Source organism: Spinacia oleracea, chromosome 6 (genome assembly GCF_020520425.1).
Source record: "Spinacia oleracea cultivar Varoflay chromosome 6, BTI_SOV_V1, whole genome shotgun sequence".
NCBI lineage: Eukaryota > Viridiplantae > Streptophyta > Magnoliopsida > Caryophyllales > Amaranthaceae > Spinacia > Spinacia oleracea.
Window position 1 is genome coordinate 89626761 of NC_079492.1, and position 54177 is coordinate 89680937.

General features: G+C 40.1%; 1 protein-coding gene and 1 pseudogene across 1 annotated transcript; one reads left to right on the plus strand and one right to left on the minus strand.

Moving 5' to 3' along the window:
• Positions 1–41814: 41814 nt before the first annotated feature.
• LOC130463351 (uncharacterized) lies at positions 41815–42869 on the minus strand. Its single transcript, XM_056832450.1, has 2 exons — positions 42213–42869; positions 41815–41928 (listed from the first exon to the last, which is right to left on the minus strand). The coding sequence occupies exons 1-2, from the start codon at positions 42867–42869 to the stop codon at positions 41815–41817; spliced, it is 771 nt and encodes a 256-aa protein (XP_056688428.1).
• A 1638-nt stretch (positions 42870–44507) lies between these two features.
• On the plus strand, positions 44508–44608 carry LOC130464599 (uncharacterized; annotated as a pseudogene).
• The last annotated feature ends 9569 nt before the right edge of the window (positions 44609–54177 follow it).

Genomic DNA, 54177 nt, shown 5'->3' on the forward strand with positions numbered 1-54177 from the left:
TGTCAACAAGTTAACATTCAAAAGCTATATTTTGATGGACTTTTGAAAGTTGATTGATTTCTAGATCATTCAAGACGAGCTAGTCTTACTTGTTGAAAGTAAAAAAAGATATGAACTATTGTTAGAAAGCCTAGACAATAGAGTTCAAAGCTAAAGAAATATTTTATGACTTTATTATTTCACATAGTTTTGGGTGAATATGGATTTATTTACTCAAAGTGATATAAGTTTGAATCGTTTTGGCTAGTTAAAAGATTCATAGAAAAGTATAAAAACGTCCACTTGGCAAGAAATCATAAAGATCTAAGTTAGATCATCAATGATTGTGTGTTGTAATTCCACGATCGAGTTTCATAAGATATGGTATATCTAAATTGGAATGATCGAAGTCAATTGGTACTTGATTCGATCAATGATGAATCATAAAGATTTTTCCTATAATTTCTAAAACTGCCTCCAAACTAAACCAAATTTGTCAAAGCTATTGAAGAGTAATTTCAAAAATATCTTTTCAATAATATATATATATCTAAGGAGTTGCTAAACTCAATGGGAGCTTAGTGTTTGTTATTCGACAAACTAAGGCCAAAGTATAGATATATGTTTCATTGTGACTTATTCAAATGAGGCACAAGGGTATTGCTTCTACCACGAACTTTTGAGAACATAATGTTTGTTTTCTCGAAATAGTGTCCTTTTGGAGATTCGTTTCCAAAATGAAAAGTGGGAGAAAATAGACCTCGAAAGTCTTCGAGGCGAACAACAAAGATAAACGGACATTTCGGAGGCTTTTCGAAGTTCTTTAGAAAATCCGAACACTTATTCTTAAAGGACTTTAGAAGTGGCTTCGAAGAATAGACATCTCTTAGAAGACTTAACAAGTGCTTTAAGGAGAACAGAATATTCAAAGGACTTTCAAGTGGCTATTGATATTCTATTGTTTGATGTTGTATACCCAAGTATGCATAGAGTTCAGGTCACTGAAACTATGAGATTGTTCTAGATGGTGAAGAATCCTACAACTTGCAGTCAAACTATTATCAAGAATGATAATGAGTTTGTGACTTGTAAGAAAGTTATGACGAAATATATATTCCCTAAAATGGTTAGAGGCCATATATAGACTTAATGTTTAATTGGTTAAAGGCCATAAAACATACTTAATGTTTTGATGGCAAAATTGAAATTTTGTTGATTTGCAAGAGTAGTTTCACACCTATTGGTTGCAAATTGGTTTTAAGGATAAAAAAACCATCAAACATGGAATTGTGTTCACACACAAAGCTAGATTAGTTGCTAAAGGTATCAAGAAAATTCATGGCGTGGATTGTGTTGAAACCTCATGCAAAATCATAATGCTCCAGTCTATAAATTAAGCAATGATTGCATATTGGTACATATGGCAATTGGATGACAAAACGTATTCCTCAATCAAAAGTTGAAAGAAACTATGTACATGGTATGTCATAGGGTTTGTGGATCCAGATAATGCTTGAAAAGGAAAGCTAGCTTATAAAATCTAAGTACAGATTTAAGCAAGCAATTGAGAATTGGAACTGTATTTTAGTGAAGCTAATAAGTATTTTAGTTTCATAAAATATACATGAATCTTATAAATGTATAAGAAGTTTAGTGGGAGTACGTAAAACTTAATTGGTCCTATGTGTATCACACACATATCTCTCTATTGTGAAATAACATTCAAATGCTAATGATTTAGATTTGAAATTATTCATCAATGATGGACCAAGGAGAAACTTAGTACATACTGGATATTAAGATCTATTTACAAAGATCTTAGAATATTGTTTTGGATTAAGTAATGGCATTTACTAAATCAAACACGAAAGACTCCTTAGGAGATATTCGACCCATGTGAATAAATCTAAGTAATGAATGTTTGAACTATGTATAAACACTTACTAATTTAAACATTAAAGAATCTAATGAGATTCTTCACCTATATTATATGTCAAAGAATTTAGCTGGATTCAGTATCTACTGAAATTGGATAGCTAAAGTTACATGAATAGAATTCAATTGAAAATAATTCCGCAAAAGAATTTATCATGTATGATATAATATGAGGATCGCAAAAATGTATCGTATAGCTTTAGGCATGACGAACATATACCAATCTCTATTGATCTAAGTTAAGATCAACTAGATTGAGATCAAGAAAAACTTATGGTACTTAAAAAGGTACATAATATTAGTTCTTGAAACAAGGAATGAAGATATGCTAAATAATGGCAACATGGATTGAAGATCCTGAGTTGTTGCGTGGGAAACTAAATATTAATTTCTATATTTTAAGATATAGTTGGAAAGTCTTCCGCATATCTGTGAACTGCTTGGATAAATAAATCCAAACAAAGCATCACTAGCAACCTAAACAGTTGAAGTAAAAGTAATTATTGCCTAAGAAGCAATGAAACATAGTTGTTTATGTTAAAGAGTTCTTCACTAAACTTGGGTAGATCACATGTCTGCTGGCTTGATGGTTCTTCATTGCAAAATGCGTAGAACCACTCTTAAAGAAAGAAAGACTAGATCACAAAATAAACATACTCAAAAGATCTGATCATCCTATCTCGAAAGGCATTCGATGAAAAGGATATTAAGATTGAAAAAGCATGATAACTAAACCTATGCAACAAGTAAAATACAACACTCAAATTGTGGAACTGTAAATCAAGCATAGTTTTGAATTCCATTAGTTGTTTTAAAGATGGGCTAGGGGCCCATGGTTGTAAAACATTGGGGTTGAACATTTATCATATATGAAATATATTTTCATATTCCATTTAATCTTGGTTTAGTATTAAATAATGAGTCCTTTCAAATTTGACAATATATTCAAGATAGACTGTCAGGAACAGTCTTGTGACTAAGAAATGTCTATCAAGTGAACTTGAATGTCAAAAGTTGAAAATGGTCCCTGGTCGGAAGTTTTCTATAAAGGTGGACGCATAGAAAACGCTAGACGACTAGAATGCAAGATGACAAGTAATTCTGTTTCTTGAACTATGTGGACATGGCAATGTCGCAATCATTTGCATAGATACTTACTTGAGAAGATTAGTATCGGACAGACCTATGAAACTTTACTGTAAGAGATGAAAATCTGTCATAAGTAAATTTCATTACTTTATTAGACATTAATCCTCAATACCTGAGTGATTTGAGATTACTTGTTTGAGAACTGGTTACTTTGACGTTGTCAAGCGTCGCACCGTAAAAGGAGACTATAATGGCAACGCTCAGGTAATCACCTATCAAACGAAGTCTAACCTCAAGATCACAAGATTGGGATTGTCCTCCCATAAATCGGGATGAGATGCTAAAAGTTGTACGAGGCCACTCGGAGAGCTAGAAACTGAAAAATGCATGGCCGTGCTCAGATGAATCATAGGCTATGATTATCTATTTATTTGATCAGTTAATACCTCTGGACCTAATAAGGATGACTACTCTTATCTTATGTTCATGAGCAAGCATCATGCGAAAAAGGAATTAGGCAATGCACACTTGTCCCTAAGGACAAGTGGGAGACTGCAGGTAATAATTCCCTTGGTCCAAGTATGCATTCAATAATAAGTTTAATAAATGCGGTTCAGTATTAATTGATTAAAAGAAGTTAATAATTCAGTGAGATCAAGTGAGCTAAATGCCTAGCTAGAGGCCGCTTCAGTTCAAGTGGAATTAATAACATTAATCCACAGCTTACTCTTGACTGAACCCGTAGGGTCTCACAAATAGCACGTGAACGGATCAAGTATTTAAGTGAATATATTATTCATTAAATACTCTATTTATGAACATTCGGAAACGACGGATATCGGTTCCAGTGGGAGCTGTAATCGTCAAAAGACAAAATATAGAATGCTCCGGAAATGATGCAATTGCCGGAAACAGAAATATGGATCATGACGGAAATATAAATATTTTCCAAGTCGTAGATGTTGCCTGAAACGGAAACATGGTACGTATTGAAAAATATTATCGGAAATAAAAATATTGCCGGAATCGGAAATATTGTCGGAATCGGAAATAAATTCCGAAAACGGAAATACTAAATATTTGCTCGAATCGGAAATAAATTCCGGAATCGAAAATATTAAATATTTGTTCGAATCGGAAATGAATTCCGGAATCGGAAAACGAATCGGAAGCGCGACGTACGAACGATCTACGAACGAGCTTGCAAGACGCAAGGCCCAACGCAAAGCCAGGCCCAACGCCCAACAAGCCCGCGCGCGCAGAGCAGGCCGAGCAGCAGCAACGCCCAAATGAGATGGGTCGCGTGCTTGCTGCTAGCGCCCAACGCTCTTGGGCCAAGCGAGCAGCAACGCCCACTCGTGGGCTTGCATGCTGCGAGGCTGTAGGTTGCGTAGCAGCGTGGGCTCAAGGCCACGCATACAATGCCTTGGCCGGTTAGGATTACTTCAATAACAAGTAATCGCGTTTTCCTAATTCTACTCAAATTGGATATTTTAGTTAAATCTGAAATACTTAGGTATTTGATTAAATGTAAAATTCTAATGATATTATTTAACTAGAATCCTAATGGATTTAGTTATTCGATTCCTAGTAGAATTCAAACTTCGTTATTTCCACCCTTATAAATATGTGGTTCATGATCACAATTTATAATGCAATTCATATGTATTCTAATACATTAAGTTCAAGAGAGAATTTAATAGTTGCCTAACTTTATTGTGAGTTTCCCGAGTGCACATAATACCTTAGAGAATATTCTAGTTGGTTGAATCTAAGGCGGATCCGAAGGTGCTGTGGACTATCTACGGAGGGGCGACATTTGGAGTCCTAAACTTGTTCTTGTTCGGTTCGGGAGCAGCTAGGGAAGGCACACATCACATTGTATGTATCCTAATTATGCTAATTGACTATGTGGCAATTAATTTGGATTCTTGGCTTTATGGCTTTTCTGCATGAATTATATTGTTTATATTATTCATAACCTAACAAAATGAAGGGACAAGGATCAAATGGCTAGCAACGGGGAAAATGCAAACAAAATTCAAGAGAAAAATAAAAAATGATATCCTAAAACTACAAAAAGAAAATAGTCACCGAAAGAAATGCCTTTTTCTCCCCCTAAAGTACCTCGGTCGCGGTCTCGGGAAGGAAAATTGTCAAGTTCTAGATATGAGAGAGTCAATGCTAAGGATCCATGCCACTCATGCAATGTGTTTGAGAAATAGGCTAGAAAAATCAATATCCTCACACATAGGTAGCAAGTACTATCCTCTCCGGTTTCAAATCACTAGGGAGAGCGACACTGTCTTACCACAAACCAAGAGTTCAAGAATCGTGCTCTCCAAAGTTCTAACCGACTACCTTTGCATTCAAATCCTGGACTCGAACCTAGACATCCAAAACTGTGCACACCTCTACCAACTAGGAATAGGAGCATTCAAACTTACAAGTTTCAATATTATTATGCCAGAATCAAGAACTAAACCTAGAAAGCTAGAAAGACTTGCCTTGACTAAAAGGAAAATAAAATTATTTTTGGATTTTTGAGGAATTTTCAAAGAAATAAAAGAAAAGATAAAGGAAAAAGAAATGAAAAGAAAAATAAAAGAAAGAAAAATAAAGGAAAGAAAATAAAAGAAATAAAAAAAAGAAATAAAGAAACTAACGAAAATCAAAGAAAATAAAGAAAATCAATGAAAATAATCAAGAAATATTCACAACATCACGCATTCATTCATATAGAGTTATCATACCAATTTACCAATCAAGTTCATCTCCCAAGCTTGAATTAGGCCGTGTCCTCAAGGCCTAAAATAAAACAAGGGGAGGCACAACTAACCATCTAACCAATGCCCCAATCATGAAAATGCCCAATCCCACAAGGATGCAAAGAGTTAGAAGGATATTGCCAGAAGTATCGTGGGAGAAAGTCCCGCAAAGAACCGAAATAACAACCAACTCACCATACAAATTACCGGGCACGACAATGGTGGACTATATGATATCCACATGAAGGAAGCGTGAGACAAACATACTCAAAAGAAAGTTAGTAGACAAGGCCACCTCGGCCAAAACAATGTCAAGTAACAAGAAACCATCAAGTAAACACGATCCCACACAATGTGGGCAAGAAGAGTTCAACAAAAAGAAATGGTGCTTCAACCAACAACCTCCCCCAAGCTAGGCAATAACTATATACAATAAAAACGAGCCTAGCTCCTATGTGGCTCACCTCTCCCCCAAGCTAATGAAGAGCATACCGTCACAATAAGATGATGGGGGGAGAAGTGGAATGGCACCTAAGTGCCACTCGGGCCGGCCCTTTTCCTTTCTGAGCCCGCTCCCTCCACTCATCATCCTTTCGGTGGCGGTAGGCAATTTCCTCCTTGTCGGTGAATGGGGTGGAGTTGAAGGTGGGGTCCACATCGGGAACCGAGGCATTGGTATAAGGGAGCCATGAATAATTGGGCTCTAGGGGATACATGCCTTGGGGAGGATCTTCTCCTGGACCATTCCCACCCCCGGTGTAATTTGTGAGCCACCCACCGGTGTAGCCAACGGGCCAATCCGCAGGCCAAAAATTCGGCGCCACCGTGGGGTACATAGGATCACCACAATAGTCACTCCCTCCCCCATTTGGGTATAATCATAAGGAGGGAACGTAGGGGGAGTGATACCGGGTTGGGACGATTTAGACCAATATGGAAAGGTGGGAGTATACTCCTCATTCCAACTAGGGACGGGCCCTTGTTGGGGTGGACGGTAGAGATAATTGACATAAGGGTAAAAATACCCTTTATCCACGTGGTAGTCATACATCCGCCTATCATAAAAGGGCGGATCATAAGAATCATAGGAAGCCACTGTTAGGTTATGATACATATGACATTACATAGATCATGCGGAAACAACCATTAACCCAGGACAACATATTATTTACACATAATCATATAGCATAATTTAGATGCATACTCTTTGTTGCGTGCCCTCCCTAGCTGCGCCCGAACCGAACAAGAACAAGTCTTTAGGACTCCAAGTGTCGTCCCTCCGTAGATAGTCCACAGCACGTCCGGATCCGCCTTAAGATTGACCAACTAGAATCGCCCTTAAGGTACTAGAAAATTTCGGCACTTTTATGAGCAAGATGTGTGTTTTAATTTTCTCTCAAAAAACTCACTTTTGAATACTTTGAAACTTGTTATAAATTGTGAGCCCTAGCCTCATATTTATAGGGGTATGGAAAGGGAATCGAAATCCTATTCAGATACAAATTAATTAAACCTAGAATCCTACAAGAACTCTAATTTAATTAATTTATCAAATAGAATTAGGAATTTAATCATTAACCGAACTCTGCATGTTTTAGGAAACGTGCACGAACACAAACACTTGCAAACACACGCACGGCTGCCACGATGGGCCCCATGCGTGCGCGCGAGCAGCAGCCCACGCAGCGCCAGCGCGCGCTGCGCGCTGCGCGTGCTGTGCGCGCTGCGCAGCCTGCTGGGCCTGGCCTTGCGCTGGGCCTGGCGTGGCTGTTTGTGCGGCGCGCTTGGCTTGCTGGGCGATGGCCTGGCTTCGTGCTGGGCCTCGTCCGGCAGGCCTCGTCTGATGCTTATTCGTACGATGCGCTTCCGATTAAATTTTCCGATTCCGGAATTCATTTCCGATACGAACAATATTTAATATTTCCGATTCCGGAATTAATTTCCGTTTCGAACAAATATTTAATATTTCCGTTTCCGGAATTATTTTCCGATTCCGGTAATATTTCCGATTCTGACAATATTTCCGTTTCCGGCAATATTTCCGATTCTGGCAATATTTCCATTTCCGATAATATTTTCCGATACGTACCATGTTTCCGTTTCTGGCAACATCTACGACTTGGATAATATTTATATTTCCGATACGATCCATATTTCCGTTTCCGGCAATATCATCGTTTCCGGAGTATTCATTTCTTGCCTGTGACGATCTTAGCTCCCACTGAAACCAAGATCCGTCGGTTCCGAATATTCATAGATGGAGTATTTAATGCCATTAAATACTTGATCCGTTTACGTACTATTTGTGTGACCCTACGGGTTCAGTCAAGAGTAAGCTGTGGATTAATATCATTAATTCCACTTGAACTGAAGCGGCCTCTAGCTAGGCATTCAGCTCACTTGATCTCACTGAATTATTAACTTGTTAATTAATACTGAACCGCATTTATTAGACTTAACATAGAATGCATACTTGGACCAAGGGCATTGTTTCCTTCAGTCTCCCACTTGTCCTTAGGGACAAGTGTGCATTTCCTAATTCCTTTGTCTCTCGATGCTTGCTCTTGAACATAAGGTAAGAGTTGTCATCCTTATTACGTCCAGAGGTGTTCCTCGGTTTCAGAGTTCAACTGATCAAATAAACAGATAATCATAGCCTATGATTCATCCGAGCACGGCCATGCATTTCACAGTTTCTAGCTCTCCGAGTGGCCTTGTACAACTTTTAAGCATCTCATCCCGATTTATGGGAGGACAATCCCAATCTTGCGATCTTGAGATTAGACTTCGTTTGATAGGTGATTACCTGAGCGTTGCCTTTATAGCCTCCTTTTACGGTGCGACGGTTGGTCAACGTCAAAGCAACCAGTTCTCAAACAAGTAATCTCAAATCACTCAGGTATTGAGGATTTAGTGTCTAATAATTTAATGAAATTTACTCATGACAGATTTTCATCTCTTACAGTAAAGTTTCATAGGTCTTGTCCGATACTAGTCTTCCCAAAGTAAGTATCTATGCAAATGATTATGACATTGCCATGTCCACATAGTTCAAGAAACAGAACTACTAGTCATCTTGCATTCTAATCGTCTAACGTTTTCTATGCGTCCAATTTTATAGAAAACTCCGATTAGGGACCATTTTCAACCTTTGACATTCAAGTTCACTTGATAGACATTTCTTAGTCACAGGACTGGTCCTGACAGTCTATCTTGAATATATCGTCAAATTGAAGGGACTCATCATTTAATAAACCACAAATTAAATGGAAAAATGAATTCATTTCATTTATTGTGAATGATTAACCAATAATGTTTTACAAAGATTTAAACTCTAAAACTTTAAAACATTAAACAGAGACATCAAAGCCATTCTCCAATATGCTTGATTCCCATAGCTGCAGTGTGCGAGTTGTGCTTCGCCTGCGGCAGAGGTTTAGTTAATGGATCTGATATGTTGTCATCAGTTCCAATTTTGCTTATCTCGACTTCTTTTCTTTCAACGAACTCTCGTAGAAGGTGAAATCTACGAAGTACATGCTTGACTCTCTGGTGGTGTCTAGGCTCTTTTGCCTGTGCAATAGCTCCGTTATTATCACAATACAGGGCTATTGGTCCTTTAATGGAGGGGACTACACCAAGTTCTCCTATGAACTTCCTTAGCCATATAGCTTCCTTTGCTGCTTCATGTGTAGCAATGTACTCCGCTTCAGTTGTAGAATCCGCAATGGTGCTTTGCTTAGCACTTTTCCAGCTTACTGCTCCTCCGTTGAGGCAGAAGACAAACCCAGACTGTGATCTAAAATCATCTTTGTCGGTTTGGAAACTTGCGTCCGTATAGCCTTTAACAATTAATTCATCATCTCCACCATAGACCAGGAAGTCATCTTTGTGCCTTTTCAGGTACTTCAGAATATTCTTGGCAGCAGTCCAATGCGCCTCTCCTGGGTCTGACTGGTATCTGCTCGTAGCACTGAGTGCGTACGCAACATCCGGGCGTGTACATATCATAGCATACATTATTGAACCAATCAATGATGCATATGGAATCCCATTCATTCGTCTACGCTCATCAAGTGTTTTTGGGCACTGAGTCTTGCTTAGAGTCATTCCATGAGACATGGGTAGGTAGCCTCGCTTGGAGTCCGCCATCTTGAACCTATCAAGCACCTTATTGATATAAGTGCTTTGACTAAGTCCAATCATCTTTTTAGATCTATCTCTGTAAATCTTGATGCCCAATATGTACTGTGCTTCTCCTAGATCCTTCATCGAAAAACATTTCCCAAGCCAAATCTTGACAGAGTTCAACATAGGAATGTTATTTCCGATAAGCAATATGTCGTCGACATATAATACTAGGAAAGCAATTTTGCTCCCACTGACCTTCTTGTATACACAAGATTCGTCTGCGTTCTTGATGAAACCAAAGTCACTGACTGCTTCATCAAAACGTATATTCCAGCTCCTGGATGCCTGCTTCAATCCGTAGATTGACTTCTTTAGCTTGCATACCTTTTTAGCATTCTTTGGATCCTCAAAACCTTCAGGCTGTGTCATAAACACAGTTTCTGTTAAAACGCCGTTTAAGAAAGCAGTTTTGACATCCATCTGCCATATTTCGTAATCGTAATATGCAGCGATTGCTAACATTATTCGAATAGACTTTAGCATTGCAACTGGTGAAAAGCTTTCATCGTAATCCACACCGTGGACTTGCCTGTAACCTTTTGCGACCAATCTAGCTTTGAAAACTTCAAGTTTCCCATCCTTGTCCTTTTTCAGTTTGAAAACCCATTTGCTTCCAATGGCTTGGTAGCCATCTGGCAAATCGACCAAATCCCATACTTGGTTTTCAGACATGGAGTCTAATTCAGATTGCATGGCTTCTTGCCATTGCTTGGAGCTAGGGCTCGTCATAGCTTGCTTGTAAGTCGCAGGTTCATCACTTTCAAGTAATAGAACGTCATAGCTCTCGTTCGTCAAAATACCTAAGTATCTTTCCGGTTGAGATCTATATCTTTGCGATCTACGCGGGGTAACATTTCTAGATTGACCATGATTCTCACCGGATTCTTCTAAAGATCTCTGAGTTTCATCCTGAATGTCATCTTGAGCATTCTCTAGAGTTTGTTGTTCGACTCGAATTTCTTCGAGGTCTACTTTTCTCCCACTTGTCATTTTGGAAATGTGATCCTTCTCCAAAAAGACACCATCTCGAGCAACAAACACTTTGTTCTCAGATGTATTGTAGAAGTAATACCCCTTTGTTTCCTTTGGATAGCCCACAAGGATACATTTGTCAGATTTTGGATGAAGTTTGTCTGAAATTAATCGTTTGACGTATACTTCGCATCCCCAAATCTTAAGAAAAGACACATTTGGAGGCTTTCCAAACCATAATTCGTATGGAGTCTTTTCGACAGCTTTAGACGGAGCTCTATTTATAGTGAGTGCAGCTGTATTTAGTGCATGTCCCCAAAATTCTAATGGAAGTTTGGCCTGACCCATCATTGACCTGACCATGTCTAGCAAGGTTCTGTTCCTCCGTTCTGACACACCGTTCCATTGTGGTGTTCCAGGAGGAGTCAATTCTAATAGAATTCCACATTCTTTCAGATGGTCATCAAATTCATAGCTCAGATATTCACCGCCTCTATCAGACCGCAGTGCCTTAATCTTCTTGCCTAATTGATTCTCTACTTCACTCTGAAATTCCTTGAATTTGTCAAAGGATTCAGACTTATGCTTCATTAGGTAGACATAACCATACCTACTGAAGTCATCAGTGAAAGTGATAAAGTAGCTGAAACCACCTCTAGCATTTGTACTCATTGGTCCACATACATCTGTATGGATTAAACCCAATAGTTCATTTGCTCTTTCTCCAACTTTAGAGAAAGGTTGCTTTGTCATTTTGCCAAGTAAACATGATTCGCATTTACCATAATCCTCTAAGTCAAATGGTTCTAGAATTCCTTCCCTTTGAAGTCTTTCTAAGCGTTTAAAGTTTATATGGCCTAATCGACAATGCCACAGATAGGTGAGATCTGAATCATCCTTTTTGGCCTTTTTGGTATTTATGTTATATACTTGTTTGTCGTGATCTAATAAATAAAGTCCATTGACTAATCTAGCAGATCCATAAAACATCTCTTTAAAATAAAACGAACAACTATTGTCTTTTATTAAAAAGGAAAATCCCTTAGCATCTAAGCAAGAAACTGAAATGATGTTTTTAGTAAGACTTGGAACATGGAAACATTCTTCCAGTTCCAAAACTAGCCCGGAGGGCAACGACAAATAGTAAGTTCCTACAGCTAATGCAGCAATCCGTGCTCCATTTCCCACTCGTAGGTCGACTTCACCCTTGCTTAACTTTCTACTTCTTCTTAGTCCCTGTGGATTGGAACATAAGTGTGAGCCACAACCTGTATCTAATACCCAAGAAGTTGAATTAGCAAGTATACAGTCTATAACGAAAATACCTGAAGATGGAACGACTGTTCCGTTCTTCTGATCTTCCTTTAGCTTTGGACATTCTCTTTTGTAATGGCCTATTCCATCACAATAAAGACAGCCTGATGTGGACTTGTCCTGCTTTGATTTAGCATTGCCCTTGGACTTTCCACCTTTCTTGAATGGTCTCTTTCTAGCCTTGAGTAAATCTTTGGCTTCACAGTCCAGTACTATTTCAGCCTTTCTGACAAGGTGAATAAATTCTGCAACTGTTTCTTCTCTTGGTTCACTTAGGTATAGTTGCTTGAAGCGACCAAACCCACTGTGTAGTGAATTGAGCAAGACAGAGACTGCCATCCTTTCGCTTATTGGTGTTCCTAGTAGACTTAGGCGATCAAAATATGAACACATAAGATCCACATGGAACCTCAGTGGGACGCCTACCCTCTGTTTAGTGCGAAGGAGCTGAACATGTGTTTCTTGGACCTCCATCCTATAACACCTGTTGGGAGAACTAACCTTTAGACCAGACATTGATTCAATCAACTCATGGACGTTCAGGTCCCTGTCCTCCGTACTTCCACGACAGATATCCCTCAGATTCTTGATGAGCGTAAAAGGTTCATAGGCTACAAACCTTTTAGCCCAATCATCAGGGATATTGTTCAGCATGAGACTCATAACCTTTTTGAGATCCGCATCCCAGGCGTAAAATCTCTCAGGGGTCATGTCTCTGGCATAGTAGCTTGGCATGGGATGTGACAGTACATACTCAAGTCCATTGAGTTTGACTATTTCAACTAGCTTAGCTTCCCATTCAAGAAAATTTGTCAGGTTCAGCTTGACCATAAGCTCAGAACCCATGATGATGTTTTGATTGTTGTTTGCCATATTAATACTACAATTGAAAAGAATAAACAAATAAATAACCATTCACAGTTTCTCTTAATAAACTTAAATTCTAGCATACATGCATAATTCAATGTTTATTAAGCATTTTATTCAAATTATGTGTTCCGGCAGGTGTGAATAAAATGATTCCAAGATCCTAAAATCATTGAAGAACTAAGCACAGTTTGTCGACTTAATCCTAGAACATCTTAGGTAAGCAAAAGCCTTTTGCTAATAGTCTAGAAACTATTCTTGGTTGATAGGTACGTCTAAGAACTTATTAGGTAAACCTATCGATTTTGCCACGACATAAAAGGACTCCTTACTTATATCGTTGAGTTTCACCAAAACTAACATGTACTCACAATTATTTGTGTACCTTGCCCCTTTAGGACCAATAAGTAACACCTCGCTGAGCGAAAACTATTACTAGATTGATGTAAAGGATATCCAAGCAAGTGTATATTTTGGCATGGCACCTTTTAACTCAATTTTTAAGTTTGGAACTTAAGGCTCTTACTATGTTGGTTAGATTTTAAGTGAACTAAAATCCTTAATCATGCAACATAATCAAGCTTTTGATCTCATGCATTTTAAGACATATTTAAAAGCAATAAATAACTTAAAACATGCATAAGATTAAATGTGATCTAGTATGGCCCGACTTCATCTTGAAGCTTTGACTTCAAAGTCCGTCTTGAAAATCTCCGTGGGAGGCACCATTTTCTTCAAATAGGATAAGCTATAACTAATTACAACTATTTGATGGTTCGCAGACCATATTTGAATTGAAAAATAACTTTGGTACTTTAGACCAATTACATTCAAATTAATGGTACGCAGACCATATTTTCTATCCTATTTGGGCCATACTAGTCACTTCATAACCTGCAAAACAGTACATATACAATATATACCATTCACCCATTCATTATCATGAATGGCCCACATAGCTGGTTAGTAAAACACATTATGCATCACGTAAACATTTGCAGCAATTAATCAAGGGCACCAATAATCTACCAATTATTCAGTCCTTATTAATTCTAATCAAGTTGTTTTAACCTTAAGGATTTGTAGACCTAATCAAGAGTTTATGACTAAAAAGCGCTCCCACTTAAACCAATAAATTTATATGCTTTACTAATTTTAAACATAAAAATGTATTTCTAGTCCAACCGGAAACATACAAATTTAATTAAAATTTAAAGCTCATATCAATTTATAATTGAATCCAAAAGTTTAATTTAATTTCAGTCGCATTTAAATTAATTCATGATTTTAATTTTAGTAAAATAATTAGAATAAATAACATTTATTATAATTATAATATTCAAAATTAAAATCCAAGAAAATAATTTAAATTATTAATTTTAAAATTAATTAAAATTACGTGAACTGAAATTTTCAAATTAAACATTCAAAACGATCTTTAATCGTAACGCAAACACCCTACGCGTTGCACGCCCATGGGCCGCACGCACACAGCCATTGCTGGCCATGTGCGCGCAGCCCATGCGCTCGTCGCATAGCTGCTGCATCCCCATCGCAAGCCTCCGCACGCATTGGTGCTCGCTGCGCGCGCCAGCGCTCATCGCACGCGAGCTATCGCTCGCAGTGCGCGCGCGACATCGCTCGCTGGGCGCGCGACATCGCTCGCTGGGCGCGCGAGCCATCGCTCGCTGGGCGCGCGACATCGCTCGCTGGGCGGGCGACATCGCTCGCTGTGCGCGCGAGCAATGCTGGCTGTGCGCGCGAGTCCTCGCTCGTTGTGCGCGCGAGCAATGCTGGGCGCAGCGCTCGTGGCACGCGAGCTTGCACTCGCTGCGCACGAGGCTGCGCGCTTTTGTGCGAGGCAGCGCGCGTTGTGGCGCAGCTCGCTTGCTGCCCACACGCGACTGCCTTGGCTCGCCCTTCGCCCATGCCCATTCGTCCATTGCTCGTGGCACACGACACAAGGCAGGGCTGCTGCCTTGTGCTCGTGCACTACGCCCTTGCTCATTGCATTCGTGCCGCACGGGCGACGAGCTCCCTTGCTCGTCGTCGCATGCCCGCATTATACAACACCCCTTAAGGGTAACACGAAGCGTCCATTGCTTCGTGCGTGCAAGTTTTATGAACGAATCGCATAAAAATTTAAAATTTATATTTAAAATTAATGACAAATTAATAAATAATATTAATTTCATAATTTTAGGGCGAAAAATCGAAAATTTATTATCCAATTGATTTCCGATTGTTATGGATTCAAGTCTAGGTCATAAAAATTTAAAATTTATCATAAATTTACAATTTTTATGGTGGTTTTTAATCATAGGTTTCTAATTAAATTACAATTAATTATGAAAATCAAATTAATTCTAAATTATTCTAATTTTCAACAAATTAATCATAATTACAAATTAGATTGCATAATTAACAAGACTAGGCATTCAAACTTGTTAAACATATGCAGTAGGTCAATCAAAAATTCAAGATTTATCAACAAGAATCGCAAATATTTAATTTAACATCTTAAATTTACGAAATTTTGCATTCGAAAAACTAAAACCTTCGAAAAGTCATAGTTAGGCTTCGAATTTGAGAATTCTGGGTTCGGCAGAAAATTACTATTTTTGTCAAAATTTTAGAATGCCTTTTACATGCGGAATTGACACAAAAATCACTCAATTCGGATGAGTAACGAAGAAACTGCCGAAAAACTGCGTACGTATAATTAAATAAACGCAATTTGCAATTAATTAACAATTACGAAAATTAATCACCCCTTTTAATTCTTGCAAATTTGTAATATTTAACCATGTTCATGCAATTTAGATTATGAAAATAATAAGGGGCTCTGATACCACTGTTAGGTTATGATACATATGACATTACATAGATCATGCGGAAACAACCATTAACCCAGGACAACATATTATTTACACATAATCATATAGCATAATTTAGATGCATACTCTTTGTTGCGTGCCCTCCCTAGCTGCGCCCGAACCGAACAAGAACAAGTCTTTAGGACTCCAAGTGTCGTCCCTCCGTAGATAGTCCACAGCACGTCCGGATAAGCCTGCTGGGCCTGGCCTTGCGCTGGGCCTGGCGTGGCTGTTTGTGCGGCGCGCTTGGCTTGCTGGGCGATGGCCTGGCTTCGTGCTGGGCCTCGTCCGGCAGGCCTCGTCTGATGCTTATTCGTACGATGCGCTTCCGATTAAATTTTCCGATTCCGGAATTCATTTCCGATACGAACAATATTTAATATTTCCGATTCCGGAATTAATTTCCGTTTCCAACAAATATTTAATATTTCCGTTTCCGGAATTATTTTCCGATTCCGGTAATATTTCCGATTCTGACAATATTTCCGTTTCCGGCAATATTTCCGATTCTGGCAATATTTCCATTTCCGATAATATTTTCCGATACGTACCATGTTTCCGTTTCTGGCAACATCTACGACTTGGATAATATTTATATTTCCGATACGATCCATATTTCCGTTTCCGGCAATATCATCGTTTCCGGAGTATTCATTTCTTGCCTGTGACGATCTTAGCTCCCACTGAAACCAAGATCCGTCGGTTCCGAATATTCATAGATGGAGTATTTAATGCCATTAAATACTTGATCCGTTTACGTACTATTTGTGTGACCCTACGGGTTCAGTCAAGAGTAAGCTGTGGATTAATATCATTAATTCCACTTGAACTGAAGCGGCCTCTAGCTAGGCATTCAGCTCACTTGATCTCACTGAATTATTAACTTGTTAATTAATACTGAACCGCATTTATTAGACTTAACATAGAATGCATACTTGGACCAAGGGCATTGTTTCCTTCAGCCACCTCATGGCTCCCGTGAGAGGCAAGAGAAGCTATGGCACTAGCTTGGTTGGCTAATGCATTAGCTTGCTCGGTTTTCCCATGCAAGAGCGCCAAAAGAGTGGCTTGCAAGCTATCAAAATCAAATAGAGCAGAGGGAGAAGACGTACCACCCTCTTGGAGAGGAATAGAAGCCGACGGAGGATCAATGGGGACTTTCCGCTTAAGAGCCGGCTTATCACGAACGGAATCTGGGAAGGGGACTTTTGGCACGAGCCAAGCATTTTAATTGGTGGGGGTCACCTTGGTGATGGTGGAATTTGGGAGAAGGCACCACTCCTCCTCACTAGGACAAACAGACCATATGTGTACTTCCGGGTTCCCGGTTTAGTGCAACCACTTGTACCCTTTTAGCTCGCCCACAGAGAGACTAGAACCCCCCACGGGAGGTAACCCCAACAATTCTTGATCATAGCTCTTGGGAAGCCCTTTCTCGATCAAGGTGAGCATCCCCCCAAGGAGCATATCACCACTAAGAGGCCGCCCGTTTCTCGTGTCAACGATCCGGTTCATAAGTAAGGACCCAAAGTTAAGATAGCCCTTCCGACCCCATGATGAGCCAACCATAAAGCTCCCAAATCCAAGCTTCAGAGAGTCTCAGCACTGTGCTTTGAGAAAACCAGAAAATACAAGAAGGCGGGAAATGAAGGAAATAGTGCCCTTGGTCCAAGTATGCATTCAATGTTAAGTCTAATAAATGCGGTTCAGTATTAATTACCAAGTTAATAATTCAGTGAGATCAAGTGAGCTGAATGCCTAGCTAGAGGCCGCTTCAGTTCAAGTGGAATTAATGATATTAATCCACAACTTACTCTTAACTGAACCCGTAGGGTCACACAAATAGTACGTAAACGGATCAAGTATTTAATGGCATTAAATACTCCATCTATGGATATTCGGAATCGACGGATCTTGGTTTCAATGGGAGCTGAGATCGTCACAAGCAAGAAATGAATACTCCGGAAACGATGATATTACCGGAAACGGAAATATGGATCGTATCGGAAATATAAATATTATCCAAGTCGTAGATGTTGCCGGAAACGGAAACATGGTACGTATCGGAAAATATTATCGGAAATGGAAATATTACCGGAATCGGAAATATTGTCGGAAACAGAAATATTGTCAGAATCGGAAATATTATCGGAATCGGAAAATAATTCCGGAAACGGAAATATTAAATATTTGTTCGAAACGGAAATAAATTCCGGAATCGGAAATATTAAATATTGTTCGTATCGGAAATGAATTTCGGAATCGGGAATTTAATCGGAAGCGTATCGTACGAATTAGCATCGGACGAGGCTCGCTAGACGAAGGCCCAGCACCAAGCCAGGCCGTCGCCCAGCAAGCCACACGCATCAACGCCAAGCCTCGACCAGGCCCAGCGCAAGCCAGGCCCAGCCAAAGCCTAAGGCGCGCGCGCGGACAGCAGCATGGGCCGAGCGCTGTGCGCTCAGCGTGGGCCGCAAGGCCTGCGCGGGTGTACGGTGCTCGTGCGATGCTCGTGTGCGATTCCTAAAGCTATCGGGATTCGATAAAAGATTAAATCCTAAACCTATTAGATAAAGTTTATTTAATAAGAGTCCTAGCAGGATTCTAATTAAATTAATTCATATCCTAATAGGATTCCAGTTCCTTTTCCATACCTCTATAAATAGGTTCCTAGGGGCATAATTTATAGACACAATTGAAGTATTCTAAAGGTAAGATTTTGAAGAAAAATCAGCCACACTCTTGCTCCTAACCAGCCGAAAATCTATACTACCTTAAGGGCGATTCTAGTTGGTCAAGCTTAAGGCGGATCCGGACGTGCTGTGGACTATCTACGGAGGGACGACACTTGGAGTCCTAAAGACTTGTTCTTATTCGGTTCGGGCGCAGCTAGGGAGGGCACGCAACAAAGTGTATGCACCTAAACTATGCTAAATGATTATGTGTAAATAATATGCTTTCCTGGCTTTATGGTTTTTCCGCATGATTTATGTTTTGTCATATGTATCATAACCTATCAGTGGTATCACGAGCCTCTTATTATTTTCATAATCTAAATTGCATGAACATGGTTAAATATTACAAATTTGCAAGGAATTAAAAGGGGTGATTAATTTTCGTAATTGTTAATTAATTGCAAATTGCGTTTATTTAATTATATGTACGCAGTTTTTCGGCAGTTTCTTCGTTACTCATCCAAATCGAGTGATTTATGTGTCAATTCCGCATGTAAAAGGCATTCTAAAATTTTGACAAAAATTGTGTTTTTCGGCCGAACCCAGAATTCCCAAATTCGAAGCCTAACTATGACTTTTCGGAGGTTTTAGTTTTTCGAACGCAAAAGTTTGTAAATTTAAGATGTTAAATTAAATATTTGCGATTCTTGTTGATAAATCTTGAATTTTTGATTGACCTACTGTATATGTTTAACAAGTTTGAATGCCTAGCCTTGTTAATTATTGTAGACACCTACTTTTGTCCCCATTCCCGAAAGGGAAGGTTCGATGATGAAAACACAAATCTCCACTTGACAACGCATCTCCTATAAAATAACGAATCTCAATTCCCCTTTTCATTTCACCCGAAACCTGCTATTTATAGAAACCTACTATTTATGGAAACCTGCTAAAAATAGTAACTGCCGTGATGGGTAGTTGTTAAAAGTGACAAGTCATAAAAGATAGAAACCTGTCAGAATTAGGTGTTGCACTCCAACATAAATCCTAAATGAGATAGAGGTCACGAGAGAATCCTATTCCTAATATGATTCGAAAATAAGAGTCACGTATTAATTAAAATCCTAACAAGCCTAGAGTTCGTAACCGGCCCAGACGCATTCCGTCACAAGGTTAATACGCACTAAAAGACTCGATTAAGTCTCAAACACTCCGGATTCTAGGAATCCGAATCTGATTAAGAAAACAGCCCAGATCCTATTTTCAACGCCTGGCTCTGGGCGCCGAAATCTTCGGCGCCCAGGCCTGGGCGCTGAAATTACCTGGGACGTATTCTTTCCTAATTCCTCGTGGATTAGAGCTCTACAATTCTATCTTTCCACGCACTCTTTTCTATAAATATAGCCCAAGTTCGACGTGAAAAAAACAACAACACACAATTATTATTCTGAGTATTGACTCTAAACCCCTAAGCCTAAGCCTCACGCTGCAAACACTGATCACGCGTTCTGTCGCAATCGATCCATAAATCGAACAGAACGTATCCTGTCCCATAACTTGAGATTCGTTAAATAAAAGGAGAAATAGCAAAGTCAAAGTTGTTAGTTTTCTGAGAACCGTGACGCACCTCTCAAAGGTGCGTCGTAATGTGTCCCTTTTCTATGATTTAATTGCTTTCCTCGCCCTTTTTATGAACTGTTAAACTAACTAAATCTGATTGTTCTATCACGCCTAATAAATATGATATTTTTGGGAAATTGGATTATCATGCTAGGTCCCTTAATACAATCCAAATCAGATAATCGCGCTCGATCTAGTACTATATGTTGCATATTGTTAAAATCAACTCAGATTAGTTTAATAGTTAACGCATGTCCCTTCAATTATTTATGCTGAGCTAGTAAGGGTATCCTGCCTCTGGAGTTATCGATGAGCGAGTACTCCTCTCGGTAGTTACAATCCCCCGAACCCTCAATCTCTACCTTGCGGGTGTATGTTGAGAGATCCCCACACCAGGGATCACAAGGGAACCTACGGCCGTCGTGGTCAAACATAATTGCACTCCCTTTATGTCACGATAACCGGGTTTTGTCAGTTTTTCTCATTGTCCTTAAAAACTGAATGGCGACTCCTATATTACTAGTCAATTGGGTGTAAACTCACAGGAAATCCAATTACACTTGATTTGACAAAAAGAAATGTCACACCCACGAGGGACGAGGTCACGCATTAGCGTCGTGCTTTTTCGACCCCCTCACAGTGGCGACTCTACTGGGGATAGTGAAGGAAATACTCGTGCTTGTAGGTAATCAAAATAGCCGAAGGGTGAAACGATCCTACCCCGCGTTTATTTCCCCATCAAGTTGGGACGACCTGAAAATCAGCATATTAATGTGAACGGGCAGAACCGCATAACGAATCTTGGCTCCCTTGGATGTTTCATCTTGGGAGTTGGGACTAAGGATACCCATCGCCAACCGGGGGGTGCATACGCTTCGAATGTTGTCCACTCGGCACTTTCGCTTGTAGTACACCCGTCCCAAACCCAATCGCTCGCCCATTAGGTCCCTCTCATTGGTGCATGCCCCCTTGGCTTACATCGTGATTGGCCTCCTGGGAGAAATTCGTCTGTTGAAGGCACTACCTCGACCGGGGCATGTGTTGGATCTGCGATAGAAGCGGTACCAAGCCAGGCGCAAAAACTACCCATAGAAGCCTACATGACATATTATTATTGCCTCATGATGCAATGTTAGTTATGTGTAGCGAAATATTTGATTGTGTGTGACAAACAATGTTAGAAAGCCAACGACCTAAAAAAAAATTGCCCAAACATTCATAAACCGATTGGCCAAAGAGTTATACCGAAATATGTGTTCCGCAAACCCGAACGATCGCCACAAAAATAAGCGACGCTCGGGATGACCTGTAACGAATCCCACAAACGTTGCACAACGCGTAAAGGACGTTATTGGGCAAGCACGCAAAATCGAAGTCGCATAAACAAAATTAGACGCAAACAGAAAACGAGAACCAGTCAGGGACACATTTTCAACGCCCCTGGCTGGGCGCCAGAATTTCTCACGCCCTACGCTGGGCGCTGAAGTTGCTGCTTGGCCTTCTGGTCAGGCACAGCAGCCTCGGTGCCCGCGCAAAAGGAAAATACGTAGCACAAAAAATCGTTCGTAAAAAAAAATTGCTACGAGATTGTAAGAAAAAGCACTCGATTCTATAAGCGACTTAAAAAAAAAAAAAAATAACTCTTTGCGTTGTTGTTAGGCCTCCTACGACGACAATGCTCGGCACCAAAACCGAACATGCTAATAACTATGAATGTCACACGGGCAAGTGTTTCGAAAATCCCAAAGAATGACCAAAAGAAAAAACTAAAAGTGTACCAACAAAAGATTGAAAAACCAATAGAGAGAGTCAAAGTCTAGACTAAGTAATGCTTGAAACTTTGGGGCCTAAACTTTAGCTTATCTTATGCATAGGACTGGTCCTGCCACTTGGTGCCGATCGGGAAATCAAAGGTTAGTACGTCTCGAAGATACATCGTCAACACCAGGTTTAGTGACCCCAAGCTCCGTCCGTCATCCCGCATTTCAAGGATCTCCGCTTCCCCAACCTCGATTCGCACCCTCAAACATATCCATCGAAGAATTGCGAGACCACATGGCTCAAATGACCCAACTCATGGGCCAACTGAAAATGGAAAACGAAGCCTTAGCGGCTGCACAAGCCAAAAATGACCTCGATAACGAGAAGAGGATTGAAAAAATGGTCCTACGGCAAGCCATGGGGAGCAAGTACTTCTCCCTCGATCCTGAACCTTTTTCCTGGCAAACTACCAGAAAAGTTTAGTTCATCTGACTTGCCAAAGTTTAAAGCCACGGACAATCCCCGTGATCACCTATTGAGCTTTGTGAATGCCATGAACTTAAAAGGCGTGGACAAGTCCATGTATTTACCTGCCTTTCCTTTGTCCTTGGAACCTGTGCCGCTCAAATGGTACTATCACCAGGACCCTAAGCTCTTCCCCACTTGGGAAGACTTTGTCAATGTCTTCTTCAAGCAATACTCGTCGAACATGGATTTTCAAGTCACCATGCGCGAGCTGGAAGTTCTCTTCCAAAAGAAAAATGAGGGTTTCACAACCTACTTTGCTAGATGGAGGGATCAGGCGGCCCAACTAATCAATAGGCCTCCCGAAACAGAATTGGTCCAAAAATTCATTGACAAACTGGACCCAGCTTACAGACAACACCTTAGGTACCTAGGACTTGACACTTTCAAAAGAGTTTATGATGTGGGAATAAAGATCGAGGATGATCTCGCAAAAACAATACAAAGTAAACCCGCATACAAAAGAAACACCTACAACAAGGGCAACACATCCCAAGCCCAAGAAGTCCATGCCGTAGAGGAGACACCCGCCCGAAGAAGCCCTGGAAGATGGGTCCGAGACCGAAAGTTTGCCCCACTCGGGTCGACTTTGGTACAAGCCTTCGAAAGACTAACCAATGAAGGAAAGTTGAGACCTATAGGCCCCACCCGCGACCCTCCTGTCAAGAGAAAATATTGGGTCGAAGGTACTTATTGCAAGTTCCATCAAGGAAATGGGCATGACACCGAAAACTGCTGGAACCTAAAAAATACAATCCAGGACATGATAGAGGAGGAAGTGATACCTCTCCCTAACGTTGGCAAACCCAACAACAACAAGATCCCACTCGGCTCTTGTCACATCTCTCTCGACCAACCAGAAAATGAGAACTTCGACCCTACGGTGTACGTTACACCTCAAGGTGCACCACTCACTGTGGTCCCTATGGATCGAATCGAGAGAGAAGTGTGCGGTGTGTGGGATGATGATGCTGAAGATATTTACCTATCTCAAGTGTCGGGCCAGGACCTCTTTACCGAAACTTGGCCCGGGTATGCTCTCATTGACACCACCCCTCAGGAGCTCGAGGTCGACAACCTCACCTGATCCGGAAGGATATACCAACTAGATATTCGCCCACCTCCTATGGACGATATCCCAGTTAGGCAAACTCCTGAGAATGGACGGCACACCACCGTCGCGGAAGTCATTGAAAATCCTCTCTTGAAACAACTAAAAATAACCAAAGCCGAAATTATCATCTGGGATCTCATGTGTACTTCAAAGGAACATCGCGAAAAGCTTATTCGCTCACTCGACCTCATCTCAGTACCTACAGATATCACACCTGACTCATTGGTTAACCACGTCACGAGAGATGCCGGAGAAAAGGCCATAGTTTTCACTGACAAAGACTTGCCCAGAGAGGGGGGTGCTCACAATAAAGCCCTCTATCTAGTAGTTGGATGCAAAGGACAAAACATCCCCCTAGCGCTCGTAGATAATGGTTCAGCGGTTAATGTTTGCCCATTGCGAACCGCCCATTGCTTGGGGCTAGGAAACGATGACTTCCAAACCTCCACGCAAGGGGTACGAGCTTATGATAACTCCCGAAGGCCTGTGTTGGGAAAAATCAACTTTACCATACAAACCGGGCCTGTGGCACGCACCACGGAGTTTTAAATAATCGACATCAAGCCCACTTTCAACCTCCTCTTGGGGCGACCTTGGCTCCATGACTTAGGAGGTGTGGCTTCTACCTTGCACCAAATGGTTAAACTTAACCATAACGAGGTAATACTAGAAATCCGCGCCCCTTCTCTCGACGTCAGTTGTACTATGGTTGGAACGGCCGAAACTGCAGACGACCTTTACGGGTTTCAAATGGAAGAAGCAATCCATTTCATCGAAGACTATGATCCAACATTCCTGGACCCGCACCCATCCCGAGTCATCCCTAGAATGCTGTTAGCTCAAGGTTATTTCCCTGGAACCCCATTGGGTATAAGGAAGAAGGAACGCACATTCCATCTTTTACCCAACAAATATACTCCCTTTGGCTTAGGCTATGAACCAACGGAGGAAGATATTGCTGACCGCCTGTCTGGGCTACGCCTTAACAAGGCCAAACAAACCACCCTCCTTCCCCCGTATCAAAGAACCCTTAACGGGATGTTCGTTCGGGAAGGAGAAGGACACCCATGCTGTGATTTCCCTGAACCCTTCGTTCAGGATGGCTTGCTAAAACCAGGATTTGAAATCTTCCATGACTGCCACACCTTGGATGAGGCACCCCACCTCACCAAGACTAAAACAGCTGAAATATTGGACAACCAGGCTCTATGGACATTGTTTAACGAATCGAGGCCTATGGAGGACGAGACTGTGATGACAACCCTAGCTTTACAAGATGAAGGTTTCGATCCAACCCGGTTAATCGCTCATGCATCAACACTAGAAGAGATCGAGAACGGATGGGTGAAGACATAACAGTGGGTCAATGCAAAAGGAATAGAATTCAAGATGAGTACCGGTGAAGGACCAAAGTTTTACGAGACTAAACCCAAGGCTTGAGCCACATAGAGAACCTTAGTAAAAAGCGCCTAGTAGTTCTTTAGATTGGTAGAAAATATAATAAAGACTTTAGATAGTCCTAAGACCCCTTAGAATATAGGTCAATTTTATTTCAGTGTGTTTTCCTTACTTTCAAAATTAATAAAGGCGTAATATTTCTCCTAAAATTTTTATTCTAACACTAAGTAAAGCACCAAATGTACTTGCAAAATACAAAAATAAAGAGGCGGTCCACTCTAAGCCCAACAAACGAGGCCCACTCGGTCTTGAAATCGTGCCATGGGAATCAATTCCCAAAACCCACAAAATAAACCATACCATCCCCTTCATATCCCCAAAACATAAAGGTCATAAAAGTCAATCCATGCAACCCGAAGAAATCGAATGAAATCAAAATCCAAAACAAATGCAAATGTTGCTTAAAAAGGGAATTAATAAAATGTAACCCCACCATACCCTTCAAAAACGACACGCACCTCAACCCACCCAAAAGCCTACACAAAGATCTTCATAACTCCCGCACCCTAACTCCATTTTCAAAGCCGTTTCGAGTCACGAATAGAAAAAATTAATCCGGACAAAAATGCGTCTCACGCTAACAGTCAAAAAAGCCTCCGAAATAGCCTCAAAATCAATTTTTATACAAGTAAAAAGCAAAGCACTAAAACGAAGAAAAAGAAATAAATGCAAGAACGCGTGAAGCAAAGCGTCAAAAAGGACCGCCGGAAATCATTTTCAGCGCCCAGGGCTGGGCGCCGAAATCTTTGACGCCCCAGCCTGGGTGTTGAAACTCTCTGCCTGCCTAAATTTTTTTAGAAATGCTCGTCATTTTATCCGCACATAACGGAAAAATAACGAACACTTGGGGGGTATAGCACGTATCCAAATAGGCTCCAAAAAATATAGCCATACAAAAAATAGTCGAATTCATTTTTTACGCGACTTATGGCAAAAAAAACGGCAGACGAAAATAATGATAATACTTCACTCATTTAACCGGTTAAGTAATATGCTCCCACCTCAGGGCATATCTATCAAAATCCGGCATCTTAGAATTTATTCTAGCTAGAATTACGCGCGACCTGATTCTGACAAGATACATAGGCAATCCTTACCAAGGATTCGGTCCAATCGAAAAAAAACATATATAAAGTGTGCAAAAAGTGTTAGACATATAAAAATATAAAAACGAGGAGAAACAAAAAATGAAAATGAAAAATAAAATACGCCTTTATTGAAAAATAATAAGAAGGAAAACAAACTGCTAAGAAATGAAAAAAACAAACACAACTGAAATAAATAAAGGGCACCTACACCCTAGCAAGAACTACACTACTCTAGTTCTTCCGGATCATCAAATAAAGTCTTGTAGAGGGCAATGTTCGCAGGATCCACCCCCACAGTCTTCTGCGCTGCCCCTATATCAATCTCCATAAGAACCGGCTCCTGGACACTAACTTCCAAAGATGCCAAGGCTTCAGAAACATTCTCGGTTATAGCCCTCTCAGCCTCAAGGGCACAAACAATGGTGGGAGAAGAATTATTATCATCAACTAGACTAGCCACTGTTTCTACAGGAGGCTAACCCTTCCTAACCCATACATTGTTCCGGCGACGATCTCCGCGAGAGCCTACACTTCTTTTAACAACAGCAGCCCCCTTCATGTTAGGCACTTTTTTAGGCCTAGAGCTGGAACGGGGAGGAACTTCCTTTCGCTTTCGATCAGGACGAGCTTTCACAGTCTTAATACCATGGGTGCGAGGATTGGCAGAATCACGGCCCTCATATCTGACCCGAATGCGAGGTATCAAAAGCTCAGCCGGCTCCCCATTTCGAGCCTCGGTCCTCACGGCCTTATCATCGGAGCTCATCCACAACTTGTAGTTTTCAGAAAGACCCACAAAGCCATTTGTAGCTACGGCCCAACGTGGGAGACCATCATAATACTTGGCCCACGCTTGAACCCGTGCTTGTGAAAAGGCCGCTACTTTAGGTGGTACCGTATCAGAAAAGGGGATAGTCTGCCTTAAACCGTATTGACGCATGACTCGGTAAGGGAAAATATAAATGGGCCGAGATAGCCCCAACAAGGAAACATAAACCAATACATCAGAACCCCCCGTCATAGTAGTCAAACCCCACCACGGTACCACCCACTTAATAGAACAGATACCATAAGTAAAAAAGGAGGCCCATTCGGCCTCGTCCTGGCCTCGGTGCAAATATTTTCGGTTACCCTAGGCTATAGGGCGATAATGTTTAGGATCGGCAGGAGTTTCCAAGAGCCTAAGCCGTTCCACGAGCCAAATCTGCCAAAAAACGGGTACGATCAAAAAATAATAAAAAGAAAACGGTTCCTGGGGCGCAGTTTCAACGCCCAGTACCAGGCACCGAAAATTCTAGCGCCCAGCCCTGGGCGCTGAAACTCAGCCCCAAGGCAGGACGAATAAAAAATATATATGCAAAAAAAAAACGTATACGTTCGCAAAGAAAAAAAATCGATTACCTGCAGTAATAGGGGGCTTCCCTTAAAATATTCAGATTCCGCATCCTTCTTCAGCTCATCCGCACTCAGAAAGTCTCGGCAACAACCAACGGCATAATAGAATAGCAACTTTCCATCTGGCTAATCAAGGGGATCAACCTTATGTCACCGAACTCACCATTGTTATTCGACAGCAAATAATGATTCAACAAGCAAAATACAAGGGCTCGAATATTCAATTTCTGTTCGGTCATATTCTTACTAGGCCTAAAGTGATGTTTTACAAGTTTTGCCAAATTAACCTCATCACCTACAACAATTTCAGCAAGCATGTTAGCATCTAGTCCTAGGAAAGCCCCTGTGGTTGTTTTACCCTCTTCAATAGTGCCAGGAGTGGCAGGGGTAGCATTAGTAGGATAACCAAGGATCGCAGCGAATTCATCTGGCAAAAGACATATTTCGTTGCCCCGAAAGACAAAAACATGATGATCGAAATCCCAAAAGCTTAGGGCTGCATGCAGAAAATTATAGTCAATATTAATTTGTTGTAAGCCTAAAAGTGCCTCTAAGTGGTATTCTTTTAACAAAGCCTTTTCTGTAGGAGTAAGGGCCCGTAGCCAACGCCTAACAGCCCGTTGGAGTGAGAAAGTAGGGATCGACATGACGAAAGCAAGGAGTAACTAAAACACAGCAAAGAAAGAAGGAAATTGAGAGTGATGGAAAGGGACGTATCTAGCCCCTATATATAGCTGAACGCATCAAGTGACATCCTGATCCCATTCGGAAACGCGTTAAGAAATCCGAAAGTCAAAATTCGCCAGGAAAGGACTTTCAGCGCCCGAAGCTGGGCGCCGAAATAATTAACGCCCAGCCTTGGGCGCTGAAAATGCAGCCCAAGGCCCAGATTTCACAAAACGCGGAACAGGAAAAGACTTAAAACCGTGTTGCTAGACACGAGGCCCTATTGCAATTAAGATCAAGCCCAAAAGCACCTTTAAACTCTTAAATAGCAAAAATGAATGGTAAAACTTGGTCGAAACTTGGACTTGTCTCAAGGAACATATATGTACACTTTTCAAAACAAATATGAAATATCAAGGTCATTCTTCGAAACACCAAAAAATGTCGTTAAGTCGTTGGTTTCTCAAATAAAAAATGTTTGTCTATCAAAAGATTAATCCGGGCCAAGCTAAACCGGATGATATTAAACCTTGTCGCCCGAAGACTGAAATCGCACCCCATGACTTCGCCAAAATAGCACACCACTATAAAAGGTCGCTCGCACATACGAGCGCGACCCCAAACATGATTAAAAGACGTTATGAAATATGCGAAAAATGACCAACAAAGCCCAATGGCTTGGGGGCTCGCGAAAAGTATACTCCAACAAAGAGTGCGCAATCGAAATCACATTCCCGGACTACGCTATACGCTGTCCCATGTTTGGATGATCTCAAAATAACAGGTTCGACCTCAAAAAAAGGGTCGTCATTGACACTTGTACATGGTCCTCTGATCAAAGACCAAGTGGTGGCAAAAATTGAGCCGTAGAGACTAGCTCAAAAACCACGAAAGCAGACGGTCACAAGACAAAGGTCCGTCTAAACCCGTTGTCAACCCACATTCAGGTTACAACTAAATCCGAGCATCCCTCGAAAGAATTCGCTCCTACAAGAATGGATAAAAAGAAATTCTCAAAAGAAATCACAAAGAACAAAAGAAATAGGGACTTACCCACCTCGATCGGGCAAGATCGCGACACTCACCCCGCGAGTCCCAAATCAAAAAAACGAATTCAGGGACGTCCACCCTCAGCGGACAGGGCTCGCCCACCTTCAGCGGGCGGGGTCTGCGTCACTAGCCGCGCAGGTCCTCAGTTTTCGAAAAATGAAATCTTCAAATTCAAAACAGATTCGTCCACTTCTATCGGACGGGGTGTCCACCCTTAGCGGACAGGCTCGCCATCTTTAGCCGGCGGGGTCTGCGTCACTAGCCGCGCAGGTCCTTATTTTTACAAAAAAAACACAAACAAATTTCAAAATTGATTCGTCCACTTTTATCGGACGGGGTGTCCACCCTTAGCGGACAGGCTCGCCATCTTTAGCCGGCGGGGTCTGCGTCACTAACCGCGCAGGTCCTTAGTCGCTGCAGCGATAACTTTTTTTGGTTTTCCGTTTTTCCAATAAAGAACGATGTGAGTAGCTTTTGGTTTTCCGTTTTTCCAAAAAAAGAACGATGTGAGTAGCTTTTGGTTTTCCGTTTTTTCCAAAAAAGAACGATGTGAGTAGCTTTTGGTTTTCCGTTTTTCCAAAAAATCGATGTGAGTAGTTTTCCCTTTTTTTCAAAAATTAAAGGATTGGTTTTCCGTTTTTTCCAAAAAAAGAACGATGTGCTGGATTTTCCTTCGTTTTACGTCCCATAAAAACAAGGGGGTTTTCTCGTTTAGCTAACCCTGAAAATGACAATCTTTAAAAACATTTTTTACCTCGTGATTGGGCTTGGCCAGGCCCAATTACACTTTATAGCTTTGATTTTGAAAACATCTGTAGCTACTCCCAATGACAAAGTGAGGGAGTTCCTACGCCTCTTTAGATACTTCCAACGACAAAGTGAGGGAGTATTCTATACTATCCATTCACAAATCCCAATGACACGTGAGGGATATGTCGACACTTCAAGTGATGACCCTTAAGTCAAATGTTATCACTCGGGGGCTCGTGAGACCCTCGCAAAAACAGGTCACCATGGCTTGTGCGACGCACTCCGTCTAATACTTTGACCATCGTCTCACTCCAAGACTCAGTCAAATTGGGGGCTAACTGTAGACACCTACTTTTGTCCCCATTCCCGAAAGGGAAGGTTCGATGATGAAAACACAAATCTCCACTTGACAACGCATCTCCTATAAAATAACGAATCTCAATTCCCCTTTTCATTTCACCCGAAACCTGCTATTTATAGAAACCTGCTATTTATGGAAACCTGCTAAAAATAGTAACTGTCGTGATGGGTAGTTGTTAAAAGTGACAAGTCATAAAAGATAGAAACCTGTCAGAATTAGGTGTTGCACTCCAACATAAATCCTAAATGAGATAGAGGTTACGAGAGAATCCTATTCCTAATATGATTCGAAAATAAGAGTCACGTATTAATTAAAATCCTAACGAGCCTAGAGTTCGTAACGGGCCCAGACGCATTCCGTCACAAGGTTAATACGCACTAAAAGACTCGATTAAGTCTCAAACACTCCGGATTCTAGGAATCCAAATCTGATTAAGAAAACAGCCCAGATCCTATTTTCAACGCCTGGCTCTGGGCGCCGAAGAGGCCTGGGCGCTGAAATTACCTGGGACGTATTCTTTCCTAATTTCTCGTGGATCAGAGCTCTACAATTCTATCTTTCCACGAACTCTTTCTATAAATATAGCCCAAGTTCGACGTGAAAAAAACAACAACACACCATTATTATTCTGAGTATTGACTCTAAACCCCTAAGCCTAAGCCTCACGCTGCAAAAACTGATCATGCGTTCTGTCGTAATCGATCCATAAATCGAACAGAACGTATCCTGTCCCATAACTTGAGATTCGTTAAATAAAAGGAGAAATAGCAAAGTCAAAGTGGTTAGTTTTCTGAGAACCGTGACGCACCTCTCAAGGGTGCGTCGTAATGTGTCCCTTTTCTATGATTTAATTGCTTTCCTCGCCCTTTTTATGAACTGTTAAACTAACTAAATCTGATTGTTCTATCACGCCTAATAAATATGATATTTTTGGGAAATTGGATTATCATGCTAGGTCCCTTAATACAATCTAAATCTGATAATCGCGCTCGATCTAGTACTATATGTTGCATATTGTTAAAATCAACTCAGATTAGTTTAATAGTTAACGCATGTCCCTTCAATTATTTATGCTGAGCTAGTAAGGATATCCTGCCTCTGGAGTTATCGATGAGCGAGTACTCCTCTCGGTAGTTACAGTCCCCCGAACCCTCAATCTCTACCTTGCGGGTGTATGTTGAGAGATCCCCACACCAGGGATCACAAGGGAACCTACGTCCGTCGTGGTCAAACATAATTGCACTCCCTTTATGTCACGATAACCGGGTTTTGTCAGTTTTTCTCATTGTCGTTAAAAACTGAATGGCGACTCCTATATTACTAGTCAATTGGGTGTAAACTCACAGGAAATCCAATTACACTTGATTTGACAAAAAGAAACGTCACACCCACGAGGGACGAGGTCACGCATTAGCCTCGTGCTTTTTCGACCCCCTCACAATTATGTAATCTAATTTGTAATTATGATTAAATTGTTGAAATTCAAATAATTTAGAATTGATTTGTTTTTCATAATTAATTAATAATTTAATTAGATACCTATGATTAAAAACCACCATAAAAATTGTTAATTTATGTTAAATTTTAAATTTTTATGACCTAGATTTGAATCCATGATTAATCGGAAATTAATTGAAATTAATATGTTTTATTAATATGTCATTAATTTTGAATTAAAAATTTTAAATTTTTATGCAATCGCTCATAAAACTTGCACGCACAAAGAAATGGATGCTACGTGTTACCCTTAAGGGGTGTTGTATAGTGCGGGCATGCGACGACGAGCAATGGAGCTCGTCGCCCATGCGGTACGAATGCAGCGAGCAAGGCGAGTGGCGCACGAGCACAAGGCAGCAGCCCTGCCTTGTGTGGAGTGCTGCGCGCATGTGGGCGATGGGAGAGCAGCGATGGCATGGCACAAGCAGAGGCGCGCGCGCGAGTGCGAGAGCTGGTTGCCCAGCGATCGCAGCTCAGCGCGCCAACACGCCTGGCCTCGAGCGCTTGCTTGCGCGAGCGAGCGAGCGAGCACCATCGTAGCTGCTGCGTTTGCGCGCGGCTGCTGCGATGATGTGCCAAGGGCCACCGATGGTCGTGCAATCGATGGGGCTTGGTCGCAAGCCCAAGTTCTCGTCATGTTACGATTGTCGAGTTTTAAATTTTAAATTGAAAATTTTCAGTTCATGTAATTTTAATTAATTTTAAAATTAAATAATTTAAATTGATTTCTTGGATTTTAATTTTGAATATTATGATTATTATAAATTTTATTTATTCTAATTATTTTACTAAAATTGAAAACCTTGAATTAATTTAAAATTCGACTGAAAAATAAATTAAATAAATGGATTCAATTATAAATTTATATGAGCTTTAAATTTTAATTAAATTTGTATGTTTCCGGTTAGACTAGAAATACATTTTTATGTTTAAAATTAGTAAAGCATATGAATTTATTGGTTTAAGTGGGAGCCCTTTTTAGTCATAAACTCTTGTTTAGGTCTACAAAACCTTTAAGGTTAAACAACTTGATTAGAATTAATAAGGACTGAATAATTGGTAGATTATCGGCGCCCTTGATTAATTGTTGCAAATGTTTATATGATGCATACAATGTGTTTTAACTAACCGATTATGTGGGCCATTCATGATAATGAATGGATGAATGGTATATATTGTATATGTACTGTTTTGCAGGTTATGAAGTGACTAGTATGGCCCAAATAGGATAGAAAATATGGTCTGCGTACCATTAATTTGAATGTAATTGGTCTAAAGTACCAAATTTGTTTTTCAATTTAAATATGGTCTGCGTACCATCAAATAGTTGTAATTAGTTTTAATTATAGCTTATCCTATTTGGAGAAAATGGCGCCTCCCATGGTGAAATTCAAGAAGGAGTTTCCAGTCCATTTTCCAAGACGGACTTTGAAGTTGAAGCTTCAAGATGAAGTCGGGCCATACTAGATCACATTTATATCTTATGCATGTTTTAAGTTATTTATTGCTTTAAATATGTCTTAATTATGCATGAGATTGTGGCTTGATTATGTTGCATGATTAAGGATTTTAGTTCACTTAAAATCTAACCAACATAGTAAGAGCCTTAAGTTCTAAACTTAAAAATTGAGTTAAAAGGTGCCATGCCAAAATAACACTTACTTGGATAACCTTTACATCAATCTTAGTAATAGTTTCCCGCCATAGCGAGGTGTTACTTATTGATTCTAAAGGGATAAGGTACACAAATAATTGTGAGTACATGTTAGTTTTGGTGAAACTCAACGATATAAATAAGGAGTCCTTTTATGTCGTGGCAAAATCGATAGGTTTACCTAATAAGTTCTTAGACGTACCTATCAACCAAGAGTAGTTTCTAGACTATTAGCAAAAGGCTTTTGCTTACCTAAAAGATTTTAGAATTGAGTCTAAATACATAATGTGCTTAATTCTTCAATGGATTTTAGGATCTTGGAATCATTTTATTCACACCTGCCGGATCACATAATATGAATAAAATGCTTAATGAACATTGAATTATGCATGTATGCTAGAATTTAAGTTTATTAAGAGAAACTGTGAATGGTTATTTATTTGTTTATCCTTTTCAATTGTAGTTTTAATTATAAACAACAATTCATTCAACATTCGATCAATTCTCGAAAAGGAGAAGTTGAGCGGGAAAAACTTCCTTGACTGGCAAAGGAACTTGCAAATAGTTCTTATGCAGGAAGAAAAGGAGTATGTCCTGGAAGAGGCGATGCCCGAAGCCGCAGGCGACGGGGTCACTCAGGCAGCCCTCAATCGTTGGATTGATGCCAACAAGGATGTGAAATGTCTAATGCTCGCCACCATGAGTGCAGATCTGCAGAAAACGTTCATCAACTCAGATGCTTTCACAATCATTAGTGAGTTGAAGAACATGTTCCAAGATCTGGCTCGAGTCGAAAGATTCGAGACTCATAGGCAAATTCTTGAGACCAAGCTTAAGAAAGGCGAGCCCGTAAGTCCACATGTTCTCAAAATGATTGGACTCATTGAGAATATGAGTCGGCTGGATCAGCAATTCTCTCAGGAAATGGCTGTAGATACCATCCTCCATTCTCTTCATAACGGGTATGATCAGTTCAAACTGAACTACAGTATGAATAGTCTGGACAAAACGCTCACTGAGCTTCACGGTATGCTGAAGACCGCTGAAAAAACGCTCATAAGTGATAAGCAGGATGTGCTTATGGTGCGTGGGGGCAAGTTCAAGAAATATGGAAAGAAGAGGAATGCTAAGAATGGTGGCAACAAGGCCAGCCCAACTAAGCAAACTGGTGCCAAGTCTGAAAAGAGGAAGGTCAGTCAACCCACTTCTGAATCCGAATGCTTCTACTGCAAGAAGAAGGGGAATTGGAAGAGAGATTGCTTGAAGCTAAAGGAAGATCAGAAGAACGGAACAGTCGTTCCATCTTCAGGTATTTTCGTTATAGACTGTATACTTGCTAATTCAACTTCTTGGGTATTAGATACAGGTTGTGGCTCACACTTATGTTCCAATTCACAGGGACTAAGAAGAAGTAGAAAGTTAAGCAAGGGTGAAGTCGACCTACGAGTGGGAAATGGAGCACGGATTGCTGCATTAGCTGTAGGAACTTATTATTTGTCGTTGCCCTCTGGGCTAGTTTTGGAACTGGAAGAGTGTTTCCATGTTCCAAGTCTTACTAAAAACATCATTTCAGTTTCTTGCTTAGATGCTAAGGGATTTTCCTTTTTAATAAAAGACAATAGTTGTTCATTTTATTTTAAAGAGATGTTTTATGGATCTGCTAGATTAGTCAATTGACTTTATTTATAAGATCACGACAAACAAGTTTATAACATAAATACCAAAAGGTCCAAAAAGGATGATTCAGATCTCACCTATCTGTGGCATTGTCGATTAGGCCATATTAACTTGAAACGCATGGAAAGACTTCAAAAAGAAGAAATTCTAGAACCATTTGACTTAGAGGATTATGGTAAGTGTGAATCATGTTTACTTGGCAAAATGACAAAGCAACCTTTCTCCAAAGTTGGAGAAAGAGCAACTGAACTATTGGGTTTAATCCATACAGATGTATGTGGACCAATGAGTACAAATGCTAGAGGTGGTTTCAGCTACTTTATCACTTTCACTGATGACTTCAGTAGATATGGTTATGTCTACCTAATGAAGCATAAGTCTGAATCCTTTGACAAATTCAAGGAATTTCAGAGTGAAGTAGAGAATCAATTAGGCAAGAAGATTAAGGCACTGCGGTCTGATAGAGGCGGTGAATATCTGAGCTATGAATTTGATGACCATCTAAAAGAATGTGGAATTCTATCAGAATTGACTCCTCCTGGAACACCACAGTGGAACGGTGTGTCGGAACGGAGGAACAGAACCTTGCTAGACATGGTTAGGTCAATGATGGGTCAGGCCGAACTTCCATTAGAATTTTGGGGACATGCACTAAATACAGCTGCACTCACTATAAATAGAGCTCCGTCTAAAGCTGTCGAAAAGACTCCATATGAGCTATGGTTTGGAAAGCCTCCAAAAGTGTCTTTTCTTAAGATTTGGGGATGTTAAGTATACGTCAAACGATTAATTTCAGACAAACTTCATCCGAAATCTGACAAATGTATCCTTGTGGGCTATCCAAAGGAAACAAAGGGGTATTACTTCTACATTACATCTGAGAACAAGGTGTTTGTTGCTCGAGATGGTGTCTTTTTGGAGAAGAATCACATTTCCAAAATGACAAGTGGGAGAAAAATAGACCTCGAAGAAATTCGAGTCGAACAACAAACTCTAGAGAATGCTCAAGATGACATTCAGGATGAAACTCAAAAGATCTTTAGAAGTATCTGGTGAGAATCATGGTCAATCTAGAGATGTCCCCGCGTAGATCGCAGAGGTATAGATCTCAACCGGAAAGGTACTTAGGTATTTTGACGAACGAGAGCTATGACGTTCTATTACTTGATAGTGATGAACCTGCGACTTACAAACAAGCTATGACGAGCCCTAGCTCCAAGCAATGGCAAGAAGCCATGCAATCTGAATTAGACTCCATGTCAGAAAACCAAGTATGGGATTTGGTCGATTTGCCAGATGGCTACCAAGCCATTGGAAGCAAATGGGTTTTCAAACTGAAAAAGGACAAGGATGGGAAACTTGAAGTTTTCAAAGCTAGATTGGTTGCAAAAGGTTACAGGCAAGTCCACGGTGTGGATTACGTTGAAACCTTTTCACCAGTTGCAATGCTAAAGTCTATTCGGATAATGTTAGCAATCGCTGCATATTACGATTACGAAATATGGCAGATGGATGTCAAAATCGCTTTCTTAAACGGCGTTTTAACAGAAACTGTGTTTATGACACAGCCTGAGGGTTTTGAGGATCCAAAGAATACTAAAAAGGTATGCAAGCTAAAGAAATCAATCTACGGATTGAAGCAGGCATCAAGGAGCTGGAATATACGTTTTGATGAAGCAGTGAGTGACTTTGGTTTCATCAAGAACGCAGACGTATCTTGTGTATACAAGAAGGTCAGTGGGAGCAAAATTGCTTTCCTAGTATTATATGTCGACGACATATTACTTATCGGAAATGACATTCCTATGTTGAACTCTGTCAAGATTTGGCTTGGGAAATGTTTTTCGATGAAGGATCTAGGAGAAGCACAGTACATATTGGGCATCAAGATTTACTGAGATAGATCTAAAAAGATGATTGGACTTAGTCAAAGCACTTATATCAATAAGGTGCTTGATAGGTTCAAGATGGCAGACTCCAAGCGAGGCTACCTACCCATGTCTCATGGAATTACTCTAAGCAAGACTCAGTGCCCAAAAACACTTGATGAGCGTAGACAAATGAATGGGATTCCATATGTATCAGTGATTGGTTCAATTATGTTTTCTATGATATGTACACGCTCGGATGTTGCGTACGCACTCAGTGCTACGAGCAGATACCAGTCAGACCCAGGAGAGGCACATTGGACTGCTGCCAAGAATATTCTGAAGTACCTGAAAAGGCACAAAGATGACTTCCTGGTGTATGGTAGAGATGATGAATTAATTGTTAAAGGCTATACGGACGCAAGTTTCCAAACCGACAAAGATGATTTCAGATCACAGTCTGGGTTTGTCTTCTGCCTCAACGGAGGTGCAGTAAGCTGGAAAAGTGCTAAGCAAAGCACCATTGCGGATTCTACAACTGAAGCGGAGTACATTGCTGCACATGAATCAGCAAAGGAAGCTATATGGCTAAGGAAGTTCATAGGTGAGCTTGGTGTAGTCCCCTCCATTAAAGGACCAATAGCCCTATATTGTGATAATAACGGAGCTATTGCACAAGCAAAGGAGCCTAGACACCACCAAAGAGTCAAGCATGTACTTCGTAGATTTCACCTTCTACGAGAGTTCATTGAAAGAAAAGAAGTCGAGATAAGCAAGATTGGAACTGATGACAACATATCAGATCCATTGACTAAACCTCTGCCGCAGGCGAAGCACAACTCGCACACTGCAGCTATGGGAATCAAGCATATTGGAGAATGGCTTTGATGTCCTTATTTAATGTTTTAAAGTTTTAGAGTTTAATTCTTTGTAAAACATTATTGGTTAATCATTCACAATAAATGAATAGAATTCATTTTTCCATTTAATTTGTGGTTTATTAAATGATGAGTCCCTTCAATTTGACGATATATTCAAGATAGACTGTCAGGACCAGTCCTGTGACTAAGAAATGTCTATCAAGTGAACTTGAATGTCAAAAGTTGAAAATGGTCCCTGGTCGGAGTTTTCTATAAAATTTGACGCATAGAAAACGCTAGACGACTAGAATGCAAGATGACTAGTAGTTCTGTTTCTTGAACTATGTGGACATGGCAATGTCATAATCATTTGCATAGATACTTACTTCGGGAAGACTAGTATCGGACAGACCTATGAAACTTTACTGTAAGAGATGAAAATCTGTCATAAGTAAATTTCATTAAAATTATTAGACACTAAATCCTCAATACCTGAGTGATTTGAGATTACTTGTTTGAGAACTGGTTGCTTTGACGGTGACCAACCGTCGCACCGTAAAAGGAGGCTATAAAGGCAACGCTCAGGTAATCACCTATCAAACGAAGTCTAATCTCAAGATCGCAAGATTGGGATTGTCCTCCCATAAATCGGGATGAGATGCTTAAAAGTTGTACAAGGCCACTCGAAGAGCTAGAAACTGTAAAATGCATGGCCGTGCTCAAATGAATCATAAGCTATGATTATCTGTTTATTTGATCAGTTGAACTCTGAAACCGAGAAACACCTCTGGACATAATAAGGATGACAATTCTTACCTTATGTTCAAGAGCAAGCATCGAGTGACAAAGGAATTAGGAAATGCATGGCCGTGCTCGGATGAATCATAGGCTATGATTATCTGTTTATTTGATTAGTTGAACTCTGAAACCGAGAAACACCTCTGGACATAATAAGGATGACAACTCTTACCTTATGTTCAAGAGCAAGCATCGAGCTACAAAGGAATTAGGTAATGCACACTTGTCCCTAAGGACAAGTGGGAGACTGAAGGAAATAGTGCCCTTGGTCCAAGTATGCATTCAATGTTAAGTCTAATAAATGCGGTTCAGTATTAATTAACAAGTTAATAATTCAGTGACATCAAGTGAGCTGAATGCCTAGCTAGAGGCCGCTTCAGTTCAAGTGGAATTAATGATATTAATCCACAGCTTACTCTTGACTGAACCCGTAGGGTCACACAAATAGTACGTAACCGGATCAAGTATTTAATGGCATTAAATACTCCATCTATGGATATTCGGAATCGACGGATCTTGGTTTCAGTGGGAGCTGAGATCGTCACAAGCCAGAAATGCATACTCCGGAAACGATGATATTACCGAAAACGGAAATATGGATCGTATCGGAAATATAAATATTATCCAAGTCATAGATGTTGCCGGAAACGGAAACATGGTACGTATCGGAAAATATTATCGGAAATGGAAATATTACCGGAATCGGAAATATTGCCGGAAACGGAAATATTGTCAGAATCGGAAATATTATCGGAATCGGAAAATAATTCCGGAAACAGAAATATTAAATATTTGTTCGAAACGGAAATTAATTCCGGAATCGGAAATATTAAATATTGTTCGTATCGGAAATGAATTCCGGAATCGGGAATTTAATCGGAAGCGTATCGTACGAATTAGCATCGGACGAGGCTCGCTAGACGAAGGCCCAGCACCAAGCCAGGCCGTCGCCCAGCAAGCCGCACGCATCAATGCCAAGCCTCGACCAAGCCCAGCGCAAGCCAGGCCCAACCAAAGCCTTGGGCGCGCGCACGGGCAGCAGCATGGGCCGAGCGATGTGCGCTCAGCGTGGGCCGCAAGGCCTGCGCGGGTGTACGGTGCTCGGGCGATGTTCGTGTGCGAATCCTAAAGCTATCGGGATTCGATAAAAGATTAAATCCTAAACCTATTAGATAAAGTTTATTTAATAAGAGTCCTAGCAGGATTCTAATTAAATTAATTCATATCCTAATAGGATTCCAGTTCCTTTTCCATACCTCTATAAATAGGTGCCTAAGGTCATAATTTATAGACACAATTGAAGTATTCTAAAGGTAAGATTTTGACGAAAAATCAGCCACACTCTTGCCCCTAACCAGCCGAAAATCTATACTACCTTAAGGGCGATTCTAGTTGGTCAAGCTTAAGGCGGATCCGGACGTGCTGTGGACTATCTACGGAGGGACGACTCTTGGAGTCCTAAAGACTTGTTCTTGTTCGGTTCGGGCGCAGCTAGGGAGGGCACGCAACAAAGTGTATGCACCTAAACTATGCTAAATGATTATGTGTAAATAATATGCTTTCCTGGCTTTATGGTTTTTCCGCATGATTTATGTTTTGTCATGTGTATCATAACCTATCAGGAAACATATCTCATTGCCGGGTGGATGTAGGAGGAGGCTTGGGATGATTTTGTAGCAAAGACCAGTTTCCACGTCAAGGACTTCCACCACCGTTGCTCACTATAATCCGGACAAGAAGTATAGAGGTCTGAATGGTGAGCATAGACCCTCTCTTTCCGGAAGTGAAAAATGTCATTTATTTCGTCCTCCGAAAGGGTGTGGGTGTCGTTGAAAACTTGGAAGATTAGGTGAGGCACATCATCAGCCACATTCAAGCGGGCCGAGGATATGAATTCCAAGGTCAACCCTCTATAAGTATCGGCCCGCATCGTCATAAAGTGTTCCCAACCTAAACCCCGAAGTAAATACTCCACCTCCGGCTTAATACCCAACTTCTCAACTTGCACCGCATCATAAAACCTCGTGGGGCAGATTGTCCGGTCTTTGAGACCCAAGAAATAATCCCACGAAGCTTCCTCATCAAACTCCATGCCCAAAGTATCGATATTGGGCGGGAGAACCGGCCTTCTTCTTGACCTATAGGGGGCTTTGGAAGTCTTAGACTTCTTCCTATGAAACATTGTTGTACAAGGTGACACTAAAAAGAGAACTCAAAATCCACAACAACAATCACCAGAAGAACCTACAACCTTAATAATCCCAACTCCAACAATACAAAATCACACCACAATTCACCAAAGTAATCAATCACCTAACAACATCAAGGGAACAACAACCAATTCCAACAAGACCAACAAAATCACCAAAATTCACAACAACCACAATCATCAACAAGTTCAACCATCAAATGAAAATCCAAGAACAAGAGAAAAAATCAATTAAAGGAGAAGAAATATACCAATCTAAGAGTGGAAGTGATGATCAAACGCCCCTAAGAACAACCTCTAGCTCCCAAATGCTCCAAGAATCCCAAAATGAAGAACTTGTGAAATTTGGGTTTCAAACCCCAACTTTGTGAAAATATGAAAATATGAGTGAAGGGGTGATTTTTGTGAAAATAAAAGGTGAATTTGTGTGATGGAGATGAAGAAAAGTTGAATTTTGTGATTGATTTGAGAAAGAATGGTGGAGAATGAGGGGTTGAAGCTAGAGAAGACCGAAAGTAGGGATGGGTTTTTGGGGGTTTTGGTTTCATGGAGAGAGAAAGATGAATGAAGAATGTGGAAATTCGGGGGGAAAATCACCCAAAATACCCGAAAAATAATTCGGTGCGGGCGCACCACTTCTGTCGCGGACGCACCCTTTATGTTTCGGTGCGGGCCCATCGAAATTTGGTGCGGGCGCACCAGAATAGAAACAACGTTTTTGTCAAGAGCATAATGTTTTTTACTCGCTGCTCTGTGAAGGTGCGGGCGCATCAGAAATGAGGTGCGGGCGCACCTCTCTAAAAACCCCTCTTTTTAGCTGCTTCGAAAACAGCCCATAAAATGGACATTTTGTGAAGGTGCAAGCGCTCCAAATGTGGTGCGGTGGCACCTGAATCAAACTTCGAGTTTTTCTGCAGTTTTACCAACACACACGAAAAAAAAAGTTAGAAGCACAATGAAATAATAAATTCAAAAGAGGATAGGTTAGAATCATGGGTTGCCTCCGAGTATCGCTTCTTTAACGTCACTAGCTTGACGACTCCCCCAAAATTCATGGAGGAGGAGAGAAATAACATCAATACAAGGGTTGCCTACCGGAAGCGCTAATTTAACGTCACTAGCTTGACGGTGCCCCTCAAATTCATGGGGGGTCGAATGCAATCTGTTTTGGATCATCACTTGTCAAGAAACTTACCTTATCCCCCTTGGGCACAAAAACTTTATCAACGCCACAACACATTGGGAAGCAACCAAGCCAACCTCTACTAAGCTTCTCCTTGGCCTTCGTTCCCGGTTTATGCTTGACTTTGGGAGGAGTAGCCTTAGCCTCAACATCTAAGTTCATCCCAAATATCTCGGGAATGGTGGTGACATCTTCAAAAGTATCTCCCAACACCTTGGGGATCGCATGAACTTCCTTTTCATTGGAATGGGACCTAGCAAGCTCAATACCACACTTAAAAGCACAAAAGTCGTTAGAAGGGTTATCAACAATGCAAGTAATAGTATTGACTTTCATGAAACTTTTCATCTTTGAAAAACATCCTTCACTATGAGGAAGATTAAAACTAGACTTGGTGTCCCCCACCTTTAAGGTAATAAGCCCGCCTTGAACATCAATAAGGGTGCCCGCGGTGGCCAAGAATGGCCTCCCTAAAATAATAGGGGCTTGGGCATCCTCATCAATGTCCAAGACTACGAAATAAAAAAGAAAGGTAAGCTTGTCGATAACGAGGGGAACGTCCTCAACCCTACCCAAAGGATACATAACCGAACGATCGGCTAGTTGCAAAGACATAGAAGTAGGGGAGAGGTCACCTAGATTAAGCTTTGCATAAGTCTTGTATGGCATGATGCTCACAATTTACCCCAAATCACAAAGAGAATTATCATATTTGAGTGTTTGAATGCTACAAGGGATAGAAAAACTCCCGGGATCTTTGAGTTTTTGGGGAAATGGGCTTTGGATTAGGGCACTACAATTCTCCGTGAGTTGCATGGTCTCCTTGGGCCCGCAATTTCTTTTGCCACTTAGAATGTCTCTCGTGAATATAGAGTAACGAGGCATTTATTTAAGTGCCTCGGTAAACAATGAGACATGAAGCTTGCTAATTACATCAAAGAATTTTGAAAATTGAAGATCGAACTTATTGCCTGAAAACCTTTGAGGGAAGGGGAGTTTAGGAGTGGGTATAGGTAGAAGAGTATCCTCCGTTGGCTTCAAAACATCATTCAGATCATTAACGTGAGGATCTTCTTCTATAATATCATCGCCATTTGACTCAGCAACCCTTGGTTCTTACCCCTTAGATTTTGAGACATCACTCGACTTAACACAATCACCTAAAGTCTTCCCACTCCTAGTCACTATGTCATACATTTGCTTTGGTGGTGCTTGACCTTGAGGGGGAAGACTCGTGTGCACATGATTTTCTTTGATTATTGGATTGCTTGATTCCATCCTTAAATTCCAGATTCTTCTTAGCTTACACCCCCACAAATGACTCCATAAGACCCTCAAGATTAGAATTGGGAGAGGAGAGAGGTGGAGGAAAATTGGTATATCCGGAAGAATTGGGTGGAAATTGAGTGCTATAAGGCTTAGTCCATTGAATCTGGGAGGAGGATATTGAGAATTTCCATATTGATTTCCCGGATTCACGTGATAACCCCCCACTAGAGGTTCCTCTATTATGCCCATGTCCGTAATTATAGCCCCCTCCACCTTGGTGGGTTGGGATATAACTATCTTGATTGTATTTGGGTTGATTACCATAACCATAGGGTTGCCCATAGGGAGCTTGGCTTTGATAGCCTTGTCCCCTATAGTTACCCCGATTTTGGTGATCAAACCCTCCTCCTTGGCCTTGGCCTTGGTAGGTAGTACCTTGTTAAGCATTAATAGGGGGACCTCTACGACCTTGCTGCCTATTGAAATTAGGTTTCGGGGGGTCCTTCATACCAAGTCCTTACATTCAAGGCATTCGCATACTCAACATTAAAATCATTGTCATAAGAAGAATCATGTTCAAAATAGGACACATTTTGCAATAAATGGCACATATTATGGAGGTGATCATGCCCACCACAACCATCACAAAAAGAGGAATTTGGAGGCATAGTATTGTAGGAACTCACCTTGCCCTTCCATTTGGTAAGAAGGGTGGCCGATGGTGGAGGAATTTTCGATGGAGCCGGCGGTTGAGAGGGAGCATTTTCAAGTTTCTCAAGACGAGAAGTAAGCTTCTCAATGATGTTAGCTTATTCCAATGCATAAGCCGACCCCCTTCCATCATCTTGACGTCCTCTACCCTCGTAGTTCCTTGTCCCCACATGCCATGCTTGGTAATTTTGGACCACATCTTCTATGATATCCTCTATTTGGTCCTTCATCTTGTTTATAATCGGACCTCCCGCTCCCGCATCAAGACTAGTCTTAGAAGCCGGGATAAGTCCCAAGTAGAATGTTTAAAGGAGGAGCCACTTTTGGATACCGTGATGTGGGCACTCCCTTTGATATTCCTTAAACCGATCCCATCCCTCGAACAATCACTCATCTCTCTGTTGATCAAATGATTGGATCTTGTGTCTATACTCGGCGGTTTTTCAGTGGGAGTAAAATTTGCTTAGAAAAGCACTTGTAACCTCATTCCACGTCTTGATAGAGTTTGGCTTGACCTCCTTGTCAAGCCAATCAATCTCCCTCCCAAGTAAAGAAAACCGAAACAACTTGAGGCAAACATACTCGGAAGTGACACCATGGTGTTTGACCGTGTCGCAATAATGTTCAAATTGCTTAAGATGAGGCGACTCATTAGCCTTGCCACAAAAGGGGTGGCTTTGGACTAATGTGATCAAGGTCGGCCGGATATTAAATTTTTTGGCATTCGTGGTTGGAGATTCGATAACGCTAGTGGCTTCGTAGGCCCCCGGAATACCCAAATGCTTGAACGGTTGTGCTATGCGTTGACTAGTGGGACTCGTAGGACTTGAAGGAACTTGTTCGGGTGAACTCAATCTCAAAGAGGCAAACCGATTGTTTCTAATAGAACGAGTTCGAATCCTTCGTAAGCCCCTCAAGGTCCTCTCTAACTCGTTATCAAGAGGAAAGAGAGGTCGATGGCGAGTACGACCTCGATTGTGCTTGCAACAACTAGGGAAACAAGTTAGCAATGACTATCACAACTAAAACAAGAACTAAAATGGTAAAACAAGACTCAATAGTAAGATAAACTCAAAACTAACAATTGTTCCCCGGCAACGGCGCCATTTTGATAGGTGATTTTTTCGTCGTTATACGAGAACGACCTAATCAAACAATATTTGTAGAACACCTAAACAAACCGACTATATTGACTATAGTGGCAAGATAGGGATCGTCCCAAGAGAACTAACAAGATCAAGCTAGCTTAGAATAGGAATGCGATTTGGATTAGTAAACTAACAATTCTACACTAATTAACAAGTTAATCAATAAGGAATAAGCTAGGGGAATTGGGGATCAACTCGGTTTCAATGGAAAAAGAGAATAGAATACGACCATGACAATGCAAGGACATGAAGTCAAGGGGGAAAACCAAATAATATAGCGTTCAACACCTCTCGGCTAGAACGCAATGCCAAACTAATTCCAATAGCACGCTCTCGCATCACCTCAAAACTAGCATGACTCATGAAACAACAAGTTCACTCATAAGTTCTCACCAATTCTCAATCTCTTGAAAAATTAGTAACGAACACTCCAATAAAATAACCATCATAGTATTGGCATCTACTTTTAAAGCTAAACATGGAAATCCTATCCAACACATCACAATTTGATCACAAAATCATCATCAATTCAATTCTAATTCCCGAAATACTTTCCAAGCTTCACCCTAACCTGTAGAGACCTAATTCGTGTCTCCGCTAATGGGATAAGGACGAAACCATTACCCTTGCTAGGTGGTTGGTACAAATCCGTGTGTGAGTCCCAATTGCTAAGATGTATTCCGAAATCCAAAATCCAAAGTCCAAAGTCCAATTTCCGAGCCCGTTCCCATTCCGGAACTCGGTACAAAATTCAATTTCCAAAAATCAAGTTCAAATCTAAACACAATCTCACCCAATGGAACTCCCATTGGTTTTACAAGGCCATTTCCAGTCAAAATGCCATTAGTAAATCCAAATTCGGGCACCGACCCACAAAACCAAGCATGTCGGGCCCCATTCCGTGAAACCGAGTCCAAAATACAAAACTCGGATACAAAAAGGTGTGTTTTTAGTCGCAAAAAGGACTTAACCACCAAGTTATGCTACGCTCCAAAACTCGTAGAAAAGTACAAAGCCACGGTACAAAAAAAACGGACGGCGTCATTGTTCTTGTTTGGCGGCACCTGGGACACGTCAGCAGCGCCTGCCGCTGACGTGGTTTAGCGTTTAGCCGACTAATATCCTATTTAAGCCCTTCATTTTCACCCAAATGAGGGGGGGAATCATTCAATACAACGTCGTAATACGCTTTTTTCCTCTCAAAACTCAAACACAAAATTCAATCTTCAAACTTTCAACTTTCCTACAATTTTTCTAAATATCAAAGCAATTGGGAGTACAAATCGGAAAACTATCCTAAACCTAACAAGGTAAACCAAACCCCTAATACAAACCACCATGATTTAGTCCAACTTTCTACCTTTCTTATTTCAAGTTTACTAATCCTATGATGTTCTTATGATGTTCATACTCACTTGAACTAGGAAATGTAAAAAAAGGAGTAATTTTTGAGGGGATTACATACTTGAATCCCCACTCAAATGATCTTCCAAGATCCTTTTACAAGTTTTAAGTTTCAATCTTTATGCTTTATTTTCAAAAATGATTAGTAAGTTGATGCTTTAATTCTCAAAAGTATTCCTTACAACAATCATCATACAATTTTACAAAATCCAAATCTTTTCAAAAGTTGAAGGATGTTTATGAAAAGTGCAATCCCTTTTCTAAACTAGAACATGTGAAGATTCAAGTTCCTAATACAAAATACAATATTCAAGTTCAATGATGTTTAAGTGAGAGCAAACTCTCTTTAAACAAGAACATTTCAAATCATGGAGTATGTTAAAGGTGAGATTTTTCTAACATGAAACCTCTTAATCTTTGATGTTGAACCTCCCTTTTCAAGTTCAAGTTCAAGTTCTATTTCAAGTTCTATTTCAAGTTCTATTTCAAGTTCTATTTAAATATCCAAAATCAATGAGACCTTAAGATGAACAACTCACCTAAAGTTGAGATTTTTAGAGAGTTGAATCCGTGTCGGGCACACTTATTATTAAGAAGTTTCTTGGCGTTCGGATTTCAAATACAAAAGTACAATTTCAATATCGCACTTTCTATATCGCACTTTCAATATCGTCATTTCAATACCGCACTTTCAATATCGTCATTTTAATACCGCACTTTCAATATTGCACTTTCAAAATCACACCCTTTCAACATCACAATTTCAATATCGCAATTTCAATAACGCACCCTTTACTCGTCTTTTCAAGGCGATATGGTTTTGTACGCATTTGAATAATTCCTCTTCTAATTGTGATGATGCTTTACGTGTTTATTTCTTTCATCACCTAACATGCTAAATACAAAAATATACAAAAGGTTACATCCCGCTTAACAAAGATAATCTCTTGGAAAAACCGGCCTTAGGTTCCTTGAATTAACATTAAAGCAAAGTGACCACGTACAAGTGGAAATTTCAATGATTCTAAATGCATGATTCAACCAACCTAATGCCATAATTAGGATTTTCGCAAAACAATCCTTGTCTTGTGTTTGAATGTGTTTCTAAAGCCTACCAAAATAAGCGATTTGTTCCCGTTCCCGAATCTCACACATTCGGTTTTAAGGTTAAATGCCTTGTCCAAAAATAGTCAAATTTAGTCCTTCCAAACCGGACCCTTGATATGTTTGGTGGCAACTCCTGCAATGTTCAAAATCTTGGAAAGCCGTAGGGGTATTTTGCACTTTCTTATATTTTTAGCCTTGATTTTCTATGTTCAAATTCAATTACATCACTTGTGTGAACCTAGAATTTGGCTCCCCGTTTAGGGGTGGGATTGAAAAGATCAAGTCAAATCTAGTTGATCACACACTTGACAAATTTAACAAGTTAGAGACTTTGTTGAATCTTAAACAAGATTCATCAAGCTCTCATAACTTACATACAAAATTTAATGAACAAGATATACGAAATACGAAAAATACCACTACAAGAGCAAAGTTTACAAGAGTTACAAAAAAAACCCCCTACAATCTGGCGACTCCACTGGGGACTCTAAATTTCAAGTTCGAATAAACGAGAAACTTATGAGCAATTTTCCACTGCTACGCTCAAGCGCTGGGCGCTGGTTTTGCGTATGGCGCTGCTGCATGCTCTCAACGCAGTGGCTTCCAGATGCCTTTTGCCCATTCTGCCCAATATTCGAGTGGGATTTTAGCTCAAATTTTGAACTTAGAAAGAGCACTCCCAAACTTCGAGAACGAACGCCGATAGGTAGGCCTTTCAAATACAATATTCAAATACAATTGTGATTCTAGGCATTTCATGCATGTTTTCGAAAATACTATTTGTGCAAAATGAATTTCTTCCTTGCCCAATACGAATGTGTTCTACATTCGGGCTAGCCCCTGGGGTAAAGGAGTGGTCACCCTCCATACGGTTCCTGACCAAAGTGTTTGACCACTTCCGAGCCCACCGAACCTTGACATGGAAATGGATAAATGTGATCTAGTATGGCCCGACTTCATCTTGAAGCTTCAACTTCAAAGTCCGTCTTGAAAATGGATTGGAAACTCCGTCTTGAATTTCACCGTGGGAGGCGCCATTTTCTCCAAATAGGATCAACTATAATTAAACTAATTACAACTATTTGATGGTACGTAGACCATATTTGAATTGAAAAACAAATTTGGTGCATTAGACCAATTACATTCAAATTAATGGTACGCATACCATATTTTCTATCCTATTTGGGCCATACTAGTCACTTCATAACCTGCAAAACAGTACATATACAATATATACCATTCACCCATTCAGTATCATGAATAGCCCACATAGCTGGTTAGTAAAACACGTTGTATGCATCACATAAATATTTGCAGCAATTAATCAAGGGCACCAATAATCTACCAATTATTCAGTCCTTATTAATTCTAATCAAGTTGTTTAACCTTAAAGGATTTGTAGACCTAATCAAGATTTTATGACTAAAGGCTCCCACTTAAACCAATAACTTTATATGCTTTACTAATTTTAAACATAAAAATGTATTTCTAGTCTAACCGGAAACATACAAGTTTAATTAAAATTTAAAGCTCAGATAAAATTATAATCGAATCCATTAAATTTATTTTATTTTTCAGTTGATTTAAATGAATTTAAATTAATTCAAGGTTTTTAATTTTAATAAAATAATTAATATAATTTAAAATTTATAATAATTATAATATTCAAAATTAAAATCCAAGAAAACAATTTAAATTATTAATTTTAAAAATTTAATTAAAATTATTTCCAAACTGAAAATCTCAAATTAAAATTCAAAACGACTCAATCGTAATCACGACGAGCACTTGGGCTTGCGCCCAAGCCCCATCGAGTGCACGACCGACCGCACGCCCATGGCACAAGGCAGCAGCAGCCATGCGCAAACGCAGCAAGCCAAGCCACGCTTGCGTGCAGCCTGCTCGCCCGCATGCATCGCAGCAGCTACCGAAGGAGTTCTCGCTCGCTAGGCGCAAGCAAGCTCTCGTGGCGAGGCAGCGCTCATTGGTGCGCGGAGCAGCGATCGTTGGGCGACCCATCTCTCGCCCTCGCGCGCGCGCCTCTTCTTGTGCCACGCCCATCGCCCTTCGCCCATAGCACACAGCACACACGCCCAGGCTCCCTTGCCTCGTGCACGTGCCATGCCTTGGTTGCTCGCTGCATTCGTACTGCACGGGCGACGAGCTCCCTTGCTCGTCGTCGCGTGCCAGCTCTATACAACACCCCTTAAGGGTAATACGTAGCTTCCATTGCTTTGTGTGTGCAACATTTATGGGCGTTTTTCATAAAAATTTAAAATTTTTAATTCAAAATTAATGACAAATTAATAGAACATATTAATTTCATAATTTTAGGGCGAAAAATCGAAAATTTATTAATCAATTAATTTTCGATTAACAAGGATTCAAATCTAGGTCATAATAATTTAAAATTTATCATAAATTAACAATTTTTATGGTGGTTTTTAATCATGGATACCTAATTAAATTATTAATTAATTATGAAAATCAAATCAATTCTAAATTATTCGAATTTCAACAAATTAATCATAATTACAAATTAAGTTGTATAATTAACAAGTCTAGGCATTCAAAATTGTTAAACATATACTGTATGTCAATCAAAAACTCAAGATTTATCAACAAGAATCGCAAATATTCAATTTAACATCTTAAGTTTACAAACTTTTGCGTTCGAAAAACTAAAACCTCCGAAAAGTCATAGTTAGGCTTCGAATTTGGGAATTCTGGGTTCGGCCGAAAAACACTATTTATGTCAAAATTTTAGAATGCCTTTTACATGCGAAATTGACACAAAAATCACTTGATTTGAATGAGTAACGAAGAAACTGCCGAAAAACTGCGTACATATAATTAAATAAACGCAATTTGCAATTAATTAACAATTACGAAATTAATCACCCCTTTTAATTCTTTGCAAATTTGTAAAATTTAACCATGTCATGCAATTTAGATTATGAAAATAATAAGAGCCTCTGATACCACTGTTAGGTTATGATACATATGACAAAACATAAATCATGCGGAAAACCTTAATGCCAGGAAACATATTATTTACACATAATCATTTAGCATAATTTAGGTGCATACACTTTGTAGCGTGCCCTCCCTAGCTGCGCCTGAACCGAACAAGAACAAGTCTTTAGGACTCCAAGCGTCGTCCCTCCGTAGATAGTCCACAGCACGTCCGGATCCGCCTTAAGATTGACCAACTAGAATCGCCCTTAAGGTACTATAAATTTCGGCTATTATGGGGCAAGAAAGTGACTGATTTTTCTGCTCAAAAAATCATTGTTTTATTGTATGATACTTAATGAAAACTCGTGCCTAAAATTATGACCCTAGGCATATATTTATAGGACTATGGAAAAGGAATTCGAATCCTGTTAGAATACTATAGTTAATTTATTAATTAAAATCCTATTAGATCTCTAAATAATAAATTTAATCTTTTAAGATTAGGATTTAATTAATGCACGAATTCCGATAGAATTAGGATTCGTCACGCACACGAGCAGCGCCAAAGCACCGTACGCCCGCACGCAAGCCTTGCGGCCCACGCCGAGCGCACAGCGCTGAGGCCCATGCTCGCAGCCCATCGCTGAGCTTGTCGCGCGCCAAGGCTTGGCTGGGCCTGGTCGAGCACTTGGCGTGTTGGATGCGTGTGGCTTGCTGGGCGTCGACCTGGCTTCGTGCTGGGCCTTCGTCTAGCAAGCCTCGTCCGATGCTAATTCGTATGATACGCTTTCCGATTAAATTCCCGATTCCGGAATTCATTTCCGATACGAACAATATTTAACATTTCCGATTCCGGAATTAATTTCCGTTTCGAACAAATATTTAATATTTCTGTTTCCGAAATTATTTTCCGATTCCGATAATATTTCCGATTCTGACAATATTTCCGTTTCCGGCAATATTTTCGATTCCGGTAATATTTCCATTTCTGATAATATTTTCCGATACGTACCATGTTTCCGTTTCTGGCAACATCTACGACTTGGATAATATTTATATTTCCGATACGATCCATATTTCCGTTTCCGGCAATATCATCGTTTCCGGAGTATTCATTTCTTGCCTTTGACGATCTCAGCTCCCACTGAAACCAAGATCCGTCGATTCCGAATATTAATAGATGGAGTATTTAATGCCATTAAATACTTGATCCGTTTACGTACTATTTGTGTGACCTACGGGTTCAGTCAAGAGTAAGTTGTGGATTAATATCATTAATTCCACTTGAACTGAAGCGGCCTCTAGCTAGGCATTCAGCTCACTTGATCTCACTGAATTATTAACTTGTCAATTAATACTGAACCGCATTTATTAGACTTATCATTAAATGCATACTTGGACCAAGGGCATTATTTCCTTCATAAAGCTCCATTGAATGTGAAGAATTGGCAGGAAGCTTTATCCGTCGCTGGTGACAGTATGTGGAAGGAGATTCAGGTATATTTATTTAAAACATCTTGTACGTGAACTCTTATTATCTTCAAGTTACACATACACCCAATTTGATGAAGTTTTCCATCTTTGTTACTTGTAAAATGATGCTTATAACTATTGCGTAGGACTTGCTCTGCCATAGAAACAATTGTAGTTCTTTTATAATATGTATACATTATTTTGGCGTGCAGGATAAGTTTCAAGTGAAAGATTCCAATCACAACTTGAAGATGTATGCATTCGTTTTAGATACTATGCAACGTTTGTATAGGCTATGGAAATGTAGATTACATTACTACTACAAGAGCCCCAAATGTGGAAAAGATGATGGTGAACGCATAAAAAATCCACCACCAGATTTGCCCCAAGAGCAATGGGAATGGCTTGTAGAGCATTATGGATCAGATGAATTCAAGGTATTTATCATTTAAGATGTGTTTTTCTAGCTTTATGGGTTTCTAATAAGAAAAGTCAACTATGGTCAACATTGGCCAATATTGACAGCTCTAAGGTGGTTGCAATAGTTTGCGAACCTTAAATCTTTGAAACTGTTACATAGATGATACACAATCAGATTATCAGAACAACGTCTTTAAAATCAGGAGTATCATTCTTTATGCTCTGAGGTGCTTGCAATAATTGACCAAAATTGACAGCTCTAAGTCATGAAAAAGTACACACTGCATATGCTAGGAATTAATTGCTAGGATTAATTGCCTACACAAACACCACAGTTGTCAGTTGGTTTTCTAAGTAAGAAATTCTTAGTTTTTTCATATTGTATTTTTTTCATACAGTTGTCAGTTGGTATTTTTTTCTAAGTAAAAAAAATACTTAGTTTTTTTGTGAGCTATGCAAGAATATAAAGACCGTTTTACTTGATCATGTAGATTGTAAGCCAAAGGAACTCCAAAAATTGATTATCTGAGAACATATGTGTTCACACCACTGGAAATTTAGCCTTTGTTGAAGTTGAGGATATAATGGTAAGATTTATTTAATAGTTAAATATATTAATATGCGCATGTTATACATTTTATTTCATAGTGAATTTACTAAAATTATTTATGATGTGGTAGACAAAAGAGAATGATGGTGTGAAGCCGTCTGCTGATGTGATATGGCTTATTGAGCATACTCATACGAACAAAGAGGATAAACTTGAATGGGCAGATGGAACACGTTCAAAAATAATCCATGTATGTTTGATAGTTTTGAAAAACGCTATTTGTATCCTTTACTTGCTTTTTTTTTTCTTTTTACTTGTATGATTAAAATCTAGTTTTGAACTTCTTTCGATGTTGTAGGAAAAGTTGAAAAATGTTGTTGCTACGGCTGGTGATTCAATGACCCAAGAGGAGATATTGATTCAAGTTTTGGGTCATAGGTCTGGATATGTTCGTGGGAAAGGGACTGCTTTACGCAGTTATTCTAAAGGAAAATGCCAAATGGAACAACGCAGACTTGTTGAACAACAAGAGAAAATACATGAACAAGAACAAAGGATAAAGGAACTAGGAGAAATTCAACAAAAACAACAAGAAGAACAAAAAAGGCAGCAACATGAACTGGAAGAATACAAAGCACAACAACAACAAGCAATGGAAGATTTTAAAAGAGATTTGTTGCAGCAACTTGGAATTACTAGAGGTTCATAGTCCCAAAATCAGGTAAATGTTCTTAGTATATTTTTATTAATTGACATAGATATTCACATAGACTGATTTCATAAAGTCATTTACCGATGGTAATGGAGTCTATATCATTTAAATTGTCGCATTATAAAGTGGTCATGTAGCTATACCCAAACCTAGCCTATAGCTCTGGATCCTTTATTTTTGAGTTCTGTTGTTTGGATAAGGTTTGATAATGTTCTATTAGCTAGG

What these genes read in the sequence shown, in the direction of transcription:
- LOC130463351 (XM_056832450.1), bottom strand. Translation starts at nt 42,869, where the DNA reads ATGCCATACAAGACTTATGCAAAGCTTAATCTAGGTGACCTCTCCCCT. An exon ending in TTGTGCCCAAGGGGGATAAG is followed by an intron (nt 41,929 to 42,212) that starts GTAAGTTTCTTG and finishes GTAAAACTGCAG; the next exon opens with AAAAACTCGAAGTTTGATTC.